The 72089-nt window shown below is 43.6% G+C and overlaps 1 protein-coding gene across 1 annotated transcript; it reads right to left on the reverse strand.

The window, feature by feature from the left end:
• Positions 1-24613: 24613 nt before the first annotated feature.
• Positions 24614-39134, reverse strand: LOC139326228 (vomeronasal type-2 receptor 26-like; the record flags this gene model as incomplete). The annotated part of the gene is made up of 4 exons (XM_070956385.1): positions 38941-39134; positions 36287-36575; positions 27035-27161; positions 24614-25470 (listed from the first exon to the last, which is right to left on the reverse strand). Coding segments are annotated over exons 1-4 (1467 nt in total), but the record flags the coding sequence as incomplete, so codon positions are not given.
• Between the last annotated feature and the right edge of the window lie 32955 nt (positions 39135-72089).

Here is a 72089-nt window from a genome sequence, read left to right on the forward strand (position 1 = left end):
AGGAGGAGATCCTCTCAGCAATTAAACAGTTAAAAACTGGTAAGGCTCCTGGCACGGATGGATTAACAGCTGTGTATTATAAATATTTACAACTGGAGATGGTTTTACCTCTTAAAGAATTATTCAATAGAATTCAGCTGGGTGAAGGGGTACCACCTTCATGGAAAACAGCTTTTATTTCGTTAATTCCAAAAGAAGATCAAGATTTGACACAACCCAAAAATTATAGACCTATATCCTTATTGAATACAGATTATAAAATACTTGCTAAGATATTGGCAAATAGGTTAATGCTAGTAATGCAAAAAATGATTCATGCTGACCAAACTGGTTTTATACAAGGTAGACAAATGAAAAATAATGTAAGACAAATTGTTGACATATTGGAATATTTGGAAAGGAATAACCAAATCCCTGTGCTTATATTTCTGGATGCGGAAAAAACGTTTGATCGATTAGATTGGCAATTTTTATTGAGAGTGGTTAATAGGATGCAATTTGGGAATTGCTTTATGCAGTCCATAAAAGCAATATATCAGGAACAGACAGCTCAGATAATTATTAATGGCAGTTTGACAGGAACTTTTAAAATTGAAAAAGGCACGAGGCAGGGATGTCCCTTATCGCCATTATTATTTATATTAACTTTGGAGTTGCTGTTAAATAAAATACATAATGTAGATGGGATAAAGGGAATTAAAGTTAGAGATTATGAATATAAGATACGGGCATTTGCAGATGATTTGGTTATGACCTTAACTCATCCAGTGGAATCAGCAAAGGTTTTGACTGATATAATAAAACAGTATGGTCAAGTCTCTGGGTTTAAGATAAACATTGGAAAAACAAAGATGATAGTTAAAAATATGACAGCTAATCAAAAAGAGGAGTTACAAAGGGTAACGGGATGTGAAATAGTTAAAAAAGTCAAGTATTTAGGAGTTTATATTGCATCTTCTAATGGTAAATTGTATAAGTATAATTATGAACTGATATGGCATAAAATACAAGCTGAAATGGATAAATGGAAAAAATTACAACTGTCCTTGTTGGGTAGAATAGCAGTTATAAAAATGAATGTGTTACCTAGGTTTTTGTTCCTCTTTCAAATGATACCAATACTAAAAAAGGATGCCAACCTGGAAGAGTGGCAGAAAGGTATTAATAAGTTCGTATGGCAAGGTAAGAAACCAAGGATAAAATTGAAAATAATGCAGGACATACAAGAAAGAGGAGGATTGAAAATGCCAAATTTAAAATTGTATTATGAAGCAGCTGTTTTATCAGCAATTAGTGATTGGATTAATTTAACAAATGGAAGGATATTGAATATTGAAGGGCATGATTTGGTTGGCATGCTTATTTAGTGTATGAAAAAAGGGTGGATAGAGCATTTAAGAGTCATATACTGAGAAATGCCTTATTGCGTGTCTGGAAGAAATATCAATATAAGTTAAATGAAAAGATACCTATATGGACAGCACCCAGGCACCCAATAGAGAACACGAGCACAGAAAGTAGACAGGACGTAATTACGTATATAGATATTCTCAATATGCAGGGAGGTATATTAAAATTAAAATCTGTGAATGTGTTGAAAAAGGAGAAAATAACTCAAACATGGTTTCAATATGTACAATTACAAGCCAGATGGAGAAAAGACCAGAAAACTAGTGTTATACAAAGTGATGAAAATTTAATTAAACAAATTAGAGACCAAAGCCCAATGCACATAAAAAGATTGTATAATATATTGATAGAGATGGACTCAGAAACAGAGTTAGTTAAGGACTGTATGATAAAATGGGCGCAGAATTTTGAACAGCCAATAATGATGGAAACGTGGGAGAAAATATGGGTGACAAATGTGAAATTTACCAAAGCGCAAAATTTAAGGGAGAACTTTTATAAAATGTTTTATAGATGGCATCTAGACCCAAAAAAGTTATCTCGTATGTATCCGAATGTACAACCAAAATGTTGGAGATGTAATTGTGAGGATGCCACTTATTTTCACATTTGGTGGACATGTAAAAAGGTTAAGGCGTTTTGGATTAAAATCTGGTGGATTTTACAAAATATTCTTAAAAAGAGGTTGAAATTTACACCACAGCTGTTTCTTCTGGGTATAGTTACGGATTGTACAGTTATAGAGACCAAATTGATTTTGAATTTAATAACTGCAGCAAGACTGTTGGTGGCACAATATTGGAAGAAGCAAGATTTACCTACAATCCAAGAGTGGACAATGAAAGTTACAAATCTAGCGGAAATGGCAAAAATCTCGGCGTACTTGAAGGATCATTCAAATGAAAGATATTTAAGAGACTGGAGAAGATGGATAGATTATATTCAAAATAAATACCGGAATAAGAAATTGCAGATAGGTTATGAATGATTATATAGATATTTAGTGTGTCTTTAAGTAATAAAGCTAGGCGGGTAATTAGGGAATTGAAGGAACAAGAGATGTGGAATGTCATAATTGTTTAGACTAGGATTGATTATGATTGTTGAAGTTTATACCCTGTAATTTGTTCTGGGAAGGGGAGGGGGGAGGGGGGAGGTTGAGGTAGGGAAGGGGGGAGGAAATATGTAAACTTTTTGTAAAACTTTTCAATAAAAAAAAAAGTTGATTTAAGACCATTGTTATTTCATCAAACTTTTTAAATGACGTTTCAAATAAGGCTTGTAAGACTTTATATTCTTTAAATCACATCAAATTAGCTTATTCTAAGATCGTATTAATTATTGTATTAATGACAACATAGAAAAATTAATGGGAAATGGCAAATTGTTATCCATCACCTTCAGGTTTCATAGGAAAGATTTAAAAGGGTTAAAAATTATTTGTGTATCATTTTGAAGACAGTTTTTATCCATTTAGTTATTATACTATCCACCCCTCAGGTTTCTAATCACATCACGCGATTGTTTGTGAGTCTGTCAGATCTGTGAATCTGCCTTTCTTTGGGGGAAGGAGGGGACCCCGGATTACATTTATACTTTACCTTCTACCCCTTTCCTCCCCCCATGTATCTTGTATCCTGCAGCCCATTGATTTATAACCTTTAGCCTGGTGCCTAATCGGCCTGGCATTTTCTCACCTTTTGGGGAGTGTCAGGGGAGGGGGGGGCCATGTGTCGGAAGATGACCCTGGGAAAGTTCCCTTATCACTTTCTCAGAGCAGCAGGTACAATAACATCTTCACACCTGCACATTGGCTGAATCCCCACTGGACTGTTGGGAGGGTTTCTACTTTCCTTTATTCTAACTGTGTTGCCTGAGGGCCCTCAGAGCCTGCTTTGATTCCGTCCTTCCACCACTCCTTCCCAATAAAAGGTTCCTTTTGAAAGGCCAAGTTTCAAGAGTCTGTACTTTCCTGAATGAGGAGGAGAGGCTGGACCTTACAGAGTCCTTTCCTGAAATCCAGTTATGTCACCAGAGTTCCCATAATCTATTTAGGAAGTGTGATGATGTGTGAGAATGACTTTTGGGATGAGGGGAAGAGAGGCTGCCTAGGGAAGGATCAGAGAAGAGGGGAGAATCCTGCAGCTGCATAATGGGAGAGAAAGAAACTCAGAAAGGATCCCGGCTAACTTTTCAGGCTGAGAAAAGAGTTGGTGGGAAATTTGTTCTTTCAGATCTGCAAAATGTTGTTAATGTCGCATTACAATCAAGTAGAATTAGCACATCTGGAGGTGTTTTCCATCAGGATGACCAGGGAGAAGATTAGCCTGACTACTTTCTTCTTGATCAACCCATGCTTTCTGGGAATCAACCTGTTGTTTTCAAAGAGTTTATGAATCATCTTTTTTTCCCTCTGTTAATTTTATTTGTCATCTGCTCTAGAATGTTCCCTATAATTGACCAATTGTGTCAATTATATTTTCTCTATATTTTGTCAGTATATCATTGACAAATTTTTCTCAAACTTTTTCATTCACTTTTGAAGATAATGGCAGCATTTGTATCCTAATTAACCATATTTGGAGATTAGACAATTGTAGAAGAAAGATTCAATGTGGGATAAGAAACAAATTCTGTTTTTCAAATTCCTGGATATTCCCATTTTAGTTTCATCCTTTTCTGGAGAAGAATGAATTTTGGAATATTTCCAGCATTAAACTGTACTTGGACCAAAATGGAGAAATAACAGCAGATCTGGCCATTCAGGCCTCCTTGGTTCTCCCCAAGGGGTATCCCAGAGAAGAGACTCTTGCATATTTTCAAAGACAGAGACTTACTATCAGAGGAGATGCTCTTCTATGGCTAAAGTTGCTCAATAAGGTGAGAGAAATTTTGGTGTCTCTTCTCTGTTTTCCAAAGCCTGAGGTCCCATTTTAAGTGGGCAAAGCCTCGAGTCTCCAGGGTGGTTGGCCTCCCATGACAGGTGGTGTCATCTAATGGAAGTTCTTCAACAGACGGGACCTAAGTGGAGTGGCTTTCTCATGTTTTATGGAAACCTTTCAAGATCTTACTGGTCAGAGGTTTCTTTCCTCATCACTGTTCAATTTCATATTAAAAAATCTAATGGAAAGAAGTTTCCTAAATCTTTTACGGTATACTTTATTCTCAGTTTTAATATGAATATATCATACTTAAATCTTTTTTCAATTCTATCCCTCTAGACTTTATTAAATAGAAAATTACTTTAATGTAATGTTAAATTCCAAAAGCGAAAGGGAGGAACTAAAGGAAGAATCTGCCAGTTGTTTTACCTCCTGCATCTGTTTAGAAGTAGTCAGAGGTTTCCTATTTGCCTCAGTGAAGACCAGAGATTACTTGTCTCCATCCATTTCTCCCTCCATTTTCCATGGACGGAGAGTCCTAACACCTTTTCTTTGGCATTCCTTGTTTTTCTGCTCAGTCCCTGCCTCAGTCCAAATGTGTGGAAAGTTGTCATCCTGGATTTGTCAAGAGGGCTCGAGAAGGAGAGCCAGTTTGCTGCTATGACTGCATTCCTTGTCCGGAGGGGACCTTCTCCACTCAGGAAGGTGGGTCACACCGAGGAAAATGGGAGGCTTTGTGGAACTGGATCCATCCAGAGGATTTTCATTAAAGTGCAAGTTAAAAGACAGATTGAAGCTCACCTGTCATTGTTTTTTTTAATCTGCACAATTTCTTATCTAAACGGAAGTAAATCAAAACAACTTGGAAGGGGAGGCTGGGAAAGAGATGGGAGGAGGGGGTGGCAGACTGGGCAAGCTTTACTAACAGCAGAGGAAATATCTCTTCTGCTTTTTAGTTTGGATATGTGCTGCTAAATTCACCTTTCTAGGAACATCTGAGATCTTTGAAAGTAGATGAATTGTTTTAGGTCCACCTTTCGAAAGACCTTGCAATCCACTGTATATTGAATCCTCCCCTTGAGGATCACTGAGAACGTGTCACTGGTCCATAATCTGGTGCTGTGGATAGTTATGGGGGGAACTCATTATACAAATAGTCTGCCAGTCATGTAGATCAATCAATCAATCAATCAATCAATCAGAATAGAGTAGAAGGAACTTTGGAGGTCTTTTAATCCTACTTCCTGTTCAAGCAGGAGACCTTATACCATTTCAGACAAGTGACTATCCAGTCTCTTCTTAAAAACCTTCAATGTTGAACCACCCACAACTTCTGGAGGCCAGCTGTTCCACTGGTTAATTGCTCTCACTGATAGGAAGTTTCTCCTTAATTCCATATTGCTTCCAGATGTTATAGGATACTGAAGGTATCCTCCAAGTCCAAGATATTAACTGCCATGTGGAAGGCCTCAGGATGTTTGCCTAAAAAGATTATATGATTCATTATTTACCTCTAATAATGTAGGTTCCTATGAAGATTCTACACATTACACAAATAATTAACATCCTAGGACTTCCCTCATATACCTAGCTACATTTTTAAAGGAAAAAAAATATCCTTTTTATGCTCTTTTTAATGAAATAGTAAAGAAATTCTTCTTGGAAAATGTCTGTGGTATCAGCTGTTATCCAAAGAAGGTTTTTCTTGCAAGAGAAAAGGACAGAATATTAAAGAAATATTGCTTTTTTGCTATTTCAGATACGGAAAAATGCATCAAGTGTCCAGATGATAAATACCCAAATGAGGACAGAGTCCAATGTATCCCCAAAGTCATAACCTTCCTGTCTTATGAAGAACAACTGGGCATCATCCTGGTCTCTTTTGCCCTATTCTTCTTCCTAAACTCAGGCCTTGTTTTAATCATCTTCATTAAGTATATAGAAACTCCCCTTGTCAAAGCCAACAACCGGGACCTCTCCTACATCCTCCTGGTCTCCCTCCTGCTTTGCTTCTTGTCTCCTTCTCTCTTCATTGGTCAACCAAGGAAAGCCACCTGCCTTCTCCGACAAACGGTTTTTAGCATCATCTTCTCAGTTGCCGTTTCTTCTCTCTTGGCAAAAACCATCACGGTGGTGCTGGCCTTCCTGGCCACAAAACCAGGAAACCGAGTGAAGAGATGGTTGGGGAAGAGCTTGGCCAACTCCATCATCCTTTGTTCTTCTGCTGTCCAAATTATCATCTGCTCCATTTGGCTGGGAGTTTCTCCCCCCTTCCCTGACTCTGACCTCCACTCCCAGCCTGGAGAGATCATCCTGCAATGCAACGAAGGGGGCGTTGTCATGTTCTACATCACCCTCAGCTACATGGGCTTCCTGGCTGCCATCTGCTTCACGGTGGCTTTCCTGGCCAGGAACCTGCCTGGGGCCTTCAACGAAGCCAAGCTGATCACCTTCAGCATGCTGGTCTTCTGCAGTGTCTGGGTGACTTTTGTGCCCACCTACCTGAGCACCAAAGGGAAATCCATGGTGGCTGTGCAGGTCTTCTCCATCCTGGCCTCCAGTGCTGGTCTGCTGGGCTGCATCTTCATCCCCAAGTGCTACATTATCCTTCTGAGGCCAGACCTCAACACAAAGGAGCATCTTACGGGCAGAACAAATGTGAAAACATGAGATATAACACCATTGTGATATTGGAAGAATTGTTAAAATTTCTTTTATTTGAAAGGAGATATTCTTTCCATTTAGATAATATGCGGGAATCAAAGAAAATCATATCTATATGTTTCAAATTTGGAAATTATTGAATTCTTCATAAAGGAGCAGCTTACAGCCAGAAGAAATGTGTAAATGTGAGACAGGAATTTCAACTTTTAACATTTTCCACACTCCAGATGTAGAAAATGATCCACGCTGTTCTGCATGAATGAGTGGGCCAACTATTTTTCTTGAAATAAATAAAAGGTGTGTGGAAGATTGTGAGGAGACAAATTTCTTGGAGAAATGGGAGCGTGTTAGCATGCCCTAATTTCTCAGTACATTTCACCCAAACTGTTGTGGCAATTGAGACGTTTCTTTTTGTTTACGCAATAACTCTTTCTTGAGGGTAGCAACAATACAAGGCTGGGGAGGTAACTTGAGTCTTGCAAATTCTGAATATTCATGCTCACATCATCTATTAAATGAAATATGCATATGTATGATTGTCATTTTCTCCTCCTTTCCTGGAATATATAAATATGAGTGCATCCTTTTGTCTGTAAGATTTCCTCCCACTATTTTCTGGGGAGAAATTCCTCCAGTGGACACTCAATAAATGTCAGAGTAAATGTCTAATTCTCCCAGGCAGGGGCTGGCACCTCCCCATATCCCATCATACCCCCTTACCTCAGACTCCTCCCCTGGTATATAAAAGGGTCCTACACATGGGCATCCAGCAGTTCCAGATGTGTGCCTGCAAAGACAAGACAGAGGTCAGTGACCTTTACCCTGAATTGGGCCTAGGAGGACTCCAGGCCTAGAATAAAGAATCAATGAAGAGATACCATTGTCTCCTGTGAGTTATTGGGTTAGATCCATCCAGCACTAACAAATTGGTAGCAGAGGATAGTTACCCATAACTCTAAAGAATGACTGAACAAGCCGTTCACTCTGATAAGAAGAGCAGAGTAAACACCAGGGCATTCACCAAGAGGATGGCTGCTCAACTAACACCCAAAGGTGCCATGCCAAGAGCCACCCCAGCTGGAAGTGGACAGGACATCGAGCCGGGCCCACTCCTCTGCAAAGAGAGACCACGGGAGGAAGCAGATGACCATGAAAGAGAAGGGCCACGAGAGGAAGACGAACTGAGAATGGCCCTGCTGAAAATGATGGAAGCACCCATCAGCAATGGAGAGCTCATCACGAAACTCCAAGGCCTCCTAGAAACCCATGGAGCAATGATGAGCACCCAAGAAGACGCCAGCCCGGTAAGGGAAAGGGAAGGGGATTCCCGCGCAGAGGCCCCTGACATAGAGGGGCTCAGTTTCGCGCCAATTTCCCGGCGGCCATCTTGGAATGGCCAGTAACCAATGGGAAGCTGGGATTTGAATCCAATGGCGGGAAACAGCCAAGGCCCCAAAACAAATGGGGGGCATCCAGAAAACAACTGCAATAGACAAGTCCAAGTAAATCAGAACTTGCCTAGCGTGCTCGAGATAGAAAAAACAATGGAGACTCTAGCAGCAGCCTTTGGCTCCACATTCAAGCCTCCTGCACCAACCACAAGCTGCAAGGAAAACCTCGAGGGCCAAGAAGGCACCAGAGTGACCACTGGCTTCGAGACACCAACCCTATCACTACCAAAGGGGGCAACGTGCTTCCACGACGAACAAGAAACCCCGACTGCCTATGGAGCAGAACAAAGGCAGGACTCGAACTCACCATCCGCCTCACTAACTACGAGGGATCCAAGAGAAGAGAGACGTGCCAGCTACCTACCTGCTTTGCGACCTCTGCCAGGCCTCTCCAACCGACCAGGGGCCAGCACATCCGGATCAGGACCAGCCATTGCCACCGCCGCTGCTGCTGCGCCACTGATCCTCAAAAGTCCTCGACTTACGACCGTTTCGATCCCGAGCCTCCAGCCATTCTTTGCCAGGGACTACACAGCCCAGCAGCAACTTCCAGGGTCCCACGATACATCCAGACCCACCAGGGGTGAGTCAAGGGCTCCACCAGCAGGCCTAGGCCTAGGCCTGAGAACTGCAGCCATGAGCTCCCCTCCAGCCGGCCTCCAGCATGAAATGGGCCTCGCACATGCTCAGACGCCACCTGCAGGAAGAGAAGGGAGGAACATAGAGATAAGTCAGAACATAGAGACAAGTCAGTACAGACTAGCCATTCCCATGCCATATTGTGAGTTCCCTCACTCACAAAACCATGGACAGCTACCCTCTGTAAGTAACCATTCTAACAATTCTGGGGCTTTACCTGTCAACTTTCCCAAACTGCAAATAGATGGAAAAAATCTTCTAGAGTGGAGTCAACAGCTGCAGATAGTTTTTATGAAAGAAAACTTACTTTTCCTAATATCAGATCCACCCCAGAAACCCTGGACTTTTGAAATTGACTGTAACCACCACAGGGCTTTTTGTATTTTGTTAACCAGTATTTCTCCAACTTTGTACCCAAGCATAGGGAATCACATGACAGTGCATGAAGTGACACAAAAACTTTATAACCTTTTTTACAGCAGAAGTAGAGCAACCACAATTAGGATTTCCAGAGAATTCCATTCTGCCAGACTTTGACCAGGGGTCCCCATGAGTGAACACCTGTTAAAACTTAACGCAACCAGGACTGAATTAATGCATGGGGTGAAGCAATCACTGAGAAGAGTATGATGAGTACAGTCATAAACTCTTTAGACAGTAGCTGGGACAACTTTGTGATGCAATTGGACAGCCTCAGTCTAGAACACTTAACATTAGACACACTCACTAACCACCTTATTGCAGAGGATAATTTAAGGAGGGACCGCCACATGTCAAGAAGGGACCCCAGACCCACCAAAAGGGTTGAGTTCCAGGACAGGGGAAAGGTTGCCCCAAAGTGTTTTTCCTGTGGGTTCAGGAATCATTTAAGGAGGGATTGCCCCAGAGGTGATAGGGACAGGGGATATAGAGAGAGACGGTCACCAGACCGCAGACATTTCAGGGAACGGGGACGTGGGTGGTCACCCAACCTAGAAAAAGCAGTGAACGCAGGGATGCTTCCAGAGATAGCAACCCAGGGACCATGTACGGCTTCAGGCATGGTAAAGCAGACCCCAAGCAGGGGACAGATGAGAACATGTGGCTTCTGGATTCAGGAGCCACTAACCACACAACCCACAACCCCAATCTATTGACCTCCCTCGTAGGGACAGACTTCAAGATCAGAATGGCTAACCAGAGCACAGCCAAGGTCATAGGGAGAGGAAATGTACATATACCAGGGGTTGGGAAAATAGAGGGGGTACTGTACGTGCCAGAAATACCCCACAATGTCTTAGCCATTGCAAAGCTCACAACAGACACAGACAAAGAGGTAACATTCAAGGAAGGCAGGGTACAGATACTCAACCAAGGAAAAAGGGTTGGCAAGGTAACCACACATGATGGATTACCGTACTTTACACCCAGTGAGAACAGCGAGGGAAGTATAAACACAAGCATCACCCATGACCAAGGGCAAGACACTGAAACTAGAGGGGGACCCCAGGAGGAAACAAACACTGTGTCACCAGGCAAAAACAAGGTACCCGTGGGAAAACCCATCCATGACAATTGTGCCCACCTCCTTCACAGAAGGCTAGGACATATCAGTTTTCCGGTTGTAGAAAAAATGCTAGGATGTACAGAGGGTTTGAAAGTAAAGGACTGCAAAAATTATTTGGAGTGTTCAGTGTGTAAATCTTCAAAGATTAAGGTCAAAGCGAGGCCCAAAAGGTCAGAGCGCACAACTGACCACCCATTTCAGCTAGTACACATGGATTTAGTGGGACCACTGAGACCTTCCATTGGACACAGGAAAAGGTTTTTCTTAACCATAGTAGATGACTTCAGCAGGTATGGCTATGTGTACTCTCTCAAGCATAAAAATGAGACATTCCAAAGGTTCAAAGACTTTTATAAAAGGGTGGAACTACAACATGGGGCGAAAATCAAACAGATAATGACTGACCGGGGCACAGAATTCATGGCCAAGGACTTTGCAAAATGGTTAAGGGAGAGGGGCATATTGCATTTTAGCTCCACCCCTTTTTCCCCATTCCAGAATGGGGTCTCAGAATGAAAAAACAGATTGCTCCAAACAATGATGAGGTGTGTTTTGGAGGACGCTGGAATGAGCCAATCATTCTGGTCAGAGGCACTACACTATTCAAATTACACACTAAACAGGTTGTGGTCAAGCTCAATCAATAAAACTCCATACGAACTAATGTACAATAGAAAACCCAACCTAGCCCACCTACACGTATTTGGTGCCCCAGCTGATGTCCACATTCCCCGACAGCTAAGGAAGAAGGGAGAAAAGGTGTCAAAAAGACTAAGGTTCGTGGGCTATGAGCCTGGGACAAAGGGTTTCAGATTTGTGGACTGCAATAACAAATTCATTGTGTCCAGGTCTGCGGAATTCCATGAGCACTCAAATTGGTCAAAGCTCCACTGCAATGACATTTTCCTTGGCAGAGACATGCAACCACATAACCAAAGCGACAAAGAACTGACCACCAGGGGACCAGCGGAAACTGAAACAGACAGACCCAAACACCAAGAACTGAAAGCTGAGGAATGGAAAGAAGGACACCCCACACTGAACCTAGATAGCCTCACCGAAAAAGAAGCCGAATGCCTGCATGAAGAAGATATGCCTCCAGACAGACCAATTAGATCCAGTAGGAACAAGTTACCAAAGAGACTAGAAGACTACGTCATGTCCATACACGCAGAGCATTTCACACCCAGTTCCTACGAAGAGATACTCGGCCTCCCCCAGGAAGAGAGGGAAAGGTGGAAGCAAGCCATGGAAAAGGAGATGGAGAGCCTCCGAGAACTACAGGTATACTCGCCAGCTCAAGCACCTGAGAAACAAAAAGCCAATTGGGACCAAGTGGGTGTTCAAAGTCAAAACACTCGAAGACAACAAAACGCTCTACAAAGCGAGGTTGGTCGCACAAGGCTTCGTCCAAAGGTACCCGGAAGACTACACGGACACCTACTCCCCCACAATCAGGGCTGAGAGTGTCAAGAGCGCCCTAGTAATTGCCACCATCCTAGGGCTGGAAGTATTCCAATTCGACGTGCAAACCGCATATCTACACGCAGAATTGGATAAGGAGATCTATGTTAAGCCCCCCACCAGGATACAACAATGGAAAGGACAACACATGGCTCCTGAACAAAAGTTTATATGGACTCAAACAGTCTGGCAAGAGGTGGTACGACTGTCTAGCCAAAGCTCTCAACACCATGGGCTTCAAAGCCACCTCTGCAGACAAATGTTTTTTCACAAAGAGAGAGGGAGGAGCATTCGAAGGTGTTCTTGTGTATGTGGATGATATATTGTACATAGGGAAGCAAAGGGCCAAATGCGATAAATTTGCCACCGAGTTAGGAAATCATTTCTCTCTGAAGTCACTAGGGAAGATAGACAAGTACCTAGGGATGCAAGTGATTAAAACTGACAAGGGCTTCCGGATCTCACAAAGAGAGAAAATCATGGAACTGTTATCCAAATGCAACATGTCAGGGGCAAAACCCTGCGAGACACCCATGCAACCGGACTTCATAAGGAGCATGTACAATGAAGCTGAACCCTTCGTTGACAACAAGCTGTACAGGTCAACAATAGGCTCACTACTCTACATCGCCAACTGGGCGAGGCCTGACATCGCTCTGGCCGTCAATCTACTGTCCAGACACGTGAGCAAGCCCACTGTCCTGCACTGGGATGCCATAAAAAGACTGCTCAGGTACCTGAAACACAGTGCCAACGCCCAGCTGTGCCTCGAACCAGACCTGTCTGAGAAACCCAAGTTAACCTGCTATGCAGACGCTGACTGGGCCAGGGACGCCAAAAGCAGAAAAAGCACTTCCGGGTACGTAGTCATCTTAAACAATTGCCCTATACATTGGTATATGGGAAAACAGAAGCTGGTGGCCACTTCTACCACTGAAGCCGAATTCGTCTGCTTATCAAAAGCCGCAAATAACCTAGTGTGGTTTGATGATTTACTTACTGACATCTGGGCCGAACCAACATACCCCATAGTCATACATGAAGACAACAAGGCGGCTATAGAAATATCAAAAGCAGATGCCGTGGGACAGAGATCAAGGCACATAGACATAAAATATAAACACGTTAGGCAATTCTCAGAAATGGGGTTCATTAAAGCCATACGCTGTGACACTGAACAACAAACAGCAGACAAAGCCACTACCTCAAAAGCAACACGCATATCTCACATCAAGAATATGTGTATATATGTAGATCATGTGTTTTATGTACCTAACATGTATGTTCACAGATATCATATGTCCGCCGTTAATTAGAGCCTTGATAGTACAAGGGTTTAGTGCACCCTGTTATTAACACAGCTGCCTGCAATTTCTGCTGGTTCGAATCTCTCCAAGGCTCAAGGTTGACTCAGCCTTCCATCCTTTCTAAGGTAGGTGAAATGAGGACCCAGTTTGTGGGGGCAATAAGCTGACTTTGTATAAAATATACAAAAGAATGAAGGCTATTGCTTAACGCATTGTAAGCCGCCCTGAGTCTCCGGAGAAGGGCGGCATATAAATCAAATTAAAAAAAAAAAATTAGACATTTAGAGGGGGATTTGTCAGGGTAAATGTCTAATTCTCCCAGGCAGGGGTTGGCAACCTCCCCATATCCCATCATACCCCCTTACCTCAGACTCCTCCCCTGGTGTATAAAAGGGTCCTACACATGGGCTCCCAGCAGTTCCAGATGTGTGCCTGCAAAGGCAAGACAGAGGTCAGTGACCTTTACCCTGAATTGGGCCTTGGAGGACTCCAGGCCTAGAATAAAGAATCAATGAAGAGATACCATTGTCTCCTGTGAGTTATTGGGTTAGATCCATCCAGCATTAACATGACTCTTCTTCCTCCATCCCTTTTCTCTTCCAGAAATGGACCCAAATGAGCTGCTGTGGCCATCCCTTGACAGACCCCAGAACGTCCTTGGAGACCCCTGGAAAGTGACCTTGTTTGTCCTTGGGGTCTATGCATTGGTTGGCCTCTGCGTTTTCTTCCACCAGTGCAGGTAAGTGGCTCCTGATCAGGGGAGTGGCGTCACCACAACCTGGGGAGCCCTGGGACACTGAAAGCCTCCCAAAATGTTGGTGGGACTAACAGGAGAAAGGATAGAGTCCCTCAGGGCTGGAAGGGGCCTTGGAGGTCTTCTAGTCCAACCCCCAACCTTTCCTTGAAAATCTCCACTAATGGGGCCCCCATTAAGAATAGGTTTATTATCCTTCTTAAGAAAAGAATGTACCAGTCAGTGATATTTTATTCTCTTTTTCTTCTCCAATCCCCAGGAAAAGATGTCTGCAAGTGTCACCAGAGGAACAAAGTGAAGATGTGGAGGCCACCATCATCACGGTGGAACCGTACATACCGGAACCCATCAACCCCAAAATCACCATCATTGATGAATGAAGGAGGATGTCAGACGTTCTTCCTTGCTCAACAATGTGATGGTTGGTAAGTGTTTATTTTTTTTATTTTATTATTATTATTCATATTTCTATGCCGCCCACTCTCCAAGGACTCTGGGCAGCTTACACCATCGACAGTATACTAAATAGCATATTGCCCCCAACAATCTGGGTCCTCATTTTACCCACCTCGGAAGGATGGAAGGCTGAGTCAACCTTGATTTGATCCGCTGATCTGCTGAACTAGCAGTCAGCTGAAGTAGCTGCAGTCCTGCACTCTAACCACTGCTCCACCTCGGCTCAATTAGTTTGAACTCATTTGGTTTTCAGTTTTTCTTTATTTTTCTATTTGAAAGATATTCTGTTATTATTGTTGTTGTTATTTAATGCCTTTTGTTTTGCATTTCTTGCTTTGGGGTTTTGGGTGGGAGTTTTTGGACTATGGAAGCCAACAGGAAAGAAAACTAGGAGCCTTTAATCTTAATTTGGTGGCTCAGTTTTTTGAATTGTTTTGTTTCTTCCTTTCTATTTCATTATTATTAAAATATTCAATCTGTGCTTCTTTTGCCCCAGGGACAAGGAGCGGCCATGGCTGAGATGCCAACCATCCCATTGTTGACCAGGGCTGAACGTCTGGCATCGTCTTTCATCAATGATGGTGATGTGGGAAGTGATGGATTCCGTATGGAGGCTCCACAGTGATGGAAGCCGCCTCCTCATCTTCAGCTGGTGCTTCTGGTGACGCTTGCAACCCCTTCAACGCAGAGGCCAAACCAAGCATGGACCCCAAAGAGGAACAAGGTCACTTTCCAGGGTCTCCAAGGGACTTTGGGGGTTTCTGTCTGGATGGCCGCAGCAGTTCTGTATTTGTAAATATGTATTATACGTGTAATATATATAACTATGTAATATACCTTTTCTTCTGTTTGGTGTATTTGAGGCTGCAATAAATTAATTTTAAATTCAAGATTGCTCTCTAAATATTCTCTTCTTTCAGCTCTTCTTTCTTTCAGGTTTATTTTGGTCTGATTTTATTTTATTTTATTTGCGTCTCAGAAACCTCTCAGTATTTTGATGGGGTCTGTAGACTTTCTGTGTCCACCGTGCAGGTGAGCCTTGACTTGCGACCATAATGGAGCCCAAATTCTCTTTTGTTAAGCGAGACAGTTGTTAAGTGAATTTTGCCTCACTGTACGACCTTTTTTGGTGCAGTTGTTAAGTGAATCACTGCGGTTGTTAAGTTAGTCACACGGGATGTGAAGTGAACCCGGTTTCCCTCATTGACTTTACTTCACGTGATCCCCAGACACTGTGACTGTCATAAATGTGAGTCAGCCGCAAAGCCTCTGTGTCAGCATTTCAATGCTGCCATAAAGAGGAGACGATGAGGCTTGACTTTTTCACCTCCTTATTTTCTCTGTAGATAATATCCCCTGGGAGATAGGATGGGAGGGGGACATTCCTGGGGTTGAAGGCAGGAGCTGGGAAGACTGATTTGGAAGATGGCCAATGAGAAGATGAGAATGGGGGAACAGAAAGGGAAGGGTTTGGGGGTCAGAGGGTTAGTATCGGCTACGATGAGTCGGGGCCAGATCTGTCGTACTCAATAAATGGAATATCTCAGCAAAGATTAATTGTTTGGGAGTGCAATTTATTTGAGATGACATTGAAACCTGAGACTCTGAATGTTAATCAGGTGACTCTGGGGATGCTGCAAGGGTCATAAGTGTGAAAAAACGGCCATAAGTCGCTTTTTCGGTACTGTTGAAACTTCGAACAGTCTCTAAATGAACCGTCGTAAATTGAGGACTGCCTGTATTTATATCCCCAAGGCATCTCTAGATGGAAAGATCCTTTTCTCATATATCCCACAAAAGGCACCAATCCCCTCAAAACGGTTCCCAGAAGGGAAGGGGAGGGGAGAGGAAGGGAAGGGAGGAGGAGGGGGGAGGGAAGGGGAGGAGAGGAGAGGAGCGGAGAGGAGAGGGAAAGGAAGGGAAGGGAGGGGAGGGGAAGGGGAGGGGAGGGGGGAGGGAGGGGGGATGACAACACAATTGATAAAACTGGCAATCATTAGGAAAGACTGCCTTAAAAGACAAACAGAAATGTGACTGTTCCCAGCTTATTTCCCAAGCTTTGGGGACCCCCCCCTTTCTGTGGGTCAGGAAGACATTTTGGCAGTTTTCCTGCAAGGGAAATTTGCATATTTCCAGCTGTGGAACAAGAAGCACTCTTAAAAGAAAAGGGGAAAGGGGCAGGGGAAAGGAAAGGGAAAGGCAGATAGAAGAAGGACAGAAAGGAAAGGAAAGGAAAGGAAAGGAAAGGAAAGGAAAGGAAAGGAAAGGAAAGGGAAGGAAGGAAAGGAAAGGAAAGGAAAGGAAAGGAAGGAAGAGGGAAGAAGGACGGAAAGGAAAAGGAAAGGAAGGAAGGAAAGGAAAGGAAAGGAAGAAAAGGAAAGGAAAGGAAAGGAAAGGAAAGGAAGGAAAGGAAAGGAAAGAAAGAGAAAGGAAAGGAAAGGAAAGGAAAGGAAAGAAAGAGAAAGGAAAGGAAAGGAAAGGAAGGGAAAGGAAAGGAAAGGAAAGGAAAGGAAGAGAGAAGAAGGACAGAAAGGAAAGGAAAGGAAAGGAAAGGAAAGGAAAGGAAAGGAAGAGAAAATGAAAGGAAAGGAAAGGAAAGGAAAGGAAAGAAAGAGAAAGGAAAGGAAAGGAAAGGAAAGGAAAGGAAAGGAAAGAAAGAGAAAGGAAAGGAAAGGAAAGGAAGGGAAAGGAAAGGAAAGGAAAGGAAAGGAAAGGAAGAGAGAAGAAGGACAGAAAGGAAAGGAAAGGAAAGGAAGGGAAGGAAGGAAAGGAAAAGGAAAGGAAAAGGAAAGGAAGGGAAAGGAAAGGAAAGGAAAGGAAAGGAAAGGAAAGGAAAGGAAAGGAAAGGAAAGGAAGAGAGAAGAAGGAAAGGAAAGGAAAGGAAAGGAAAGGAAAGGAAAGGAAGGGAAGGGAAAGGAAAGGAAAGGAAAGGAAAGGAAAGGAAAGGAAAGGAAGAGAAAAGAAGGACAGAAAGGAAAGGAAAGGAAAGGAAAGGAAAGGAAAGGAAAGGAAAGAGAAAGGAAAGGAAAGGAAAGGAAAGGAAAGAAAGAGAAAGGAAAGGAAAGGAAAGGAAGGGAAAGGAAAGGAAAGGAAAGGAAGAGAGAAGAAGGACAGAAAGGAAAGGAAAGGAAAGGAAAGGAAAGGAAAGGAAAGGAAAGGAAAGGAAAGGAAAGAAAGAGAAAGGAAAGGAAAGGAAAGGAAAGGAAAGGAAAGGAAAGGAAAGGAAAGAAAGAGAAAGGAAAGGAAAGGAAAGGAAGGGAAAGGAAAGGAAAGGAAAGGAAGGGAAAGGAAAGGAAAGGAAAGGAAGAGAGAAGAAGGACAGAAAGGAAAGGAAAGGAAAGGAAAGGAAAGGAAAGGAAAGGAAAGGAAAGGAAAGGAGCCAGAAGCTCGACGGGCCCCCGCAGCCCCACAGGCGGAATCGGAGGGAGGGGGTGAAGAAGAAAGGGGGAGGGGTTCAGGTGAAGCCACAAAGGACTCTGCCCGGAGACCGATGACGCTCAAGCAGGGAGAATTCTCATTGGTGCAGCCGCTGGTTCTGGCCCTTCCCACCTCCAAAGTCCGAGATCGACGCTTCCTCCTCCCCAGTTCAGACCCCCCGATCCCTCCTCTGGGGCTGGAAGCATCTGGCCAGGACACGCACACACACACACATACACACGTACAAGTTTCATTTCACAGATGAGGGTTTCTGCCCTGGGAAGAGGTTGGGGTGAGGGTGGGGCTGGATGAGAGGAGGGGAGCCGCCCCCCATAGCCAGGGAAGACTTGGGGGTCATTTTGTTGGGTTTTATATTTTATTCTTCTGCACTGACCCTCCCAGGGATGTTGTGCATGAGATGGGAGTCCACGTCAGTCTCATCCATCAATGAAGAGAAGGTGTCACTTCTGGGTGGCCTCCTGTCCAGGCGATCCCAATGAAGGAGGAATTTGCATTCCATCTGGGTCGCTGCCTGGAAAGAGGAGGGGGAGAGGAGAGAAACCCCTTCCCCTTCTTTTCCCTTTGGGGGAGTCTGGAACTGCAAAGGACTGAAGAGGAATCAGCCTGACCTGCTCAAAGCTTCAGAGGTCAAACCAGGGAGAAGGTTTCCCTCTTCAGAAGGGACCCCAAATCTTCTGGCCATTCCTTGCTCTCTCTCTCTGCCCCCCCTTTCCCGCTCCCTCCGGTCTTTTCCTTACCTGCCGTTTTCCTCCCCCATCACCTGCCACCAGGTGTCCTCAGCATATTTGTGAAGTTCCCTTACACAACTCTTACAAAGCAGAGCAAACCCCACCCAGACAGTCAACCTCAAAACCAATCCTAAATACCCTGGAGCTGTCAATCATCCCTGGCCAGATCTAGGTCCCTGCCACAGTTGAAGAGGAAGGGATCCAATGGGACGGCCAGTCTGAGAGGTTTGAGGGAGGAAGGGAGGGTGGAGGGGCCTCTGCAGATCCCCAGAGCCGGAAGGTCTGGAGGGGAGAAACCGGGTCCACCTGAACTCGAACAAAAGGAGGATTTCTGCCCCCCACAAATCTGGGCAGCTGCATCTTTTCTCTCCTCCCCCAAAGCAGAGGAAGCCCCTCCTTCTCCAGATGTTGCTGTCTACAGTTGTGGGAGTGAAGAAGGGCCCAGTTGTCTCAATCGTCTCCCCTCACCTGCAACTTATACACCCGACCCTGAGATCAGGCTGGAGGGGGAGGTTCAGGAGCCCCCAGGCCTCATCCCAGATGTCGCCCACAAAGGCAGAAGGGAAAGGGGGGGTCTGGCCTTGGGCATAGCTCCCCTCGCCCCTCCCTCCATTCGATTCTCAAGGTCTCCAAGGAAGCATCGCCCAAGTCTGGGCTCCATTGTCCAAAGGCATCGGAATGCAATGGGCTTTTGAGGGGCCTGGAGTCTCTCTGGAGCTGGGATGGGATTCTTTAGGAGGATGAAAAGCCTTTTGTCAAATTGTCCCTTCCTTGTGTCTCTTTCCTGCCTGATGTGGGCAGCAGGAACTGGCATGGAGGTCAGTGACGGGTGAGCCATTGGCCCTGCGCCCACCTGGCTGGACCCTGAGCTGAGAAGCTGGCAGATCATCAGGGAAGGACCTCCCCATTGCCCATCCCCCATGGACCCCTCCCTCCCTCCCTCCCTCCCTCCCTTCCTTTGGGGCAGGGCTGGTTAGCTGGCTCTATTTCAAGATGAAGGCTAAGAACTCTTGAGCCACCTCTTCATTCTTGGCCTTTTGCGGAGGGTTGGAGGCTTCTTCTGAGGGGCTTGTCCAGAGCAACAGAGGCAGGAGAAGACACACAAGTGGGAGGCCGCCACTCAGGATGACTCATTGCAGGGGATTCTTCCTCTTTCCTGGAATTGAGGAGGGAGACAGGAAGTGGGGGAGGGGAAAGAGCTGCTGGGTGCAAACATGGAGTCCATCTCCAGGAGGGGATCCAGGAGGCGTCTTAATCTGTCCCTGGGATGGATTTCCTTAGTTTGGCAATTTCAGATAGGTAGAATAAAGACCATTGGGCAACAAGACACAAAGACACACAAACACACACACAGAGTTCACAAATCCTTCATCTATGCAAGATATAAACGTTTTTGCAAGAGTTTCAGGAAAGGATACCCATAGTTATAACAGCCAAAGCCCAGTTGACATCTTGAAGTAACTGTTCAGAAGCTGCAAGTAAGAGCAGGATTTCCTTGAGGAATCAGGCCAACAAATTTCTCTTCCAAGGTTGGAGAGCAAAAGGCAGAGAGGCCATTTCTGTGCTCTCCCCATCAAGATCCAGAGAGCTGAGATGCCCTTCAAGAGGAGAGGGGCCTGGGCAGTTCCTGGGAGCTACCGGTCCATGTGAAACTCCAAGGATCTGCTCACAGATACCTGAGTCTTCGGAGAGGGGCGGCATATAAATTGAATTAAAATAAAATAAAATAAAAATAAATATCCATTCATTTTGCGACAGTTCCAAGTTCCATGGCCATTAAAAAAAAGCCATCTATGATGGGTCCTCGCACTTACGACTAGTGCCACATCCCCTTGGACACAGAGTCACGATTAGGGTGCCTGGCAATCGACACGGATTTATGACAAGTAATGTCAGTGGGCGAAACGGCGTTTGTTTCATGACTGCAGGATTCACTCAACAACCCCAGTGATTCGCTTAACAACTGGCAATAAATATGGTAAAATTCAGAAAAACTTCACTTAGCAACCGCCTAGCTTAGCAATGGCATTTCTGCTCCCAATTCTGGTCATAAGTTGAGGACTACCCTGTAGGATGCAGCAGCAGGCTGATTTGGAAAAGCTCAAGCAGGGCTGGATTTAAGCAGGGTTGGGAGACTGTTAAATTGGGTGAGTGAAGAGGCGGAAGCCAGGACTTTCGTGTATGGTGTGAATTCAGCAAAAGCTACAGCAACACAGCTCCCTTTATATACCTTGCTGGCCTGGGAGCTGACCAATCACAATAGACTGTTTAAACTTCCCACCAAAACTATATACATTACAGAGACCTCCAGGAAATGCCAGGGGTAGGTTGAGGAGAAGGCAGTGGCCAACCTCTCTTGCAACCTATCAAGAAAAGGTGGGGCTTTAGTGACTCTGAGCCAATCAGTAAGTGACTCTGAGTTCTAGTCCCGCCTTAGGCATCAAAGGTGGCTGGGGGCTTTGAGCCAATCACCTGGAGGCCCCGATTTCAATTCCCAGGGCCCAGCTAGGACTTCAGGGCCAGACTCTATGCTGCCCCCTACAGGCAGTGAGTCTCAGCTGAACCCTGGCAAGAGGGAGGGGCTTGATGGGGGGGGGCTCTCTGTGTCCAGGAGTTTCTCTCCTTTGCTCTCGGATGGGGCTGCTCTACCCCAGAAAGACCCGGGGGGGGGAGGAGGGGGGGACTTGGTGTTTTGCTGGAAGACGAGGCGGCAGTGGTGACCAGCAGGGCCTTTGCCCAAAATCCGCCCTGCCTTAACATTGACAAGGGTTAAGGCATCAGGCTAGGAAGCAAGAGATCCTGAGTTCAAGTCCTGCCTTAGCCCTGAAAGCCTGTTTGCTGACCTCGGGACAGACACTCTCTTTCAGACAAGCCCACCTCACAGGGTGATTGTTGTGAGGAAAAGAGGAAGAAGAAGAAGAGTTGGACATGTTCACCTCCTTTAGTTATTTGCAAAAATAATAAAACACTGGGGAAAAATCTAACAAAAATAAAAACTGACTTTCCTGCTTCTGTTTGCATGGAATCTGTCCTAGCCTTGTGCAGATACAGGAATTTCTCTTCTCACAAGGAGGAAAAGTTTTTTTTTAGTCATCCCTTCCAATTTCACTCACTCCCTTTTTTGCAGCCTTTGGGGGCACCAGTGGGGCAGGGGTGGGTTCTAAACTTTTTTGGTTTTGCGGGCGTGGCTTAGTTTGTGGGCATGGCTTGATGGTCATGTGACAGTGGGAGTGGCTTTATTGTCATGTGACTGGGTAGGCGTGGCAAACTCAATGTCACTCACATCAAGCGGTGCCTGGCATGGCCCCTCCCCTCCCAGCCACTCCTTGTCACACCCAGCCTCAACGTATCTCTAGTTCTGTCTCCATTTTTCCACTTTATTATCTACATACTAGAGAAGCACTTTCCTGGACCACGGAAAGGAGGAAACGGCTCCCATGCTTTGCCCAAGAGGGTGATAGGCAAGAGGCTTTGAAGGGGCTGCCAGAAAGGATGTATTTTCCAAAGCCCCAGAAGGCAAAACAAGAAGCAAAGGATGGAGACTGAAGAAAGAGAGAAGCAACCTAAAACCAAGGAGAAACTTCCTGACAATGAGAACCAATAGAGGGGCAGAAATATTTCAGGCATAATTTCACGTATAAAATAGCCATTCGTGTAATGCAACCTGCCTATTGTTCAAAACAGTCATTAGTATGATGGCTGATGTTTGACAGCCAGCCTAAAAGTCAAAGATCCCAAGGGTGCTTCTTTCTCTGTATGTATACAAAACATCACATACCAGGAATAGCATATTAAGATGGAGTTATGCAATGGTGGATTTCAAAATTTTTGACGACTGGTTCTGTGGGTGTGGCTTGGTGGGTGTGGCGTGACAGGGGAAGGTTACGTCAAAATCCCCATTCCCACCCCACTCACCTGCTCTGGGAAGGAATCAAACTCTCCCCTCTTCATTTCCACAAATAAAATATTACTCATAAGAAAAGGAAGGAAAAATCAAGCTGCTAAGAAGGAACCTGCCTGATGCTCATTCCACATTCCTGCCAGCTGCATAAAGGAAACTTTGTACGAAGAAAACAGCTACCGGTGCTTAGAGATAATAGAAAGTGGAAGCTGGAAGTTCGGCTCCATTTACAAGCAGACAGAAAACTCATTCAAGACAGGATATTTCACAATGGAAATCACCCAAACCTTTTTAGAAACACAAAGCCCATGTTGCACAAACCCCAAAACTTCAAAAACATAGAACCATATAAGAAGTCCCCCTCTTATCCAGTTTGTTGTTCAGCTGACCCAGAAACGAACTTCTGAATGTCACTTCACTTCTGCAAGCAAAAACTTCCCTCCAGCAGCTGCTTCTTGGCTTCTCAATTTAAAGCAACGGCGTCTTGATTTTTTTTCTCTTCTTTCTCAAGTGAACCCTGATTTTTTTCCTTCTAGCCGATCAGCTGGGAGTCGGGAGGCAGCGACTAGATTGGGGGTGGTGCCAGGCAGAGGTGGTATTTACCGGTTCTCCAAACTACTCAAAATTTCCACTACCAGTTCTTGCAGATCGGGGAGTGCAGTGGGGGCATCAGACCTCCTCCCAGCCTTGGGACACGGCAGGTTTCTCTGTTTCTTTGAGAAATATTCCTTTCCCAATCAGAGTCTGCTTGAGCCACAAAATCCACTTCCCTCCCTGCCTAGGATCAGCTGAATTCCTCCATTCAGACAACAGGAAAAAGGGAGTTTGCACAGAACCTCTGGGTCAGCCTCCATTCTTCAACAGAGGGTCCCACTCACTCTGCAAAGCCAAATTCTCCCTCAGTTCCTGGATACCTCCAGACATCGCTCGGCTGAGCTCACAGCAGGGCCAGGGCGGCTGAGAAATTGAGACGGAAGGGACCACAAACCTTTCCAGCCACAAGAGACACTTGGACACAGACTGTGGTCTGACAGAAGCTCCTATGGTGGCCTTTATGTGGCAGTGGGAAGGGTTATGGGATCAATCTCACAACACTCACTCTATAGGGCTGCCCCATCTCTTGTCCCTGGTGGCAGATGGAAGATTGTCAATCCCACTCCTGACACCAGTTTCTGTGGAATCAAACCAGGAGCCAAAAAACCCAATCATCCAGGCTCACTGCAGTTGTTATTTATTCAGTGACCACTGGACGAAGTTCTCCCCAGAAAATAGTGAGAGGAAATCTTACAGACAGAAAGATGCACTCATATTTATACATTCCAGGAAAGGAGGACAAAATGACAACCATACATATGCATATTTCATTTAATAGATGATGTGAGCATGAATATTTGCAATTAGGGAGACTCAAGTTACCTCCCCAGCCTTGTATTGTTGCTACCCGCAAGAAAGAATTATTGTGTAAACAAAAAGAAACCTCTCAGTTGCGTTGCCACAGCAGTTTGGGTGAAATGTACTGAGAAATGAGGGCATCAACGTTGCTCCATACATTCCTTCTCTATTTCTGTCTTGCTAACATGCTCCCATTTCTCCAAGAAATTTGTCTCCTCACAAACTTCCACACACCCTTTATTTATTTCAAGAAAAATAGTTGGCACACTCATGCATGGAGAAGAGCTTGTACCATTTTCTATGTTTGGACTGTGGAAAATGTTAAAAGTTGAAATTCCTCAGTCTCACATTTACATATTTTTTCTGGCTATAAGCTGCTCCTTTGTGAAGAATTCAATAATTTCCAAATTTGAAACATATACATATGATTTTCTTTGACTCCTGCATACTATCTAAATGGAAAGAATATCTCCTTTCAAATAAAAGAATTGTTAACAATTCTTCCAATATCACATTTGTGTTATATCTCATGTTTTTACATTTGTTCTGGCTGTGAGCTGCTCCTTTGTGTTGAGCTCTGGCCTCAGAAGGATAATGTAGCACTTGGGGATGAAGATGCAGCCCAGCAGACCAGCACTGGAGGCCAGGATGGAGAAGACCTGCACAGCCACCATGTATTTCCCTTTGGTGCTCAGGTAGGTGGGCACAAAAGTCACCCAGACACTGCAGAAGACCAGCATGCTGAAGGTGATCAGCTTGGCTTCGTTGAAGGCCCCAGGCAGATTCCTGGCCAGGAAAGCCACCGTGAAGCAGATGGCAGCCAGGAAGCCCATGTAGCTGAGGGTGACGTAGAACATGACAACGGCCCCTTCGTTGCATTGCAGGATGATCTCTCCAGGCTGGGAGTGGAGGTCAGAATCAGGGAAGGAGGGAGAAACTCCCAGCCGGATGGAGCAAATGACAGTTTGGCCAGCAGAACAAGAAAGGATGATGGAGTTGGCCAAGCTCTTCCCCAACCATCTCTTCACTCGGTTTCCTGGTTTTGTGGCCAGGAAGGCCAGCACCACCGTGATGGTTTTGGCCAAGAGAGAAGAAACGGCCACTGAGAAGATGATGCTAAAAACCGTTTGTCGGAGAAGGCAGGTGGCTTTCCTTGGTTGACCAATGAAGAGAGAAGGAGACAAGAAGCAAAGCAGGAGGGAGACCAGGAGGATGTAGGAGAGGTCCCGGTTGTTGGCTTTGACAAGGGGAGTTTCTCGGTATATAATAAAGATGATTAAAACAAGGTCTGTGATTAAGAACAAGAATAGGGCAAAAGAGACCAGGATGATGCCCAGATGTTCTTCATAAGACAGGAAGGTTATGACTTTGGGGATACATTCGACTCTGGCTTCATTTGGGTATTTATCATCTGGACACTTGGTGCATTTTTCCATATCTGACAAAGCAAAAAAGCAATATTTCTTTAATATTCTGTCCTTTTCTCTTGCAAGAAAAACCTTCTTTGGATGACAACTGATACCACAGACATTTTCCAAGAAATATTTCTTAACTATTTCATTAAAAAGAGCATAAGAAGGATATTTTTTTTTTCTTTAAAAATGTAGCTAGGTATATGAAGTTGAGGGAAGTCCTAGGATGTTAATTATTTGTGTAATGTGTAGAATCTTCATAGGAACCTACATTATTAGAGGTTAATAATGAATCATATAATGTTTTTAGGCAAACATCCTGAGTCCTGCTACATGGCAGTTAATATCCTGGACTTGGAGGATACCTACAGTACCCTGTAACATCTGGAAGCAATATGGAATTAAGGAGAAACTTCCTATCAGTGAGAGCAATTAACCAGTGGAACAGCTGGCCTCCAGAAGTTGTGGGTGCTTCAACATTGGAGGTTTTTAAGAAGAGACTGGACAGTCACTTGTCTGAAATGGTATAAGGTCTCCTGCTTGAACAGGAAGTAGGATTAAAAGACCTCCAAAGTTCCTTCTACTCTATTCTGATTGATTGATTGATTGATCTATATGGCAGACTATTTGTGTAATGAATTCCCCCCATAACTATCCACAGCACCAGATTATGGACCAGTGACACCTTCTCAGTGATCCTCAAGGGAGGCCGATAAACAATGAATTGCAAGGTCTTTCAGAAGGTGGACCTGAAACAATTCATCTAGTTCCAAAGATCTCAGATGTTCTTAGAAAATTAAATTTAGCAACACATATCCAAACTAAAAAGCAGAAGAGATATTTCCTCTGCTGTTAGTAAAGCTTGCTCAGTCGGCCACCCCCTCCACCCATCTCTTTCCCAGCCCCTCCTTCCAAGTCTTTTTGATTTACTTCCTTTTAGATGAGAAATAGTGCACGTTAAAAATTTATTTATTTATTTATTTATTTATTTGTTTAAATTTCTATACCGCCCTTCTCCAAATAGGACTCAGGGCGGTGCACAGCCTAAGTAAAAACAAAGCATACAAAATTTAAAAAACAGTATTAAAATAATTAGATATTCTGGCCGTAAATTAAAACAACCCAATTTAAAACCAATTTAAAATTTAGCTCAAGCCAGCCCAGCTAGTTGAAATAAATAAGTTTTCAGGGCCCGACGAAAAATCCGGAGGTCTGTTATTATACGTAACTCCGGGGGAAGGTTATTCCAGAGGGTGGGTGCCGTCACAGAGAAGGCTCTCCCCCTGGGGGTCGCCAGCCGACATTGTCTGGCGGACGGCACCCTGAGGAGGCCAACTCTGTGCGAGCGTACTGGCCGGTGGGAGGCTATTGGTGGCAGTAGGCGGTCTCGTAAGTACCCCGGCCCTAAGCCATGGAGCGCTTTAAAGGTGGTCACCAACACCTTGAAGCGCACCCGGAAGACTACCGGGAGCCAGTGCAGCTCGCGCAGGAGAGGTGAGCTTCTATCTGTCTTTCAACTTGCACTTTCATGAAAAGGTTCTGGAGGGATCCAGGTCCACAAAGTCTCCCATTTTCCTCGGTGTGACCCACCTTCCTGAGTGGAGAAGGTCCCCTCCGGACAAGAAACGCAGTCATAGCAGCAAACTGGCTCTCCTTCTCGAGCCCTCTTGACAAATCCAGGATGGCAACTTTGAACACATTTGGACTGAGGCAGGGACTGAGCAGAAAAACAAGGAATGCCAAAGAAAATATGTTAGGACTCTCTGTCCATGGAAAACGGAGGTAGAAACGGATGGAGACAAGTAACCTCTGGTCTTGACTGAGGTACATATGAAATCTCTGACTCCTTCCAAAGATGTGTAGGAGATGTGACCCTGGCAGGTTTTTTCTTTAGTTCCTCCCTTTTGCTTCTGGCATTTAACACTGCAATAAAGGACTTTTCTATTTAATGTAGTCTAGAGGGATGGAATTGAAAAAAGATTTAAATATGATGATATATTCTTATTAAAACTGATAATAAAGTTGACTGTAAAAGATTTAGGAAACTTCTTTCCATTAGATTTTATAATATGAAATTAAACTGTGATGAAGAAAGAAACCTCTGACCAGTAAGATCTTAAAAGATTTTCCTAAAACATGGCAAAGCCACTCCACTTAAGTTCCGTCTGTTGAAGAACTTCCATGAGATGACACCACCTGGCATGGGAGGCCAACCACCCTGGAGACTCTAGGCTTTGCCCACTTGAAATGGGACCTCAGGCTTTGGAAAACAGAGAAAAGACACCAACATTTCTCTCACCTTATTAAAGAACTTTAGCCATGAAAGAGCACCTCCTCTGATAGTAAATCTCTGTCTTTTAAAATACGCCAGAGTCTCTTCCATGACATCCTCCATGGAGAGAACCAAGAAGCTGTCAATTCTCAGATCTGCTGTCATCTCTCCATTTTGGTCCAAGTACAGATTTCTGTCAGAAATATTGAGAAACTCGTTCTTCTCCAGAAAGGGATGAAACTAGAATGGGAACATCCAGGAATTTGAAAAACAGAGAACTTTGTTTCTTATCCCACATTGAATCTTTCTTCTACAATTGTCTGATCTCCAAATATGCTTAATTAGGATACAAATACTGTTATCACCTTCATAAGTGAATGAAAAAGTTTGAGAAAAATTTGTCAATCATTTACTGACAAAATATAGAAAAAGTATATAATTGATACAATTGGTCAAATATAGGGAACATTCTAGAGCAGATGACAAATAAAATGAACAGGAAAAAAAAGATGATTCATAAACTCTTTGAAAACAACAGTTGATTCCCAGAAAGCATGGGTTGATCAAGAAGAAAGTTGTCAGGCTAATCTTCTCCCTGGTCATTCTGACAGAAAACACCTCCAGATGTGCCAATTCTACTTGATTTTAATGCGACATTAACAACATTTTGCAGATTTCAAAGAACAAATCTCCCACCAACTCTTTTCTCAGCCTGAAAAGTTAGCCGGGATCCTTTCTGAGTTTCTTTCTCTCCCATTATGCAGCTGTAGGATTCTCCCCTCTTCTCTGATCCTTCCTTAGGCAGCCTCTCTTCCCCTCATCCCAAAAGTCATTCTCACACATCATCACACTTCCTAAATAGATTATGGGAACTCTGGTGACATAACTGGATTTCAGTAAAGGACTCACAAACAATTGTGTGATGTGATTAGAAACCTGAGAGGTGGATAATAACTGGATAAAAACTGTCTTCCAAATGATACTCAAATAGTTTTTAGGAGCAGGAGAAGAGGGAAAGAAAGTAAGAAGGAGGGAGGAGAGGGAGAGGGAGAGGGAAGAGACTGAGAAGAAAGATTGCTGTATAACAAAAAAGAGGAAATGGAAGAAAGGCAACCCTAAACACACATATGAAGATAAAGAAGAAATCATTAAAAAAATAAAAGAGAATAGATGTGAACAAACAGAAAAATTAGAATTTGAGAGCAAATGAAGATGTTGTTTATATAAATAAATATAGAAATATTGAGATATGAATTAAAGAAAAAATAGGGAAGGAAGATTTTAGCAAAAATTGTAATTGAGTAAAATGTGTTTGAACTTGAAAAACTGAATAAGATAAAATAAGGCCAATATTCTGTTCAAAAAAAGATGTGGGTGAATGCGGGGGGGGGGGGAATCAATAAAACTTGATTTTAAAAAAATGATACTCAAATAGTTTTTAACCCTTTTTAATCTTTCCTAGGAAACCTGAAGGTGATGGATAACAATTTGCCATTGGTCATCAATTTTTCTATGTTGTCATTAATACGGTAATTAATACGATCTTAGAGTAAGCTAATTTGATGTGATTTAAAGAATATAAAGTCTTTCAACTTACAAGCCTTTTTTGAAACTTCATTTAAAAAGTTTGATAAAATAACAATGCTTTCAAATCAACTTAAAGACGATAATCAGAAGCAATCTACAATTGTTGAATCGGATGGATTGGATGGATGGAAGGACTGGAACTGAATCTGCTTCTGGCATCCCTGAAGGAGGAGTCTGGTTTGAAGGGAGGCTGCTTGGAGAGGGCTGGAGAGGCCATGGACCCTGAAGACTCAAAGTGGGCAGAACGGATGACTGAAGAAATGGATTCTTTCAAGAAGATTGAGGGAGATTGGGGAATGGACTTGTCATACTTAACTGGAAAACAAGTCTTAAGAGTTGTTGTGTTTCAATTTACAGGAGGTCCTGTGACTTTGGGGAATGGAAAGCAGTTTAGTTTAGTTTATTTAGTTTAGTTTATTTGATTTGTATACTGCCCTACTCCCGAAGGACTCAGGGCGGTGAACAGCCAACAATAAAATACATAAATACACAAAATTTAAAAAACCCGATAAAATCAAATTAAACTTTTTGGCCCAGACAAATTAAAATACCCCAATAATTTAAAAACAGATTAAAATTTACATATTTAAAAAGGGAAGAGATGAGGCCAAGCCCGCTTGATGGAATAAAAAGGTCTTCACAGCACGGCGGAAGGAGCGCAGATCCGGGATCCTCCGTATCTCCGGGGGGAGCTCATTCCAAAGGGCAGGTGCCCCCACAGACAAGGCTCTCCCACTGGGGGCCGCCAGTCGACACTGTTTGACTAACAGCACCCTGAGGAGTCCCTCTCTATGAGAGCGTACTGGCCGGTGGGAGGCTATTGGTGGTAGTAGGCGGTCCCGTAAATAACCAGGCCCTAAGCCATGGAGCGCTTTAAAGGTGGTAACCAAAACCTTGAAGCGCACCCGGAAGACCACCGGGAGCCAGTGCAGCTCGCGCAGGAGAGGTGTTACATGGGAGCGCCATGTTGCTCCCATTACCACCTGCGCGGCCGCACTCTGCGCCAGTTGGAGCCTCCGGGTGCTCCTCAAGGGGAGCCCCATGTAGAGAGCATTACAATAGTCCAGGCGGGAGGTGACGAGGGCATGAGTGACCGTGCGTAACGAGTCCCGATCCAGAAAGGGACGCAACTGGCGAATCAGGCGGAACTGATAAAAAATCCTCCCGGTCACGGCCGTCAAGTGCTCTTCTAAAGACAGCCGTGAATCCAGGAGGACGCCCAAGTTACGAGCCCTCTCCGTGGGGGCCAATGATTCGCCCCCAATAGTCAGTGATGGCGTCAACTGGCTATATCGGGACGTCGGAAACCACAGCCACTCGGTCTTGGATGGGTTGAGCCTGAGCCTGTTCCTCCCCATCCAGATCCGTACGGCCTCCAGGCACCGGGACATCACTTCAAGGGCATCGTTGAGGTGATCCGGGGTGGAGATGTACAGCTGGGTGTCATCAGCGTACTGATGGTACTCCACCTCGAAACCACGGATGATCTCGCCCAGCGGCTTCACATAAATGTTGAACAGGAGAGGTGAGAGGACCGACCCTTGCGGCACCCCACATATGAAGGGCCTCGGGGTCGACCTCTGTCCCCCTGTCAACACAGACTGCGACCGGTCAGAGAGAAAGGAGGAGAACCACTGCAACACAGTGCCTCCCACCCCTAACTCTTCCAACCGGTGCAGCATGATACCATGGTCGATGGTATCAAAAGCCGCTGAGAGATCTAACAGGACCAGGAGAGAGGAGCACCCCCTGTCCTGAGCCCTCCAGAGATCATCAACCAACGTGACCAGTGCCGTTTCCGTGCTGTACCCGGGCCTGAAGCCCGACTGGAACGGATCCAGATACGTCGTTTCATCCAGGTGCTGGGGGAGCTGTTGCGCAACCACACTCTCAACAACCTTGGCCACAAAACGAAGGTTGGAGACCGGACGATAATTTACCAACATTGCCGGGTCCAGGGAAGGCTTCTTGAGGAGAGGCCTCACCACCGCCTCTTTCAAGGCGGCAGGAAAGACACCCTCACCCAGCGAAGCATTTATAATCCCCTGGAACCAGCCTCATGTCACCTCCCGAGAAGCCAGCACTAACCAGGAGGGACACGGGTCCAATAAACAAGTGGTCGCGTTCAGTCTACCCAGAATCCTGTCCACGTCCTCAGGGGTCACAGGATCAAACTCATCCCAGATAACATTCTCAAGACCTGCCCCAGTCCCTCCCCCTGAGACTATCCAGTCGGAGTTGTTGGGAAAGATCCTTATTAAAATGTTAAGGAAATGCATTATTATTATTAAGAATCAAACAAGAATCAAACTGTATGGTCTGAAGCCAGACTCCCTTTTCTCTCAGCCTTTGGAGGAGATGGAAGCAGCCGGTTTGATCGAGACACCTGGTCATCCGGAGACGGCCTCTGTCCCTCACATGGAGCGTCGCTGGAGAGGTTCCAGCTGCCTCTTTGCTGGCTGTTAGTTAATGCTGCCTATCTCCTATTTATATTTGATTCTCACTCTTTGCATTTCCTCAGTTTCTCCATGCCCTTTTCTCCCAATGAAACACCCAGATCCACCCCAGGCTCCCTTTCACTGGAGGAGAAGAGGGAGGTTTAGCTGCCTGTTGAGCTGCACACAGATCCACCTGCAGTGGGGACAGAACAAAGGGGAAATTCCACCATGCTCATCACAAACCCACAAATACAGGAATTCATTTTAAAAAAGAATACAACATTTTCTCTATTTACATTTAGCAGTGTGTAATATCAAAATGCCATGGTATCTATTCTTTGGAACCATTATTCCCTGAGTAATTGAATTGGCCAGATTTGTTGAGATGGTTCCCCTCCTTCTCCTCTGGATTCCTCCTCCAAAGGATCTAAGATTAATGGATCCATATAGGGACCCCCATACCTGCCATGGCTGCAGCCTTGGAGACCCCAAGATCTTTTCTCCCTCCTTCCTTCCCCTCCTCCTCGATCTGGAGGAATAAGCAGCATTCAAGGCCTGGGCCAGAGTCTTCATGAGACTGTAATATTGATACTCATTTTGGATCCTTATCCTGTTCCATTTCCATTGGGTCTCCAGTGGGGCTTTCTGGGTGCATCTTCTGCGGCCTTTGACAGAAAAGACTTTCTTTGAAAGAAAACAGCGGAAATAAGAATCTTCAGACTGATCTTTCAGAAAGAAAAGGGGTTCAAAGGCAGAATCTTTTGGCCTTTTTTCCCCCAGATAACCAAAGTTCCAAATACTATGGATGTATTTGAGAAGTCTACGATTGTTCATTGGATACCGTAGAAAATTTGTGAAGATCCAGACTTTCCCTTCAATGGGTCCTGTCAGACGCATAAATGTTAAATGGAAAGGAAGGATTCTGTTCCAAATGGACTCATATTCTATGAAGTGAACAAAGACGTTGACTTGTCTCCACTTAGAGAGGGAATCTCTGAGGGCTGTTGTGTATCCAGTTGTTGAGGACAGTTGTGATATAACAACACAAATTCCACTCCTGACAAGCACAGGAGGAAAAATCCTCATGAAATTCTCTCCATTTTCTGTGTCTGAAGCAAAGAGGCCAATCAGGGTCCATCTGAAATGGAGGAGCAGGTGGACAATTGCTGGGTACTGGAATCCTTCTTTTGGGAACAGTTGGTAGAAAAAGGGGAATTTCCTTTTATAACTCAGAGCCTCTGAAGCAGTTTTAAGAGTGATCTGAAAAAACAATGAAGAATGCTGTGTTATATTTGGGGTCAGATCAAGTCCAAAATATTAGATTTTAATAAATCCAACCTGGTTCTCCTAAATGTATTAGAATAGTTTGTTAATCAGACATTGTTTAAAATATTAAAGACAGAATATTAGCAAGATTGTATCATAATAATGGAAAATAATAAACAAATTAAAAAACAATAAAAATGTAAATCATATTACTGTATTCCACCCCTACAATTTACCACAATTAGATTAACACATGCAAATGCCAACTGGAGTATTCTATTCCAATAAAGGGCCTATTATAATTTTCAAGGATTGCTGCATCTTTTTTTGCTTCTATATCCCAGATTCTTTCTGGAGGAAATTTTTTAACTTCTTTCTCCAATTATACAAGAAAAAAGCAGACCTCAAAGCCTAATAAGATTTCTCAGTTGCATAATCCAAGTTTCGTCTTTCATTGAAGTTTTGTCTGTTCCAACAGCCACAATTTTCAGAGTCTCTCAGTTTCCATAGATTACATTTTATGCCAATGCCCATATTTTCTGAATTTAGACAAAGCAGAAATTGTGTAAATTCCCAAATCAGCTCTGAGGGCAGCAGCTGGAGTCCTTTTACCCACCCCAAGATACTCTTCAGAGGCTGAGATTGGGTTGGTTCTGCTGGTGGTTTCTCTCTGGAGCCCCAAACATAAGATTGATGGAAGAACATGGGGGAAAACTGGGCCTCAGATACTTTAATAATTGGGGCTGAGGAAGCTGGAGAGCTTTCAGGTTTTCATTTAAACACCACTTTCACTCCTGCCCTTTCTCTAACTGAGCTCCTTGGATGATGAGGGAGCCAAGATTCAGGCTCAGAGAAAACAACCCCAGGTAAGGAAAGGTGTTACTTGCTCTAATGGCTGACCATCTATGGCTATGATGTCATTTCCCAAAGACCATAACTTTTGAACTTGCTTTATAAATTATCAGATAATTATTAAGACAAAACAATTCAAGTCTATACAATCCAATGTGTAAGTATGATAATATCACATTATCTGTATAAATCAGTGGATTCCAACAGGAATTTAGCAGGCTAAACATGTGTACCTATAACAGAACTTATAACTAAATAAAAAGGTTGGGAGGGACCTTGGAGGTCCTCTAGTCCGACCCCCTGTTCAAGCAGTAAACCAGACATAATAGCAGTAACTGTGAGAGGGAGCCTGGAGTCTTAGTGGACAACCAATTAAATATGAGTGAAGAGTGTGCAGCGGCAGCCAAAAAAGCCAATGCAATCCTAAATTGCATTAACAGAGGGATACAATCAAGATCAAGAGAGGGACTAATACCACCCTATAAAGCCTTAGTAAGACCACACCTAGATTCCTGCATCCAGTTTTGGTCACCACACTATAAAAAAGATGTTGAGACTCTAGAAAAAGTGTAGAGAAGAGCAACTAAGAGGATTAGGGGACTGGAGGCTAAAACATACAATGAAGGGTTGCAGGAACTGGGCATGGCTGGTCTAGTGAAGAGAAGGACCAGGGGAGACATGATAGCAGTCTTCCAATACTTGAGGGGCTGCCACAGAGAGTAGGGGGTCAAGCTGTTTTCCAAAGCACACAAAGGCCGGAGAAGGAATAATGGATGGAAACTGAACAAGGAGAGATTCAACCTGGAAATAAAGAGATAAAGTTGCCTTCAGAAGTTGTGGGAGCTTCATCACTGGAAGCTTTCAAGAAGAGACTGGACCGTCATCTGTCGGAAATGGTGTAGGGTCTGCTTGGACTAGATGACCTACAAGGTCCCTTCCAACTCTGTTAATCTGTATCTATCTATACTATTCAAGACAAGTGGCTGTCCAGTCTCTTCTTAAAAGCCTCCAGTGATGGACCCCCCACAATTTCTGAAGGGGAGACGTTCCATTCCTCACCATTAGGAAATTTCTCCTTAGTTCTAGGTTGTTTCTCTCCTTGATTAGTTTCCATCCATTGTTTCTTGTCTTGCCTTCTAGTACTTTGGAAAATAGGTGGACCTCCTCTTCTCTGTGGCAGCCCCCCAAATATTGGGACATTGTTATTATTTCACCCCTCATCCTTTTCACTAGAGTAGACATACTGAATTCCTGCAACTGTTCCTCATATGTTTTAGTCCCCAGGCCCTTTAATCATCTTAGTTCCTCTTTTCTGCACTCTTTCCAGAGTCTCTACATCTTCTTTATAATATGGTGACCAAAAGTGGATGCACTATTCAAAGTATGGTCTTGCCAAGTCATTATAAAGCGGTACCAATACTTCATGTGATCTTGATTTTTTCCCTCTGTTAGTGCAACCTAGGACTGAATTAGCTTTTTTAGCTGCTGCTGGCTCATATTTAAGTGATTGTCCACTTAGACTCCAAGATCCCTCTCACAGTTACTGCTATTGAGCCAGGTTTCACTGTTGATCTGTTTTTTGACCCTGCATTAGTCCTAGTAAGTCATTCATATCTATACTGAATAAAAAGGGTTCAGATGTGCATCTTTCCCTTCCTCCTTGGTAAGCATAGATCCTTCTTCTCATGTCTCCATTGAGCCCAAACCTCCCTCTCAAACAAGGGCTTGGATCAGGGCCAACAGGCTGAGCTCCATTTTGAGGGCAAAACATTTTCTCCATCATATTTCTCTGTTTATTGAATCAAATGCTGCACTAACATCTAGAAAGCAGCAAACCTTGTTTTACCTCACTGATATAGATTAGATATTTCAGGACAAATTTGTTGCCAATATTAGATTATTAATTTATGCATTATTTTTTACAAAATCTACAAAGCATTTAACTCTACCTAAAACCTTCTGCTTCTTCTGCAAAGAATGCATTTTTCTCAAGTTTAACTAAGAGGATCATGGCATAAATTTTAGCCAGAATATCTCCTTGTCTATTTGGCCTATAACTGCTGGAGTAATTTTTATTCCACATTTTAGATAGGTAAAATGCTACTATTGCCAACTTCAGTCCGACTAGATAGGGCAGGCATTATTTATATGTGAAAATGAAGATGCCAATAGAGGCCCCAACAACCAGGGATATTTTTTGATCAGTTAAATAGTTGGTAGAATGTCTTCTCCAGGGAATGTATTGCTTGCATTTCAGGCCTTTTATGATTAATCTCAACATGAACATAATGGGGTAAAATATTGACATTTTTGCTAATATGCAGAAAAGCAGCTCTTGAATTCCATGGAGAAGACATGATTGCATCTATTGCTCACCCACCACCACCCACCCCTCACTTTACCAGGTTGAGAAAAACACACACAAACCTGTGGGACTTTGTAGGTGCCTCCTAATGTTGACATCTGGATGGAGATGTCCCTCTCGGCTCCATCAATAAGAGCCAGGAGGTTCTCCTTCCTTCCACAGCCGTAGTTGGGGACATTGGCTTCTCCAGTGGAGAGCATGTCCAGCAAGGCCTCTGAAGTGTGGTAAGTGCTCATATAGCTGTTATGGATGTTGTAGCCCAGTGTGAGATTGTGCAAGAGATGGGAATTCTTGTTGACTACTTCAATGTTGAAAAGGTATATTATGCAATACAAACATTTGTAAGAAGTCCTATTGAAAAAAAAGTCATTATAATCAACAACCACAACAAATACTTTTGTTATATATAATATATATAATCCTCCACAAGCCTACTGAGCATTAAACCAACATTGATCCAAAAGCAATGATCAGTTACACAAATATGGAAATGGGCTGAGGTACAACTACAACTGATTCCACCACTACTTTAAATAAAATTCATTATTCAAGTGATAAATTAAGGATTGAACTGAGAGCGGAAAATAATCTGGAGTCCTTTCACCATTTTTTGAGACTCATTTTTGGATTTGAGTCTCTTTCACAAAATCAGACTAAAGAGAGAAGCCATGGAAATCAAAATCATTCAGGAAATTAGACATATTCTCCAATATAGGAAGAAATGAAAAATAAAAAACTGAAAGGAAGGAGAGTATTAGAATGGAGGGAGTGCAACTCCATCACCCTGAATGACTTACGGATCATGGAAAAGAAACTGAAGAGAAGGAGCCACGTTGAAAAGCAACTTTCTATGCAATCTTTCCTCTCCACTGGTGACTATACTGATTAGATGGTCTCCTGGTCTGTAGTAGCTCCATGGACTTTTTCCATCCTGGTTCTCCAAACTCAGCGGGCATTTCATTCTCAGCTTCCCAGAGACTGGATGGGACAAAAGCAGCATCAGAAGCAGAAGCAGGAGGTCCATAATTCATGGGGTGAATCAATGAATCCCTTTCCTGTTTCTAAAGAAGAAGTAGAAGAATTCAAAGGAGTCTCACAAGGTGGAATATGATCCAGTTGCTTTCCTGATTCAAACACAGAGAAACACTCAGCTTCACCTGGAAAGGAGGGAGACGTGCATTCAAGAGCACAGACTCTGCCTGTCCCAAACCATCATTTTTCTCTGCCCAAAGTCTCCCCTGGAGGATTCGGCCAAAGAGCAGAGCTGAAACTTTTATCACAGTTCTCCCTCTCAGGAGGGATCCCTGGATAATTCAAGTAGTTCTTGCAGTCAAAGATTGTTGGGAAATTCTCTGGAGGGAAATGAAAGGGAAATAATCCCCATGTGATTCATAATAACAGGGGCAGAGATGGAATTAAATCGGTCATCTAGAATTGAGAGGTTTGGTAGTTCCATGCTTGAAAGTGGCCCCCGAGGGAATACACGGCACCTGTGGCTGAAGAAATAAATAAATCTGATATTTGTTTGCATAGTGATGAAAGACAAATCTCTGGGGGCGAGTTAATGCCAGAGTATGTCACAGATCTGAAATATCTGCCAGCTGAGTTGGAACCAAAATTTACTTATGTTGAAAGCTAATGCTCAAGGGCATCACACAAAAGAGCTGATGCAATAGTGTGGCCAGTTTCTAAGAACAAAATCAGCTTTAATGAAAAAGTAGAGCTAAAAAAATCACATCCACATATAAACAGAGAGAGAGAGAGAGAGAGAGAGAGAGAGAGAGAGCTAAGTTATACGAGATGGAGAAATCAAGGCTGCCTCTCACTGGAAGGAAGGGAGGGAGGGACTCTCATGTTCACCTGCAAAGATGAAAAAGCTGATCTGCAAAATCCAACTTCCATCTTCAGAGACCTGGGAATGCAGAAGCCCATATCCCATGTTCCTCTGCCACCCTTTCCCATGCAGAGGCCAGGCAAGGGGGCTCTTGCAGGGATGCCAGACAGGACTCTGCCCGGCTGAGTGGGGAGCCCCTCTTGGGAGAAGGAAGCTGGGGAGCCTGGTGGTGGGGAAGGGAAGCAGATCTGCAAAATCTCCCTCCAGGTTCCATCTTCTGAGTCCTGGAAATGGGGGAACCCAAGTCACATGTTGCACTTCCACCTCTTTCCATGCATGGGGCACCCAGTGGAAAGCAAAGCCCAGACCCACAGAGAAGGCCCAGGATGGCCAGGAAGGAGGAGGGGATCTGGAGCATTCCTGGGAAGAGACGAACCTGGTTTATGGGTCCCAGGGTTGAATGTTGTAGGGACGCAGCCCCCAGGGTTTCTCCAGCCTCACTTGGGCTCTGTGTCTTTCCAGGAGAGGCTCCTGTGGGGGAGAAGCCATGCAGGGCTGGGTCTGGGGTTGCCCTGGGGGAAAAGGCAGCCGGCCTCACCCTGGAGGGGACCTGCGGGAGTGCAAGGCCAGGTACTGGCACCTGGGGGCTCAGTGGGCTGAGATGTTCAGCCAGTTCCAGACCATGATGCTGTCCCACTGGAACAAGGTCCTCCGGCTCTTTGCCACCAGCAGCCCTTCCCTCCAGCCTTTGCCCAATGCCCCACATCAGGAGGCTGAAGCAGACCCCAAGTTGGAATTTCTGCCCCCCTCCGACCCACACAAAAAGACCTGGAAGGGGACTTCTCTTGGTAATTTATTTCATATCTAGTATATACTCGATACGTCTCATCAATACCATCAAACATTTTTTCTTTAGTAATTTCTAACACTTCGGACAAGATTTCTGTCATTTTTTGCGCCAAATTTTCTCCTTTTTCTTCTTCCACATTTTTAAATCTTAGGTAGAATTCTGATTTATCCATCTCCCAACCTAATCCGCTCTTGTCACGCTCAACCTCTTCGAATCTGCTATCCATATCTCTAATTTTTTAATCTCTTTGTTCCTCCTTTTCTTCAATTTTTCCAAGTCTGTCCTCATATTTCTTCATCATCTGTTGTATATTCTCCACTTTTCCATCTGTTTCCCCTGTTCTTTGTTCAATGTTCAATGTTCTCTATTTTTAGTTTTATATCTTGTATTCCTTGTAGAATCATCTGCATTGTATCCTTGTCTTTTTCATGTTCCTTATCTTTTTCCTGCTGCAACATTGCCTGTATTGATCGTTGTCCTCCCACTGGTGATGAAGAGGGGGTCGATCCAGCAGAGCTGACAGCTGCTGCTTTTTTACTCATTTCTATAGATATTCCAAATCAAGGCAGTAAAATAAAAAAATAAAAAAATAGAAGTGCTAGATAGAACTATTTTGAAGATGCTAATAAACCAGGCAGGTGGCTAGCATATAAATTGAAAAGAGAGAGAGAATCAAGGAAAGTAACACAATTATTAGATGAATATGGACAAATGAGATTTGGGAATGATGAGAAGAAAAATATTATACAAGACTATTATAAAAACTATACAGAGGAAGAAAGTGTTAAACAATATTTACAGAAGGCGAATTTACCCCAGATTTCAAAAGATACTGAGATGATGTTAGAAGGAAATATAATGATGATGGAACTGACTGAAGCACTTAAAAAACAAAAGATTGGGAAGGCGCCAGGTCCAGATGGATTGCCTGCGGAGTATTATAAGACTCTTCAGGAAACACTGAGTCTCCCATTACTAGAAGTTATGAATGAAGTAATGTTAAAGAAGGAAATACCCAAAACATGGTTAGAAGCAGGGGTGAAATCTAAATTTTTTTGCTACCGGTTCTGTAGGCGTGGCTTAATTAGTGGGCGGGGCTTGGTGGTAAGGTGACTGGGTGGGTGTGGCCAAGTCAATGTCACTTCTTTGCCTTTTTTAACTTACAAAACACAACACAACACAACTGACTCACCCACAATGTAAAAGCAGCTGTGCTAGAATCAAAATGGCCCCGCAACAAGCAGGAACCTCACACAGCCACAAAAAGGCCAAAAAAAACAACTTTCACACTTTACACACACAAAATTCCACATACAGCTTTGTGAGATTTTGTGTGTTTGTGTAGTTAGAGTGAAACACTACAGAAACACACTAAATCTCAGAAAGCTGCACAAATATTATTTTATTTTATTTTTATTTTTATATAAAAGCAGCTAAATTTAAAACTTCCTAAAATTTAAATGGCTAGGTCTAAAAAAAAGAACAACTAAAAAAAAAACCCAATTAACTTTTTTTTTTAAAGCTCCCAAAGGGGAAAAAATCTTACCCAATAGAACAGGGGTCTCCAACCTTGGCAACTTTAAGACTTGTGGACTTCAACTCCCAGAATTCCTCAGCCAGCTTTGCTGGGAGTTGAAGTCCGCAAGTCTAGGCAGGAAGGCAGGCAGGCAGAAAGAGCTGCTCACCGATGAGCTTGATTGCAGGCAGGGAGATTCAGTTGCTTGCTGATGCATGGATTGCGATCGTCATGCGATCAGCAGCTAAGGTAAGCAAGCTGGAGGCTGGGAGGGGGGGGAGAAAAAAAGAAACTTTTTTTCTTTTACATGGCTCTGGAGATCCAAGCTGAGTTGTCTGATTCAGACAACTGGGATGTCAGAGCTTGGCTGATCAGATCCATTTAAAAGGAAAAAAAAGGCTCTGATGATCGCGGGGCTCAGGTGGGCATGCGGGGTGGGGGCAGGGATTTTTGCTACCGGTTCTCCGAACTGCCTGCCGCCATTGCTACCTACTCGCCCGAGCCAGTCCGAACCGGGAGCATTTCACCCCTGGTTAGAAGCATATATTACACTTATCCCAAAGGAGGATGCTGACCCACAACAAATCAAGAACTATAGGCCTAGGACTTCCGGTTGGCTCCACGAGCCTCAAAGACATTCTTTTACGAGCGTCCGTTCCCCGGTTCCGTTAAAGCCCCAGAACAGCCGACAAACAGCTGTCTGGAGGCTTGGAATCCTCTCCCTGGGCAAAGGGGAGAGAGAAGAGCAGGCAGGTGGAGGTAGATCCCCCCCGAACACCCTAGGACAGACCCTGGGGCACGAAGGGTGCACGCTCCCTAAAAGCCTGTCAAGCCGCTCCGGACCAGGGACATCTCCGCTAATTAGCGGATTTAGAAGCCGCGACCAATTTTGCTGAATGGAAATGAGGGAATCAACATCTTGAACTAACAGCAGGCGGAACGAGCAAGGAGAAATCAGACTGCAAGTATCTTTTACCTAACTCCAATGTCTATAGCCTCCTTTGGAAGTAATTACTTAGCACTTTGCAACAAAATGGCGATTGAAGCTTGAAAGGACGGGGGAAACTGAAAGCTACAGGAAAAGTTTCGTTTTGCTGGCAGCCCTTCGCCTGAAAAGAGCTTTTGTGCTGACAGAAGGAGGATTTTAAACGCTAATTAATATTGGGAAATCTTTTGAGGAACTTTTCTTTCTGGCTCTGACTAAATACAAAGACCAATTCTAAACTGGAAATGGCCTCAAAGTCTGTAAAAACTGTTCCCACTAAAGGAACTGGGAGTGCTGGTAGCTCCCCAGCTCATATTCCTAGATTACAAGCCCTTGCTCCTCCAGCAGATCCACAGATTTTAATGTTGGAAGTGTTACAACAAGCCCTTCAAGCTACCCAAAACAAAATTGTTAATGTGATTGATGAAAAAATCAAGGAAACTAATGAAAAAATACAGACTGTGTCAGATGAGATTGCAACTCGGAATCAGAATATTAGGGATGATATATTAATGGCATTTAAGTGTTTGGCAGGCAATATTGAAATGGTGGATAATAGAGTTGAGGAAATTAAACAATCTTCAGAAATTTTGGATAGTAAATTAGGAGAAGCCCAAAACAGAATTCAAAGGGCTGAAGATGATGTAACAATGATACAATACAGAGACATGGAATTTGCTTTAAGATTCAGAGGGGTGAAGGAGAATAAACAAGAGAACTTGAAAGAAATGATGTCAGAGGCATTAGCACCGCTGGTGGGCGAGTCAAAAAATGATCTGGGCTGGCAGATTGACAAGCTGTACCGCGTTAATTCTTGGGTTGCTAGACAGAAACATTTACCAAGAGACATTGTGATATATTTTACTACAAGGAGAGTACGTAATGAAATCCTACAGGCTACTTTTAAAAACAAGCTTCGGGTTGAAGGCCAGGAAGTGATGACAATGAAAGAAATCCCCCCTAAGATCTTGAGAGCTAGAAGGGAGTATGCTTTTCTGGTGGATGAACTGAGAAAACGCCAGATACAGTACAGATGGGAGGTGCCAACTGGACTAGTGGTGACCTACTCAGGAGAGAGACATCGGCTTAATACAATTTGGAAAGCAAGAGATTTTTATATTAATGTATTAAAGGCTGGCACACCCAAATCAACTAAATCACCAGAAGGCAAAAGAAAGAAGGAAGTAATGGAAGATGAGACAGAAGAGCTCTTGACAGTAGTTCAGGGGGGAGCTTTGGCTGGTCAAGAAGAAATATTACAAATTCAAATGGCTGCTCAAGAGTTGGCGCTAATTGATTTATCGCAGGAACCAAAGGATCAAAGACAGACCAGATCGGTGACAGCTAGACTTAAGGAAGAATTAAGACAGCAACAATCCCAGATGGCAACTCAAGAAATGACCCAAGATACTACTAAAACAGGAGCAGTGGGGGGAGCAAGACGTAAAACTCAAATGAGATCAGAGCATCAGGACTTGCTCCAGAGGCTCCAAAGGCCCAGAGATGGGAACTAGATTTTTCACCTGGAACGTTAACGGCTTGAATTCTCCACAGAAAAGAAGAAAAATATTTCACTATCTTAAGCAATTTAAGAACGAAGTAATTTGCTTACAAGAGACTCATATAAAAATACAAAATCAAAAATATTTGATAAATGCAAGACTTGGTACACATTATGTAGCAGCAGCACCAGAAAAGAAAAATGGAATAGTTATATATCTGAAAAGAGACTTAGTTGCTAAATTAATTGAAGCAGATGACCAAGGAAGATTTTTAGCGATAGAACTTTTAATAAAAGGAGAAAAAATACTTGTAATCGGAGTTTATGCCCCGAATCAACAACAAGAAAACTTTTATAATTTACTACACTCGAAATTGACACAGTGGGCATATAAAACTTGTATCCTGTTAGGGGACTGGAATGGTGTTTTGGACGTTAAAAAAGACAAGAAGGGACCTAAACAAAATGTGTTAACAAGAGCAAAACTGCCCAAAGCGTTTTGGGAAATGATGGATGATTGGGAGTTGAGAGATATTTGGTGTGAAAGAAACCCGGAAGAAAAAGATTTTACTTTTTTCTCAGACAGACATCAATCCTTTTCAAGGATTGATTTTATATTAATTACTAATGATCTTTTATCTAGGGTGAAGAACACAAAGATTTGCCCAAGAACATTGACAGACCATAGTCCAGTTTGGCTGGAATTGGAGTATGGAAAAGGGCCTAGGAGGTCCTGGAGGTTAAATAATAATTTGTTTAGGTATGAAGAAAATGTAAAAGAGTGTAAAAAATTTATGAAATTTTTTTTTGTTATGAATATGCAAAAGGGCACATCTATGGAAATGGGATGGGATGCAAGTAAAGCATATATGCGAGGAATTTTGATATATTTGAATAATAAATACAGAAAGAAACAGGGGGCCAAAAGAAAAGAATTAGAAGATGAGATTAGTAAACAGGAACAGGCCTTAATAGCTAATCCAACAGATAAAAAAATCAAAGAGGCAATCAATTTATTGAAAGGTCAATTTAATATGTTAATAGCAGATCAAGTGGCAACTAATTTACGATATGCAAAACATAATACTTTTTACAATGCCAATAAACCAGGCAGGTGGTTAGCATACTTGTTAAGGAAAAAGCAAAAATCAAGGACAATAGAGAAAATAAAATATAAGGGTAAAGAGGTTTATGAGCAACAATTGATTAAAAAATCTTTTTTAGAGTTTTATTTGAGGCTGTATACTGGTGATAAAATTAAAGATATAGATATAGATAGATATTTGCAGAAAGAGAATATTTATACAATTTCAAATGAGCAGAGGGATAGTTTAAATCAATTGATAACTTCCGAGGAAATTGGGCTAGCAATTAAGCAGTTGAAAGTGGGTAAAGCTCCTGGGACAGACGGTTTGACAGCTATTTATTATAAAACTCTACAGGAGGAAATGGTGGAACCATAGAAAGAATTATTTAACAATATACAACAGGGAGGAGAGGCACCTCCAACTTGGAAGACAGCATTTATCTCGTTGATCCCAAAAGAAGGGCATGATGATACAGATCCTAAAAATTATAGGCCGATTTCATTATTAAATACAGACTATAAGATATTTGCTAAAATTTTAGCAAATAGATTAATGATAGTTACGCAGCAAATGATTCACCATGATCAAACTGGTTTTATAAATGGCAGACAAATGAAGAGTAATGTAAGGCAAATTGTGAACTTATTAGAGTATCTGGGAAGGAACAACCAGGTCCCCGCAGTTCTAGTGTTTTTGGATGCTGAGAAAGCCTTTGATAGATTGAATTGGCAATTTTTATTAAAATTAATAGAAAGGATGCAATTTGGAGAACAATTTGTACAATCTATTAAGGCAATATATCAAAAACAAATAGCGCAAATAATAGTTAATGGTGGCTTAACAGATGCTTTTAATATAGAAAAATGAACAAGGCAAGGCTTTCCCTTGTCTCCGTTATTGTTTGTTTTGACGCTGGAAATTTTATTAAGCAAGATACGTGAGATGGATACAATAAAGGGAATTAAAATTAGACAGCATGAGTAGAAGGTACGAGCATTTGCGGATGACCGGGTTGTTACCTTAACCCAACCGGTACAATCGATTACAGCCTTGATGGATATAACCTGCTTATATGGACAAGTATCTGGTTTTAAAATAAATGCAGCTAAAACAAAAATAATAGCTAAAAATATGGTTAGGAGCCAAAAAGAAGAGATAGAAAGGTTAACAGGATTTGAAGTAGTTAAGAAGGTTAAATATTTGGGGGTTTATATTATGACTGCAAATATGAAATTATATCAGTACAACTATGAACCATTATGGCACAAAATACAGAAAGAGATGGACAACTGGAAAAAATTACAACTGTCTTTGCTGGGAAGGATAGCCGCTGTAAAAATGAATATTTTACCAAAATTTCTATTTCTCTTTCAAATGATGCCTATACTTAAAAAAGATGAAAATCTGAAGGAATGGCAGAAGGGCATAAATAAATTTGTGTGGGCAGGGAAGAAACCACGAGTTAAACAAAAGATATTGCAAGATACTCGTGAAAGAGGTGGCCTTAAGATGCCCAATTTAAGACTGTACTATGAAGCCACTGCCCTCTCAGCAATCACAGACTGGATAAACCTAACGGAGGAAGAGATATTGAATATTGAAGGATATGGTTTGGTATATGGCTGGCATGCTTACTTAGTGTATGACAAGAAAGTAGATAAGACAGGGGGCAGATGGTAATTGAAGATATTGAAGATACTGAAAATACTGCTGGAATAAGGATGCGATGTTACCCTAACATGGGTGATGGAGTTTATCATCCAGTTGAAGGATATTACAGAAGATGCTATATGGATTACAAGCTTAAAGTTTTTTTTTTCTTTTAGGATTTTATTTACATAAGGGAATATTTTTCTAGGGGAGTGGGCAGAAGAATAAAGATATTAAGAATAATTATGGTAATTTTGTAGGAAAGTGGGTGGAGATAGGTTAGGTTATGGATTGTTTAGTTTAAAGAAAAGGGATATTATGTTTAGATGTGAATATATGTAATGAAGGGGGGGGGGAAGGAAATGGGTAGTTGAATTGAATAAGTGTTAAATTAGGATTTATTGAGTAGTCCTAGAGTGGAAGTATGTTCTGAAATGTTATAACGTATGGGGGGTAGTAAAAGGGTAGACCACGAGCGGAAATTGTTAAATTGGGAGATATAATAATATTATTATGTTAAATCAGGAGTTATTAGACATTGTTATAATAGAATGTCACTTTGAAATGCATATTATAGCATAGTATAAGGGGGGTATGATAATTTTATTAGAAAGAAAGGGTCAGTATATGGAGATGGAGTAAGTGGATAGTAAAGCATGATATAATCTGTTATGAATTTGGGTTTTATTATGAAGAAGTCAAAGGGGAAGGGGGGGTGAGGGGGGTTAGGGAGGAGGGGGGGGAAAAGGGGGAAAAATTTGTATTTGAAAAACTTTTTCAATTAAAAAAAAAATGAAAATAAATGAATACTTCAATTGCCAGGCCAAGTGTGTTTGGGAAATAACTACTATCTGGCCAACGGAATCACAGTTTAGGTTAATTTCCCCAAATCATTAAGCAGGTCAACCTTTCGCTTTGGGGTCACAATCTCCATCCAACTGGGACAGCCTGGAGCCAATTTTTGGGCCTTAAAACTTGCAGATTTTTCCTAGCGCACTTCACCACCAGCCAGCCAGCCAGCCCCAGCCCCTTTCCTGAGACAAGGACCTTCGAGATGGTGGATGAGGAGTTTGGTGACAGGTATGGAGGCTGCAGACACGGCAGGTATCAGCACGTCTGTCATGTTTGGTTGAACCCCATTTCACTCATCTCTCCCCCCTCTTAATTCTGCCTTAAAGGGGAGGGTCTCTCCCTCCTGAGGAGCCCAGGCGAGGGAGGCCCTGCGATGCCCCCAGTGCTCCCATCCAATCCAGCCACTTTCCAGGGATGCTGAGCAGAGCCTCCATGATGTGGTCCAGACTCCCCAAGGATGCTGGAGGTTGCCATGGTGAGCTCCAGCCAATGAGCTCAGGAGGAGCCTCTGACGTCACAAGCCAAGGCTCTGATTGGCCTGGATCTGAGATTTGCAAAATGACCACCAAATGGCTGCCTTCACCTGGGGGGCGGGGCTTATCCATGGATGAGCCAATCCAGAAGGGGCTTTGAATTCCCTTCAGCCACAGCGGCTCCTTCTGAGGGGGGAACCGTTGGTCGCCTGGAGAGGTCGGGGAGCCCCAGATTCTGCCCCTTCTGCGGGGATGGAGCCCAGATTGAAATGTTGCCCCTTGGATCTGGAATGAAAGCTCCAGAGAGTCCAGGTTTTCCTCTCCAGGCCCAGATGATGAAGGGGAGCTGAGAGGGAAACACCACAAAAGATTAAATATTATTCGTATCCAAAAGGCCTTGTGAAAATGTACCTAAAGGAACACAGGGGTCTTTGCCAGCTTTAGGTGTCCTCCTCACTGCCTGCAGAGGCCAAGTATGGCTTAAGGGTCAGAGTATAGGCTGCCCCCTACAGGCAGTGAGAGAGACCGCTAAATCATGGAAGGACCTGGTGGAGGAAGGACCCTGAGTGCTGACTGGAATTCTGGGAGTTGAAGTCCACACCTCTTCAGGTTACTAAGGCTGAGAAAGACGCTCTAGTAAACCCTTCACTGGGCAGTTGGAGGGATGACCTCTGAGGTCTCTTTCGACTCCATTTGTCCATTATTCTAACTCCTCCACTCTTTACGGAGGGCAAAAGAATCCTCTCCAAAAAGGGATTTGGGGGACAAAATGGAGGATACGGGGTCTTTTCCAGCTTTAGCTGTCCCTCTCACTGCCTGCGGAGGCCAGGTGTGGCTTAAAGACCAGACCGTAGACTGCCCCCTACAGGCAGTGAGAGGGACAGCTAAAGCGTATCGTCCTCCATTTTGTGGCGGGAACCTCTAGTAGAAAGAGGGAAAGGAGGAAACTGGATGTAGCTAGAATTCTCTTCGTGGCTTTTTTCATCCCTTTTCAGATTCTGTTCTGTGTGTGGAGTTAATCTCTTATTTTGGCTCCTTGAATAAAGTCCACCTTGGTTTAAGCCCCGGAGTTTCCTCAGGGCCTCCCTGTCTCCCCCTCAGGCCGGCTGAGCCCCTGAGTCCCAAGGCCAGAGCTTCTCCCCTCAGTTCCCCTCCTGGCTCCCCAGAATTAGAATACTATGAATTATCCTCAGAGAAGTAAATAGCGCTGCTGTTTTCAGATGCACAAAAGGCGTTTGACAACGTGAATTATGGCAATTTATGATAAAACAGTTGAAAATGATGGATTTTGGAGACAGATTCATAAATATGATCCAAACTATATAGAGAGACCAAGCGGTAAAGGTGAAATGACAAAGAAAATAGATATCAGAAAAGGAACAAGACAAGGATCCCCTTTATCTCCGTTATTATTTATATTGAGATTAGAAGTTTTAAATAGAAAAGTGAGACAGGAAAAGGAAATAAAAGGAATGAGAATCAAAAAAGAAGAATATAAACTACAAGCATTTGCGGATGATTTGGTGTTTATCATGGAAGCTCCAATAAAGACAGCGCCAAAACTATAAGAGCAAATAGAAGAATATGGGAAAGTAGCAGGACTGAAAATCAACAAAGATAAGACAAAAATATTAGTTAAAAATATGAGAGAAAATCAAAAGAAGGAGATGATGGAGAAACTGAACATCCAAATTGTGAAGAAAGTGAAATATTTGGGCATCCATCTGACATCAAGATGTGCAACGCTCAAGGAAGACAATCATTATAAACTGAAAAAACAAATTGAAACAGACCTGGAGAAATGGGGAAACTTGCAATTATCACTAATGGGAAGAATCGCATTAATAAAAATGAATGTATTACCAAAAATATTATTTTTATTTCAAACTATACCAATAAAACTGGAGAAAAAAAAATACTTTGAAGAGCTGAAGAAAATAACGTGGAAATATGTGTGGCAAGGAAAGAGCAAGAATTAACATTAAAATGCTACAAGATGCAAGAACTAGAGGTGCTTGGCTTGGTGGGCGTGGCAGAGGAAGGTTACTGCAAAATCCCCATTTCCTCCCGATCAGCTGGGACTCTGGAGGGAAAGAATAGTTGGGGGCGGTGCCAGTCAGAGGTGCAATTTACCGGTTCCCCAAACTACTCAAAATTTCCGCTACTGGTTCTCCAGAACTGGTCAGAACCTGCTGAAAGCCACCTCTGTCCAGTCCTGCCTTAGTCCTTTTTGATTGGGGGTGTGAAACTTGGGGAAATATTCTGAGATTGATGTGGGATATCAGAATTGGGGATTCCTAGAGTGTGAGATGGCCGAGTGTCCAATATTGTGTGGTGTGATGGAGGAAAGTGAAATTGTGGGGAAATGCCTGTTCCATGTTGGGCAAAGCCAGAAGTCTCTCTACCTTCTGCTTGTGGGAGAACCAGAGGGATTTGGGTGGTCACTGTGAATCTTAGACTGATCTTGGTCTGATCCACCAGAGCTTTTCTTATCTCCTTAGAATGGAATTTGCAAAGGGATCCTGTTTGCAATTAGGAGCCATTATAAGACATAAAAATTGATTACCAACTGATCAGCAATCTGTGTGGTTAGAGAGCAGAACAGCTTCCATGGGTGCCTCTTCCTAGGAACCTGAAAGTGCCCCTCCCCCTCTTATTCACCCCCTTCTGCGGGAAGGATGTGTATTTATGTTTGCCAACAAATTGGACTGGAACATGCACACTTTCCTAAAATAGGTGTTGTCAGTGGAGAACATACCATCCCTGTTCCTCTCATGGGGCATGTTCAGAAACAGGCACCAATCCTAGTCCTACTATTAGTAATCATGGGGATAGGAACTGCAGTGGAACAGGTGTAGGTGGAGTGACACACTCAGTAGTACAGTTTCAGCAATTATCAGAGGAGCTCCAAGAAAGCCTGAACCAAATTGCTGGAACCCTGGTAGAAGTCCAAGACCAGATAGATTCATTGGCAGCAGTGGTCCTACAAAATCAACATGCCTTAGACCTCCTAACCGCAGAGAGAGGGGGTATGTGTGTATTTCTGGGAGAAGACTGTTGTTATTCAATTTTATTTATTGATTAGCCCTTTGGGCCATATCAAGTGCAGAATTACAAAGACAAATCATTACAAAGGTTTGGTAAAACAAATTAAGTAAGATTGGAATAACTCGCAATTAAAATACAATTAGAATAAAATACGATCTAAAATAAAATTGGGATAAAATACAATAATTTAAAGTACCATTTAAATATAATTAAAATTATATTATAATGTCACCCCTGCATCTACCCAATCAGTGTTAACTGCTATTAAAATTACATTATTAGATCAAGTGGTCATTCTTACAATCTACCGCATTTTGCTGCACCAACTTTGTCCTCCTTCCCATCAACTTTACCACAAATTTAGCAATCCATTTTACCAACTGCAAGTTGGAACCTAGCAAACAATATCACAAAAAGTGCTCTTTAGACTTAGGGGTGCTGGTATAAAAGATCCTGCCCAGTTGATGTTCCCTCAGGTCTGAATATAGGGGGCAATCAAAAATTACGTGGGACATTGTTTCGACTTCCCCCGTCCCACATAGACAGACCCTTTCCCTTACAGGAATACCCTTATATCTACCCCAGAGCATATTTGTTCCAAGTTGGTCCAACCTCAATTTTGTAAAGAATCTTCTCAGGACGGGAAACAAAGGCACAGCTAAATATTTTTCTATTTTGAAAATTTGTTTATTGGCTGATAACCAGGGGCAAACTTTTACTGCTGTCACCTGTGCAATATCCGATTGGGCACTTATGTCCTTAAATCTCTCTGAAATCCAATTTCGGATCTGCCTATAGTCGTACTGCTGCCAATTTAAAGGGATACCAGAGCTAGATACCTGCTTCAGAACTCTTGATAACCAGTTATTTTTATTACTTGAGATAATCTGCTCCATTAGCGCTAATTTTGGTAACCTCCCTTCCTCCATCTCGATTATTCTCAACCAATAATAAACTGTTGTTTCTATATGAATAAATCAGATGTGGTCAGAGAAATTGCCAAGAAATTGCAGGATAGGGCATCCAAGATAAGTCAGAGGTTACAAACAACTGACAGGTGGTTTTCTTGGTTGTCTGGATCCGGCTGGATTAAACAAATGTTATTCTTGTTGATATGGCTGTGGCAGGCCTAGCTTTTATTCCTTGTGCAATCCCTGTGCTGAAACAGCTATCTATCAGAGCAATGAAAGAGATACAGACTGAGAAGGAATTAGTTTTGACAGAGCGCTTTCTTGAAGATAGAAACTCTGAAACAGATACATATGTAGAAATGGAGTCTGGAAAAGAATGGAGGGAGTACCTCCAAGGATTAATAGAGTGAAGATCAAGAAATACCTATCTCTTGCCTAGATTAGTCATATTTTGTTAGATATTATATGTTAGCTTTGTTTATCTAAAGGAATGGAATAATATTTACTAAAGAGTTGAACATGTAAGGAATGGTGAAAGTTTCTGCATGGAAAAACTTTCAAAGTGGGGAATAATGTAGATAAAAGAAATAATGTGAATAAAAAAAGGAATCATACAGAGTCAGATATATGGGCTCTGGGGGACCCTCTCTATTCACATTATTATAAGGGGAAGACGTGCTTAGATACATGAACTCTGAGAGAACCTCTCTATTCACATTATTATAAGTGAGGAAAGTGCTTGTTGGAAATTACATTAACAAACAGTTAAACCCCATTAAGTGGTAATATATCTTCTGAGACCTAGATGTCACGAAAAGAACCACCATATGGAAAACATCTGAGTGACCTCACTGTGAATGACACAAAGACCTATATGTTACAAAGAGTTACCTAATCTAATAAATTTACCCAAGGACAGCAGTAACTCTCCCATTAGCAACTACAAGCACTTAAGAAAAGTTGTGTGGCTAAGATAATTTTATAAACTAAAATTAATTGTTTAAGTAATTAGATGAACACATTATCCAATGTATGTAACCATATAGGGAAAATCGGATGTATGATCTCATGTTAACCATATATGGAAAATGTATGATCTCACTGAATCCTTTGTCTTAGAAATGTATAAAAACCGTTGTATCAGAGTTCTCTTGTTGTTCAAAGCTCCAGGTACAAAACTGGCTCTGAACCTTGCGCAATAAAACTGTCTCTGGCTGACCTAGGAATGTTGCTTGGTCCTTTCATTCCACAACAGTCCCTCCCTCCCCTCCCCACATGGGGAGAGAGGCAGCCTTAATTTCTCCATCTCTTTTCACTTGGCTTTCTCTAACTTCTCTCTCTCCCTCTCTCCCCCCCTTCCCCCTCTCTCTCTGTCTCCCTCTCCCTGTGATTTTTTTTTTAACTCTGCAAAGTTTGAAAAACTAGTTTTTCACTAAAGTTGATTTTGTTCTCAGAGACTGGCTGCACTATTGCATCAGTCCTTTTCTGCGATGCCCTTGAGCATTAGCTTTCAAAATAAAATAAATTTTGGTTCCAACTCAGCTGGCAGCTATTTCAGATCTGTGGCAGGCTCTGGCATTAACTGGCCCCCTCTCCCAGTTTTGTCTTTCATCACTATGCAAACAAATATCAGATTTATTTGTTATTTCAGCCACAGGTGCCATGTATTCCCTGCATGGAGCTTCCAAAACTCTCAATTCTAGATGATGGATTTAATTCCATCTCTCCTCCTGTTATTTTGAATCACATGAGGATTATTTCCCTTTCATTTCCCTCCAGAGAATTTCCCAACAATCTCCAAGTCCAAGAACTAGTTGAATTATCCAGGGATCCCTCCTGAGGGAGAATTATGATAAAAGTTTCAGCTCTGCTGTTTGGCCGAATGCTCTAGGGGAGACTTTGGGCAGAGAAATATGGAGGTTTGGGACAGGCAGAGTCTGTATTGTTGAATGTACGTCTCCCTCCTTTCCAGGTGAAGCTGAGTATTTCTCTGTGTTGAGAAAAAGCAACTGAATGTTCCACCTTGTGAGACTCGTTTGATTCTTCTAATTCTTCTTTAGAAACAGGAAAGGGATTCATTGATTCACACCATGAATTATGGACTTCCTGCTTCTGCTTCTGATGATGCTTTTGTTCCATCCAGTCTCTGGGAAGCTGAGAATGAAATGCCCATTGAGTTCAGAGAACCAGGATGGAAAACAACCACAGAGCTTTTACAGCTCAGGAGACCATCTCATTGGTATAGTCACCAATGGAGATGTAAGATTGCATAGAAAGTTGCCTTTCAACGTGGCTCCTTCTCTTCAGTTTGTTTTCCATGATCCGTAAGTCATTCAGGGTGATGGAGTTGCACTCCCTCCATTCTAACACTGTCCTTCTTTTCAGTTTTTTATTTTTCATTTATTCCTATATTGGGGAATATGTCTAATTTCCTGAATGATTTTGATTTCCATGGCTTCTCTCTTTTGTCTGATTTTGTGAAAGAGACTCAAAATGGGGTCTGAAAAAAAGCTGAAAGGGCTGCAGATTATTTTCGTCTCTCTGTTCAATCCTTAATTTATCACTTGAATAATGAGTTTTATTTAAAGTAGTGGTGGAATCAATTGTAGTTGCCGTACCTCAGCCCATTTCCATACTTGTCTAACTGATCATTGCTTTTGGATCAATGTTGGTTTAAGGTTCAGTAGGCTTGTGGAGGATTATATATATTATATATAACAAAAGTATTTGTTGTGGCTGTTGATTATAATAACTTTTTTTTCAATAGGACTTCTTACGAATTTTTTTATTTCTTACTATTCGTTTTCAACGTTCAACTGGTGAACAAAAATTCCCAGCTCTTCCACAACCTCACACTGGGCTGCAACATCCATGACAACTATTTGAGCACTTTCCACACTTCAGATGCCTTGCTGGACATTCTTTCCACTGGAGAAGCCAATGTCCCCAACTACAGCTGTGGAAGGAAGGAGAACCTTCTGGCTCTTCTTGATGCAGCTGGCAGGACCATCTCCATCCAAATGTCAACATTAGGAGGCACCTACAAAGTCCCGCAGGTTTGTGTGTGTGTTTCTCCTTCTGGTAAAGTGAGGGGTGGGTGGTGGTGGGTGAGTAATAGATGCAATCATGTCTTCTCCATGGAATTCAAGAGCTGCTTTTCTCCATATTATCAAAAATGTCAATATTTTACCCCATTATGTTCATGTTGAGATTAATCATAAAAGGCCCGAAATGCAAGCAATACATTCCCTGGAGAAGACATTCTACCAACTATTTAACTGATCAGAAAATATCCCTGGTTGTTGGGGCCTCTATTGGCATCTTCATTTTCACAGATAGATAATCCCTGCCCTATCCAGTCGGACTGAAGTTGGCAATAGTAGCATTTTATCTATCTAAAACAGGGGTAGTCAACCTTTTTATACCTATACCTATGTATACTTTTTATACTTTTGTATCTCTGTTAGTAGTAAAATTTTCTAACCGCCCACCGGTTCCACAGTAATGGTGATTTTCAGAAATTTAAATTTTCACGGGGAATTTTATGAAAACCTAATGAAAATGTTTTTAAATAATGCTATGAAAATTTTTTTTAAAAGTCAATTAATTTTTTTAAAAAAGGAAAGTGGTTCAGTATCGGACAAAACCCCTACTGCCCACCATGAAAGCTGGAATGCCCACTAGTGGGTAGTAGGGACCAGGTTGACTATCACTGATCTAAAATGTGGAATAAAAATTACTCTAGCTGTTATGTCCGCGCAGGCGTGAGCAGAGACTTTTCTTCTGCCACATAGGTGTGGAACATATTTTAATGTTATTGGTTAAGGCTGACAGTTTTCCTTTAAAAGGGGCTATCAGCTGGAAGTTGCATGTTGGTTTTACTGCGTCATTATCTGCAATAAACATTGCTGCTAGAAGTTTGGCTCCTCATCTGTATTCCTACTCCCACACATTCCATTGGCGACGAAGGAGGGATTGCCGGGCCCTGAGCCAAAGTAGAGATAAAAGAGGCACGCGTGAGTGGATACTGTTTGTTTTGGAAAGAGAATGGCTAACTCACCACAGTTTGTTCTGTTTGATCCTGAAACACAGATGTGGGACTCTTATCCAATTCTTTTTGATTGTATATTGGAAGCTAATGACTATACCAATATCACAGACAATAGTAAATGAGCACTTTTTTTGAGCATTTGTGGAAAAGAAGTGTTTGAGATGGCGAGGGTCCTCATTGTGCCCCAACCCCTGCAGACAGTTCCTTGGGACATATTATTAAGCAAATTGAGGGAACATTATGCTCCTCCACCATCTTGCATTGCTAGAAGACATGCGTTTTACCATAGGGACCAGGCGGAGGGTGAGTCTATCAGTTGTTATTTATTTATTTATTTATTATTTAATTTTCAATACCGCCCTTCTCCCTGAGGACTCAGGGCGGTGTACAGCCAAAATTAAAAAACATGCAGGGCAAACATTAAAAAACAATTAAAAGATATATAAATTTGGCCCAATTAAAACTCATTACCAATTAAAACGTTTAAAACATTTAAAAACAATTAAAAATTTCTTCCTAAGCCAGCCCGGCTTGCTTGAAAAAATGGGTTTTAAGGGCACGACGGAACGCACTGAGGTCCTGGATTCTCCTTATCTCTGGGGGGAGCTGATTCCAGAGGGTAGGTGCCCCCACAGAGAAGGCCCTCCCCCTGGGGGTCACCAGCCTACACTGTCTGGCTGATGGCACCCTGAGGAGGCCCTCTCTGTGGGAGCGCACGGGTCGATGGGAGGTCGTCGGTAGCAGCAGGCGGTCTCGAAGATAGCTAGGCCCTATGCCATGGAGCGCTTTGAAGGTGATAACCGGCACCTTGAAGCGCACCCGGAAGACCACCGGGAGCCAGTGCAGCTCGCACAGGAGCGGTGTTACATGGGAGCGCCATGCTGCTCCCGTCACTACCCGCGCTGCTGCGTTCTGGACCAGCTGGAGCCTCCGGGTGCTCCTCAAGGGGAGCCCCATGTAGAGAGCGTTGCAGTAGTCAAGGCGAGAGGTGACGAGGGCGTGAGTGACTGTGCACAGGGAATCCCGATCAAGAAAGGGCCGCAACTGGCGAATCAGGCGAACCTGACAAAAGGTCCCCCTGGTTACAGCCGTCAGATGTTCCTCCAAGGACAGCTGCATATCCAGGAGGACTCCCAGATTGCGAGCCCTCTCTGTGGGGGCCAATGACTCGCCCCCAATAGTCAGTGATGGAGTCAACTGACTATATCGGGATGCCGGGAGCCACAGCCACTCAGTCTTGGAAGGGTTGAGCTTGAGCCTGTTCCTCCCCATCCAGACCCACACAGCCTCCAGGCACTGGGACATCACTTCAAGGGCATCGTTGGGGTGGCCTGGGGTGGAGATGTACAGCTGGGTGTCATCAGCGTACTGGTGGTATCTCACCCCAAAGCCACGGATGATCTCACCCAGCGGCTTCACATAAATGTTGAACAGAAGGGGCGAGAGGACCGATCCCTGCGGCACTCCACAAATGAGAGGCCTCGAGGTCGACCTCTGCCCCCCTGCCAACACAAACTGCGACCGGTCGGAGAGAAAGGAGGAGAACCACCATAACACGGTGCCTCCCACCCCCAACTCTTCCAGCCAGTGCAGCATGATACCATGGTCGATGGTATCAAAAGCTGCTGAGAGGTCTAACAGGACCAGAACAGAGGAGCAACCCCTGTCCCGAGCCCTCCAGAGATCATCATCATTACCCGTGTTCTGTTAGGTTCAGCTTGCAGCTTACTCCTAACTTGTTGGTCAGGCAATATCTGTTTCTTTAAGAAACAACTGAGCCATGTAATCAGGGTTTGCTGAACCCTGTAATTAGGCTACAGTGCATAAATAAGCAGCACAGAGAAGCGTTCTTTCTTCCTGCTTCTTCCGGATTGATACCTGATTGTATCCTGTTGCTAACTGCGTCTGTTATATGGTACTGAATACCAAGAGTTACTAAAGTCTGTTTGCTTTGGTAAGGGAAGATACTTACTGGACTGATATTACTGTTTATGACCTTGGACTGTTTTACTTACATCGAGACTGCTTGTTATCTATAAAGTATTTTTCTCACATGAGCTGGACGTTTATCTCCTTCCCTGTGTGTTTCTGCTCTGCTCGTTGCACAAGCAACAAATACTTTTTACACACACCCTAACATTGGTTATGGGCCCAGAACGTTCCAGGGCTCTTTAATTTGTTTTTGTGGAAGTGAGAAGTGCAGGCAGTGGGTGTAGTAGTCAAGATGATGGCTTTTGAGCAAGGTACAAGTTATTCTACTATAACCCGGTTGGATGGAACAAACTATGTTACCTGGTCCACAAAATGCTGTCTACTTTTGCGAAAAGAAGGACTGTGGGACATGGTTAATAATCCACCAGACATAACTGCACTGAATGCTGCTGACGAAGAAGATGCCAAAAAGATAGCGAAGTTTCACAGGGACAACGAGCGTGCTTTATGCATCATTGGCCTGACACTGGGAGACCAGCAACTTGTCCATTTCCGGGGCGAAGAGTCTGCTGCGAGGTGTTGGACAAAGCTAAAGAAGCTCTACGTTCGTGACTCTGTGGGTGTCCATATCTACCTGACACGGAAATTATTTCGCTTACATCTTCAGAAAGGAGGAGACATGATGGCTCACCTGGACTCCATGACAGGGCTTTTCCAGGAGCTACATGAGAAAGACCTTGTGTTTACTGAATTGCAGCAAGTTTATATTATTCTTTCATCGTTGGATGACAGTTATGACTCTTTTGTTTCATCATTAGAAGTATTGTCTAGAGATGAACTAACATTGGCCAGTATAACTGGTAGGTTACTGGATGAGGCCAAACGTAGGCAAGAACGAGACCAGTTAAGGATGCAACAGCAACCAAAAGTGGAAGCTGTATATGAGAATGTCAATATTGTTAACCGCTGTTATGCATGTGGGGCTAAGGGGCACATTGCAAAATATTGTAAAAATAGGAAAGTGTCTGCTAGAAATTCTGCTAAACCCAGGAAAGGGTGTAATTTAGCAACCAGTTCATCTAATAATATAAAAGATGATTGGTGGGTGATTGATAGCGGTGCCTCTCAATCAATAACAAAAAACAGAAAACTGTTTATAAATATGAAGAAAAGTACTAAAAAGGTCAAATTAGCTAATGGCTGGAATGTGACTGTAGCTGGGGAGGGACTTGTTCAATGTTCTATTAGTAAGCACCCTTTACCCATGCTTTATATCCCTAGTTTGAAATATAACCTTTTATCTGTAAAGTCATTACTACATTCTGGGTTTACAGTAACTTTTAAAAACGACAAATGTTTGCTGGAATGTGAAGGCACTGTAGTTACTGCAGAATTAGAAAACGACTTATTTGTTATTAGGGATACGTCATTACTGTTAGTTCAGTCAAAAGCTAAATTTAGAAATGTAAAGCCTCATGATGAATGCATACATTTATTACATAGAAGGCTTGGTCATCTGAATTTCAGGTTGTTGAATTTGACTGTTAAGCAGTCTAAAGGCATCAAGGTAAGGGCTTGCAGCAAATACCTGAACTGTAATACTTGTAACCAGCATAAAAGTAAAGTTACACCTGCAAACCGCTGCAATGGGTTTAAAACAACTAAACCTTTGGAGGTAGTCTTTTTAGACTTAATAGGGCCAAAGAAACCCAGTTTAGGGGGAGCATGCTATATTTTGAGTATAGTTGATCACTTTACCAGATATGGTTTTTGCTACCTTATGAAGTCCAAAAGTGATACGTTTCAATGTATCACAAATTGGCTTCGTTTTGTAGAAAGGAAGCAGAGGTTTAAGGTGAAATGCATTGTTACTGACAATGGAACTGAGTTTACTAACCATCAGTTGGCTAAGTTTTTGAAGGATGCTGGGATACAGCATAAACGTTCTGCCCCTTTTCGGCCAGAACATAATGCATTTATTGAACGAAGAGGCCAGACCCTACAAGCTATGACTAGGACTATGCTGGCTGATGCTTGTTTACCTGATAAATTGTGGGGAGAAGCAATACTATGTGCCAATCATATTTTAAATAATGTGGTGCACTCCTCTACAGGAAAAATTCCTTTTACTTTATGGCACGGGAGGAAGCCGGATTTAAGTTATATACATACTTTTGGTGCACCAGCCTGGGTGCATATACCAGTTAGTCAGAGAAGGAAGGACCAACAGAGAGCAAAGAAAATGATTTTTGTTGGCTATGAGGCTAACCATAGGTCCTATAGGTTCTGGGAAAAAGGAACAACAAAAGTTTTGTGTAGCACTAATGCTAAATTCCTAGAACATGAAGGCTGGGACAGGTTAGAAAAAGCAGACTATGGTTTTACAGATGTTGATGTTAAGATGGACCATATTCCTGATGATAGTTCATCTGAGATGGATGATAAACCATCTATTAAGGTGGAAGAACAGGAACAGGAATCAGGGTTAGGGGAGGATGAACCCAATATACCTGATGTTAGTCCTGTTATGCCTAGACGATCTTCCAGGGATCGGCATCCACCAGATCGCTATAAAGCCACAGTGGTTTGCCAAGTAGATATCGAACCATCCAGTTATCATGATATAAAATTATATCCAGAAAAGGAGCAAAAAGCCTGGCAAGAGGCAATGGATAGAGAAATTGATTCTTTGAAGAGGCTTGGTGTCTATGAAGTTGTAAGAATACCACCATATGAGAAACCTATAGGCTGTAGGTGGGTCTATAAGGTAAAGAAAAGTGTAGATGGGGTAGTAACCCATAAAGCTCGGCTTGTTGCACAAGGGTTCTCACAGACAGATAGAGACTATGATGAGGTTTTTGCTCCAAGTTTACGAGTGAGCACTTTGAGAACGATGCTTGTTTGGGCAGCTAGAAATAAATGCTCAATTACTCATATAGATGTCGAGACAGCTTACCTGAACGCTCCGTTGAGGCATACAATATATATGAAGAAACCTCCTGGTTATGATACACAGGATAGAACTGAGTGTTGGAGGCTACAAAAAAGCCTATATGGTTTAAGGCAATCAGGTTACGAGTGGAACCAATGTATAGTGCAGGAATTACATAACATTGGGTTCTATGAGGGCGTAGCAGATAAATGTCTGTTTAAAAAAGAACAGGATGGATGTGTTTCATTCTTGTTACTCTTTACAGACGACATTGCCATAATTACCAGAACTGACGCTGAGGCCAGAGAGATTATCGGTCAGTTGCAAACAAAATTTAAACTTAGAAATCTAGGACATATACGGCATTATCTAGGGCTGGATATCCTGAAAACATCTAGAGGATTTAAAATTTCACAGTCTAATAAAATCTGCAAATTGTTGAAAAAATATGGGATGGAATTATGTAAACCTGCCAAGACTCCTATGGCACAAGAATTCCAACAGGATAGTTTGCAGAGTCCACAGTTCAGTAAAGAACTGTATCAATCATTAATAGGCAGTTTGTCGTATTTGAGCAACTGGACACGGCCTGATATAGCTTTTAGTGTTAATCAACTAGCACAATATAGTTCAGAGCCTACTGATAGGCATTGGCAGGCTGCTAAACGTGTTCTTAGATATCTTAAAAGAACATTGCATTTTGCTATGTATTTAGAACCAAATGCCAATATGATATTAAAGGCATATGCTGATGCCAGTTTTGCCAGAAAATTTACGTCTGGAATAGCAATCATGTTGGATAACTGCCTGATTGGATGGAGATCAATTAGCCAGAAACACATCAGTTTGTCTACCATGGAAGCGGAGTTTTCTTGTCTATCACTTACATGTACTGAACTGATTTATTATAAACAGTTGATGGAAGATATTGGATTCAAAATGGACTATCCTATTACGGTTTATGAAGATAACCAGGCAGCCATTAAAATGGCAACAAATCTTGCTGTAAAGACAAGGACTAAATACACTGATATACGTTATCTGAATGTTCGGCAATGTGTTAAGGATAACATGATTACATTGGAATATTGCGCATCAGAGGACAATATTGCCGATAATTTTACCAAAGCGCAAGGTGCCATTAAACACACCAATTGTTGTGAAAGATTTGGATTAAGAATCTGAAATGTAACTGATACCACTGTACAATGTATGATTTGGATGTGTATTTTCGTTTCTGTATCTATTGTGTATATTGTCCTGCCCAATGGGGAGAATGTTAGGTTCAGCTTGCAGCTTACTCCTAACTTGTTGGTCAGGCAATATCTGTTTCTTTAAGAAACAACTGAGCCATGTAATCAGGGTTTGCTGAACCCTGTAATTAGGCTACAGTGCATAAATAAGCAGCACAGAGAAGCGTTCTTTCTTCCTGCTTCTTCCGGATTGATACCTGATTGTATCCTGTTGCTAACTGCGTCTGTTATATGGTACTGAATACCAAGAGTTACTAAAGTCTGTTTGCTTTGGTAAGGGAAGATACTTACTGGACTGATATTACTGTTTATGACCTTGGACTGTTTTACTTACATCGAGACTGCTTGTTATCTATAAAGTATTTTTCTCACATGAGCTGGACGTTTATCTCCTTCCCTGTGTGTTTCTGCTCTGCTCGTTGCACAAGCAACAAATACTTTTTACACACACCCTAACAGATTCAGCGAGACTGGCCCTCCAACCGCTCTCCAGGCGTCTTTTCCAGCGCTTCATTTCCCTCAGCTCCTCAGTGAACCAAGGAGCCGCGCGGGATCGGCACCGGGTCAGAGGCCGCAAAGGCACGACTCGGTCCAAGGCCCCACCAGCCGCCCGGTCCCAGGCGGCTACCAGCTCCTCGGCCGAGTCATGTGCTAGAACCTCAGGAAATGGCCCAAGCTCCGTCTGGAACCTCTCAGGATCCATCAGGCGCCTGGGGCGGATCCATCTAATTGGATCCGCCTCCCTGCGGCGGGGGGCAGCGGTTCAAAAATCCAGGCGAAGGAGTGAGTGGTCTGTCCATGACAAGGGTTCCACGTCTATATCCCCAATAACAAGACCACTCAACCACTGGCCAGAGACAAAAATCAGATCCAGAGTGTGACCTCCCCTGTCAGTAGGGCCATAAAATAACTGGGTCAGGTCCATGGCCGTCATGGAAGCCATGAACTCCCGAGCCACCTCAGACATTTCACCAATGGATGGCAAGTTGAAATCACCCATGACTAAAAGCCTGGGTGTATCTACTGCCACCGTGGCTATCACGTCGAGTAGCTCAGGTAGGGCTGCTGCCACGCGGCAGGGAGCCAGGTACATAAGCAACAAGCCCATCTGAACCCCACGACCCCACCTCACAAGGAGGGACTCACATCCGGCTATCTGAGGCACAGTGGTCTCCCTAGGACCCAGATCCTCATTAATAATAACCGCCACCCCCCCCCGCCCCTCCGCTGGGCCCTCGGCTGATGGAATGCTCTGAAGCCTGGTGGGCACATTTCAGCCAGAGGGACACTGTCCTCCGGGCCCAACCAGGTCTCCGTAATACCCGCCAGGTCCGCTCCTCCCTCTTGTATAAGATCGTGAATGAGGGGGGCCTTATTTACCACGGACCTAGCGTTGCATAACATCAGTCGAAGGCCCAGATCCTGAGTGTCTAAGCCACCTAGTCTCCGAGAGGAGCCATGGGGACCGGGGCAAGCAATTGCTCTCAAACAGCGAGTGCGAGCCCCCAACACATGATATGGTCCCCTGCTCCCGCCATATCTGCCCCTCCCATCTACCGTGCTGATGGTACAGACCTCATAGGTATCATCCCCCATCCCTTTCCCAGTCCCTCGACCAGCACCTCCCAAATCGTTACCCTGTGCCGGGCTCGGCTCTGACCCTGGTGGATTTCCCCCCCCATCCCCCAGAGTCTTCTTCCCAATTTCTCTAGAAAGATCATTACAAACCCCCCTCCCAGAACCCCTTAAAATCTTAAAAAATTTCCCTAAAATACCCCACAAATTCTTCCTTGCTCCATGCCATCTCTCTGGACTCCAAAGTCTGTCATCGAGATAGGCCCTCGATAATGTGGAGGGCCAAACCTGCGAGAGGGGAGAATCTCGCAAGGCGAGGAGTTCCGACACCGAATACATATAATCATCAGGGGAGCCAAAGTCCAAGGGTAGCGGGTACCACCGATGTTACAAACATAGGGAAAATTCCAGTCCATGGTCAGGCCGCCAAGCTCCATTGTCCTCTCACGACAATGGCAAAGGAGGTGTATATCATTCGACCCCGGGAGTTTCCAGGGCAGTCATACTCTCACCTAGGCCACCCATGGAAACTCTGATGGAAATCCGGGCATGAAGATAGCCATAATCCGCCTCCAACTGGCCTTACGTCCATAGAACCAGTATCCCTCCTGGGATTAGTAGCATCCGGGAGTCCAAGTATCCTGCTCAGAAGGAGGTTTAAGTTCGTAAATTCACGTCAAAGAGATTTTACATGGCAGGGAGTTCAGACAAGCTAGATGGAGAAGGGGGAAAATTAGGAATAATTCAGCAGGCCAAGATAGATGGGTAGCTGTAGCCGTAATAAGGCCCATAGGCCTAAACTCGGTCCAAAGGAAGGAGGGGAAATTCAAACCGCATAAGTTTGTAGTTCTTTTCCGACCCCTGTAAATCCCTCAACCTTCCAATCTGATGGATAATGCTGCCCTATTTCGTTCCCCCCCCCGTCCAGCTCGTCCTGGGGGGTGGTCTCTGGGTCTCCATGGAGGTAACCTTCCCCCAAGGGTCCAACATTCTCCAATCACCCAGGACTCGGTCTAAGGCTGCTGCTGAAGAATCCTATGCTGTAATTCCGGTCTGCAGGCCTTTGGGAGCCGCCCCAACATCAGCTGCCATCACCGCGGTCGCCACCGCGGCCGCCACCGCCACCATCGCCGCCATCACCATCGGCCTCCCCACGGACGCCCCCAGCCGCCCCCTGCCTCTAGATCTTCCTCGAGGCATCCAGGGGCGTGGGGAACCTCCATGGGGGCCTCAAACGTCGCCGTCGTCAGGGGGCCGCCACCGCCGCCGCCGCCACCGCCCGTAGCCGCCGGTGCTAGCGCCGCTCCCACAGGCCGCATCCATTCACGCCCTCACCCGCCGGCGCTTCGACGTTGTCCTCCTCGGAGCTGGGGTGGTCCGGAGAGCTAACAAAGCTCTCAATGGGATCCCCAGGTGCTCTTTTTCCCAAACGGGGGGTCATAGCTGTTCAAAATGACCCCCCCGAAGTCCCCCAAGCCGAGGCATCGCCCCCCGAGGATCCGGGATTCAGCGCCGGGACGCCATCTTAGACATGCGCAGAAGCTAAATTATATGGCAGCCCTCAGGAAAGCAGCTATCTATTGTGAATTTAGCAACTTAGATGAAGCCCTTCAAGAAAGATTGGTCTGTGGGGTTTGGGATGTTCGGTTACAGAGATGATTATTGGCAAAACCAACATTAACGCTACAGACAGCAGTAGAGGAGGTGCAAGCTGTCGAATCATCGAATCAATCGACGGAAGAAATACAGAAGCTGGGCAGCCCCCTGGCAGCTAGAAGGGGGGAAACCGTCCATCAGGGAGAGGTGGAATTATGGGAAAACACTGAAGATGAGGGAAATAATCATGATGATGTCCATCTGTTGAGAGCAGCTAGCAAGGAGCATAGATGGACAGAGGATTGAAAGTTGTTCTCCTCGTGTATAGGGTGTGGCAGAAACCACCCAAGAGCTATATGTCGCCATAAAAACACCATTTGTAGACAGTGTGGGAAGAAGGGTCACTTAGCACAAGTTTGCCGTGCCGCATTGCTTGCCCCCCCAAATGGACAGACTTCAATTCAAAATAGGGGGGGAGAGTGGCCCACTGAGACTAAGAACCCCAGAGGATGAGTGTTTTACCATTAACACGGATGCGTGTTGTTCAGAAAGGGTGAGCAATCAAACCGGGATTCCAGGAAGTAGTAAAATTTACAAAATTCCAGGAAGTATTAAAATTTAAATTTTCCCACAATAATGGATTCAGTGGAAGTGGATACAGAGTCAACAACAACAGTTGTATCCTGGCAGACTCTACAGAAATTGGTGCCACACGGAGCCAAGCAGAAACTTATGCGTAGTCGTATTCGTTTGAGAGATTATCAAGGAAATAACATCCCCATTAAGGGTAGCGGAACGTTCCACGTAGAATATAAAGACTTCTCCAGGCCACTTAAATTGGTTGTTGTTGAAGGCACATTGCCTACCCTCCTGGGACTGGATTGGTTTGCAGCATTGGGGCTAGAGATTACCGGAGTTCATAAAATATAGGGAGAAACCATCAGAGAGTTGAGTAAAGAATTCGCCGATGTGTTTGATGGAAAGTTGGGAGAATATAGGGGTACCTCGATATCCTTCAGTTTGGACCCCAAGGTGGCACCAATAAAAATGAAACTGAGGAGGGTGCCATTTGCACTAAAGTCCAAAGTTGACGAACAACTAAATAAATTGATTCAGCAAGGTTTACTGGAATCGACGGACCACGCCAAGTGGGAGACCCCTTTTGTGACGCCAGTGAAACCAGACGAGTCGGTTCGAATTTGCGCGGATTATAAATGTACGTTGAATAGGGCTCTTCAACATAATGCTTATCTGTTACCAGTGGTGCAGCACTTGTTACATTCATTGGGGGGGGGGGGTTGTAAGATCTTCGCAAAGTTAGATCTTGCCCAAGCGTATCAGCAGCCCCCTGTAGATGATGCCACTGCAGAAGCCCAAACAATCATAATGTATCGGGGGGCGTTCCGTTGTCACTGCCTACAGTTTGGGGTGAGCGTGGCCCCAGGGTTGTTTCAAAGCCTGATGGAACATTTGTTATATGGCATCCCTGGGGTTGTGTCCTATTTTGATGACATGCTCATCTCTGTTACCAACAAAACGGAATTATTTGAATGACTACGACTAGTGCTACAAAGATTTCAAGAGGATGGACTAAAGGTAAAGAAAGAAAAGTGTAAAGTAGCAGTAAATCAAGTCGAGTTCCTGGGATACCTGGTCAAGGCATCTGGATTGCACCCCACCAAGGAGAAAGTACAAGCTATATAGGCTGTGCCAACACCAAGGAATAAGATAGAACTCCAGGTCTTTTTAGGGCTCCTCAATTTCTATAGTGTGTTTTTGCGACAAAAGGTATCTGTTGCTGAACCACTACATCAACTATTGGGAAAAAAGGTGCCATGGGTATGGGGGCGCAGAGAAGCAGCTGCATTTGTGGGGGTAAAAGAATTAATTTCCTCGGATAGCGTCTTAGTTCAGTTTAATGAATGTCTGCCATTAGTCCTGACGTGTGATGCATCCCCATTTGGAGTAGGGGGAGTTTTGAGTCATCGCCTTCAGACAATCATGAGGCTCCAATAGCATTCTTTTCTAGGACATTATCATCTGCCAAGAGAAATTACAGCCAACTTGATAAAGAGGAGTTGGCTGTGGTGGTGGGAATTAAGAGATTTCACAAATATGTTTATGGAAGGAGATTTGATTAATGACAGATCATAAGCCACTTTTGGGACTAATTGTGGGGGATCGGCAAACACCGCAGGTCCTGTCCCCAAGAATGAAGCGTTGGGCAGAGTTCTTAGCAGCATATAGTTATCGACTTATACATCAACCTGGCATAGAACTGGGCCATGCTGACAGCCTAAACCGATGTCCGCTACCTAATCTAGTGGAGGATCCAGCTCCAGCAGCATCAGTACTGCTGATTGAGACCATGCCATCCATTCTTGTTACGGCAGCAGAAGTGGCAACCCAGTCGAGAAAAGACTGAACAATCATGCAAGTGTTAAACTGGGTATGGAGGGGATGGCCTAAAGAGACAGGGAGTGTAGAGTTTAAGCCATTCCGGGCAAGGCAATACAAACTTTCAGTGTAGAAGGGTTGCCTATTGTGGGGGAATCGGGTAGTGATACCCTCAAGGCTAAGGAAATCATTATTAGAGACTCTACACGAAGGCTACCCCGGAGTTGTAAGGATGAGGGCGTTGGCCCATAGTTATCTGTAGTGGCCAAATATAGACAGAGATATTGCAGAGCGGGTGGTGTTGTGTCAAGCATGCCAGGAATCAAGACTGGCACCTCCTGCAGCATCACCACGGGACTGGGAAACACCAAAAGGCCCCTGGTCTAGAATACATCTTGATTTTGCAGGGCCAATAAAGGGCTTGTCCTTCCTAATTGTTGTGGATGCCTATTCCAAATGGCTGGAGGTGGCCATAATGAGGTCAACCACAATGGATGCTGTTGTGAGAGTATTAAACAATGTTTGCAACACATGGGTTGCTGGGCATGTTGGTATCGGACAATGGGCCGCAATTTACGGCAACAGCATTCAAGATATTCCTAGTAAAGTGAGGAATATGTCACACCCTGGTCGCACCATTTCACCCCATGAGTAGCGGGTAGACGGAGTGAATGCTGTGAATAACAAAAGAGGCTTTGACTCGAATGGGTCCAGGGGACTATCAGGAAAAACTTGATAAGTATTTGTTCAACCAACACGTCACTCCCTGTGTAGCCACCGGAAAGAGCCCAGCCAAATTACTTATGGGTTGCCAGCTGAGAATAAATTTAGATAGAATACATCCCAATTATTCGACAGAAACCCTCACAGACTGGGAAAGTACAGTCAGAACCTTTAAGCAAAGTGATCTAGTATACACCCAGAATTATACTGGTCAACCCATATGGGTGCCGGCACAGATTATATATGTTATGGGTCCCCGTTCATACTGGGTGGAGCTTGAGGATGGGCGCCTGTGGCGCCGACATATCAATCAGCTTCGGAGCTGAGTGAGTGGGACAGTCGTTAGGGAGCTGGAAGAAATATACTGGGGTTGGAATCTAGAAGAGCGAGAGGAACAACAATGCAGTGTATCTGAAGGGCTGATGCCAGTGCAGAATGAAACACCTGTTATTGAGGGTCCATTTCCATGGAGCTCATCTCGCTTCTCCCCATCTCCAACTGAGGGATATCTTCAGGAGGGGCCCCCCAGAGAGTATGTGTAAGCCATCTGATGTAGTTGAAGAATCGTCGAGAATGCAGTCGACGTGTGAGGGCCCTACAGAAATACAGGAGAGCCACCAGTTGATGTGAAGCCTCCGTAGACCAATGTATCTGGATTATTATGTTTGTGGTATATGAAGTTTCCCCGAGGAAGGGGGAAGGGGTATTATGTCCGCGCAGGCGTGAGCAGAGACTTTTCTTCTGCCACATAGGTGCGGGACATATTTTAATTGTTATTGGTTAAAGCTGATAGTTTTCCTTTAAAAGGGACTATCAGCTGGAAGTTGCATGTTGGTTCTACTGAGTCATTGTCTGCAATAAACATTGCTGCTAGAAGTTTGGCTTCTCATCTGTATTCCTACTCCCACACATTCCACTAGCAATTATAGGTCAATTAGACTAGCAGATATTGTAGCTAAAATTTATGCAAGGATCCTCTTAGTTAAACTTGAGAAAAATGGATTCCTTGCAGAAGAACCAGAATGTTTTAGGTAGAGTGAAACGCTATATAGATTTTATAAGAAATAATGGATAAATTAATAATCTAATATTGGCAACAAATTTGTCCTGAAATACCTAATCTATATCAGTGAGGTAAAACAAGGTTTGCAGCTTTCTAGATGTTAGTGCAGCATTTAACTCAATAAACAGAGAAATATGATGGAGAAAATGGATTGCCCTCAAAATGGAGCTCAACCTGTTGGCCCTGATCCAAGCCCTTCTTTGAGAGGGAGGTTTGAGCTCAATGGAGCCATAGGAAGAAGGATCTATGCTTACCAAGGAGGAAGGGAAAGATGCATATTTGAACCCTTGTTCTTCAGTCTAGATATGAAATGACATACTAGGATTAATGCAGGATCAAAAAACAGATCATAAATAAATGTTATTTCATTCTTTGACAAAAACGACTAAATTAGTGGATAATGAAATGCAGTGGATGTAGTATACAGAACTTGGATTTCAGAAAGGCTTTGACAAAGTAAACCGCAACCTATTTCTCGGGAAGCTGAAAATATGTGGGATAGACAGCATCACCCCCAGATGGAGTCAGCCTGTAGTCCTCAATGGAACTACGTCTGCATGGAGGGAAACAAGCAGTGGGGGACCCCAAGATTCCATTTTAGGCCTAGTTCTCTTCAACGTCTTCATCAATGGTTTGGATGAGGGGAGAAATGGGGAAATCATCAAATTTGAAGACAATACTAAAATGGCAGGAATAGCCAACACCCCAGAAGATAGGCTGAATCCAGGTGGATCTAGGTAGACTTGAACCCTGGCGCTACCTAAAAAAATGAAATTCATTGTAGAGAAAAATAAGGTTTTATACTTAGGTTAGAAAAAACAAATGTACACTTACAGTTGAAGTGAAACCTGGCTCAATAAGTGTAACTGTGAGAGGGATCTTGGAATCCTAGTGGACAATCACTTAAATATGAGCCAGCAGCATCTAAAAAAGCTAATTCAGTCCTAGGTTGCATTAACAGTGGGATAAAATCAAGATCACATGAAGTATTAGTACCGCTTTATAATGCCTTGGCAAGACCACACTTGGAATAGTGCATCCACTTTTGGTCACGTTATAAAAAAAATGTAGAGACTCTGGAAAGAGTGCAGAAAAGATGATTAAGGGCCTGGAGACTAAAACATATGAGGAACAGTTGCAGGAATTCAGGATGTCTAGTCTAGTGAAAAGGACGAGGGGTGACATCATAGCAATGTACCAATATTTGAGGGGCTGCCACAGAGAAGAGGAGGTCCACCTATTTTCCAAAGTACTTGAAAGCAGGACAAGAATCAAAGGAGAGAAACAACCTAGAACCGTGATGGCGAACCTATGGCATGTGTGCCACACGTGGCACGCGGAGCCATATTACTGGGCACGCCAGCTCAGCTCTGGGGCGCATGCGCGTGTTGGCCAGCTGATTTTCGGGCCTTCTGGGCCCACCAGAAGTAGGGAAACAGGTTGTTTCCTGCCTCTGGAGGGCCTGGGGGCAGGGTGGGGAAGGCCCATTTTTCTTCCTACCTGGCTCCAGATCCTCTCTGTGTATCTGGGAAGGGCGAAAACAGCCTTTCCCACTTCCTTGGAGGCCCTATGGAGGCTGAAAGGGCCCATTTCCCGACTCCCGGTGGGACAGGAAGTGACGTTTTTTCCTGTCCCCAGCCGCCAGAGACTCCTAGAAAGGCTACTACAGACTCCTAGAGAGGTTCTGGAAAAACATCACTTCCTGTCCCACCGAGAGTCGGGCCCTTTCAGCCTCCAAGGGCCTCCAAGGGAGTGGGAAAGGCTGTTTTAGCCCTTCCCAGATACACAGAGAGGATCTGGAACCAGGTAAGAAAGAAAAATGAGCCTACCAGGCCATCATGTGCCAGGAACAGGGGGAAGGGGGTTGCGCACGCATGCGTATGGGCACGTGCGTGCGCGACCCCCCCACCCCCCCTCTCCTGGTACGCGATGGCAAAAAGGTTAGCCATCACTGACCTTGAACTAAGGAGAAATTTCCTAATGGTGAGGAATGGAACGTCTCCCCTTCAGAAATGGTGGGTGGTCCATCACTGGAGGCTTTTAAGAAGAGACTGGACAGCCACTTGTCTGGAATAGTATAGATAGATACAGATTAAGAGAGTTGGAAGGGACCTTGTAGGTCATCTAGTCCAAGCAGACCCTACACCATTTCTGACAGATGATGGTCCAGTCTCTTCTTGAAAGCTTCCAGTGATGAAGCTCCCACAACTTCTGAAGGCAACTTTATCTCTTTATTTCCAGGTTGAATCTCTCCTTCTTCAGTTTTCATCCATTATCCCTTGTCCAGCCTTTGGGTGCTTTGGAAAACAGCTTGACCCCCTCCTCTCTGTGGCAGCCCCTCAAATATTGGAAGACTGCTATCATGTCTCCCTTGGTCCTTCTCTTCACTAGACCAGCCATGCCCAGTTCCTGCAACCGTTCATAGTATTTTTTAGCCTCCAGTCCCCTAATCCTCTTGGTTGCTCTTCTCTGCACTTTTTCTAGAGTCTCAACATCTTTTTTATAGTGTGGTGACCAAAACTGGATGCAGGATTCTAGGTGTGGTCTTACTAAGGCTTTACAGGGTGGTAATAGTACCTCTCTTGATCTTGATTGTATCTCTCTGTTAATGCAATTTAGGATTCCATTGGCTTTTTTGGCTGCCGCTGCAAACTCTTGACTCATATTTAATTGGTTGTCCACTAAGACTCCAGGATCCTCTCACAGTTACTGCTATTATGCCTGGTTTACTGCTTGAACAGGGGGTGGACTAGAAGACCTCCAAAATCCCTTCCAACCCTTTTATTTTGTTATAAGTTCTGTTATAGGTACACATGTTTAGCCTGCTAAATTCCTATTGGAATACACTGATTTATACAGATAATGTGATTTTATCATACTTACACATTGGATTGTATAGACTTGGATTCTTTTGTCTTAATAATTATCTGATAATTTATAAAGCAAGTTCAAAAATTATGGTCTTTGTGAAATGACATCATAGCCATAGATGGTCAGCCATTAGAGCAAGTAACACCTTTCCTTACCTGGGGTTGTTTTCTCTGAGCCTGAATCTTGGCTCCCTCATCATCCAAGGAGCTCAGTTAGAGAAAGGGCAGGAGTGGAAGTGGTGCTTAAATGAAAACCTGAAAGCTCTCCAGCTTCCTCAGCCCCAGTTATTAAAGTATACGAGGCCCAGTTTTCCCCCATGTTCTTACATCCATCTGATGTTTGGGGCTTCAGAGAGAAACCACCAGCAGAACCAACCCAATCTCAGCCTCTGAGGAGGATCTTGGGGTGGCTAAAAGGACTCCAGCTGCTGCCCTCAGAGCTGATTTGGGAATTTACAGAATTTCTGCTTTGTCTAAATTCAGAAAATATGGGCATTGGCATAAAATTTAATCTATGGAAACTGACAGACTCTGAAAATTGTGGCTGTTGGAACGGACAAAACTTCAATGAAAGACCAAACTTGGATTATGCAACTGACAAATCTTATTAGGCTTTGAGGTCTGCCTGTTTCTTGTATAACTGGAGAAAGAAGTTAAAAAATTTCCTCCAGAAAGAATCTGGGATACAGAAGCAAAAAAAAGATGCAGCAATCCTCGAAAATTATAATAGGCCCTTTATTGGAATAGAATACTCCAGTTGGCATT

Source organism: Pituophis catenifer, unplaced genomic scaffold (genome assembly GCF_029215685.1).
Source record: "Pituophis catenifer annectens isolate HBS135680 unplaced genomic scaffold, rPitCat1.0.hap2 SCAF_19, whole genome shotgun sequence".
Lineage (NCBI taxonomy): Eukaryota > Metazoa > Chordata > Lepidosauria > Squamata > Colubridae > Pituophis > Pituophis catenifer.